This window comes from Passer domesticus, chromosome 12 (assembly GCF_036417665.1).
Source record: "Passer domesticus isolate bPasDom1 chromosome 12, bPasDom1.hap1, whole genome shotgun sequence".
Lineage (NCBI taxonomy): Eukaryota > Metazoa > Chordata > Aves > Passeriformes > Passeridae > Passer > Passer domesticus.
In genome coordinates this window covers 17,464,142-17,536,230 of record NC_087485.1, presented here as the reverse complement: position 1 = coordinate 17,536,230, position 72,089 = coordinate 17,464,142, and the positions used below count along the sequence as shown (strand labels likewise).

The 72,089-nt window shown below is 40.1% G+C and overlaps 2 long non-coding RNA genes across 3 annotated transcripts; both read right to left on the bottom strand.

The window, feature by feature from the left end:
- Nucleotides 1–14,959: 14,959 nt before the first annotated feature.
- LOC135279610 (uncharacterized) lies at nt 14,960–18,191 on the bottom strand. The gene is made up of 3 exons (XR_010346841.1): nt 17,971–18,191; nt 17,292–17,326; nt 14,960–15,912 (listed from the first exon to the last, which is right to left on the bottom strand). It is a non-coding gene; the product is annotated as an uncharacterized LOC135279610 (long non-coding RNA).
- Nucleotides 18,192–24,749: 6,558 nt separating this feature from the next.
- Nucleotides 24,750–43,002, bottom strand: LOC135279618 (uncharacterized). Of its 2 annotated transcripts, XR_010346848.1 has the most exons (5): nt 42,879–43,002; nt 40,778–40,933; nt 38,240–38,436; nt 33,950–34,089; nt 24,750–25,013 (listed from the first exon to the last, which is right to left on the bottom strand). It is a non-coding gene; the product is annotated as an uncharacterized LOC135279618 (long non-coding RNA). The 2 variants fall into 2 exon arrangements; XR_010346847.1 differs by lacking the exons at nt 24,750–25,013; nt 33,950–34,089; nt 38,240–38,436 and adding an exon at nt 39,323–39,395.
- Nucleotides 43,003–72,089: the final 29,087 nt, after the last annotated feature.

Sequence of the window (72,089 nt, the reverse complement as noted above, 5' to 3'; positions counted from 1 at the left end):
GTCATAAATGGCACTGACAAGACTTCATTCTTTTAATGAAAAAAAGACACTTGGTGGTACAGACTGTGCCTGTACTTCACTCTCCAGACTTTATATGCTTAAAACTCTATAAATGTTCTCAATTGGAATATGAAGAAGGCAAGTTGAAACTTCACTTGGAAATTAATTTATTTGCTCGTGGAATCTATGTAGATTCAACAACATTTTCTTTACATATGTTATGGATAATTATTCCAAATATAAGAGTTAATATGTAAAAGATAACATTAAAGACAGCAGAGTAATTTTTACCTCCAACCATCAGTTCTACTTTACCCTTACAAGATTCACACCTGTGTACTGCAGGCATTGCTTGGAATCTAATTCTTCATGGGAAATTTTCCTTTTTATAAATTTTAGTAGTGCCAACAGCAAGCTGGAGGGGTTCCCTGGTGTTTTTGAAAGAGTGTGTCCCTGTTTCCCATGTAGTAACTGGATGTGAATTCTTTCTGGGGTCAGCATTTTGTTATTTGCTTGTGGCAACAGGGTCCTGGAACTCCTGGATGCTTTTATAGCACATAAAAATTATTCTTATTTGGACACATTGTTAAGTCTCCTGAGAATATTCATTCCAACTCATTCCAACTCCTTTCCTTTTCTATATTTTTTATTTCTTTGGTTTTCCTGATAACCAGTTAGAGATGTTACTGTGTCACTGTCAGATTTCCCCCCCTCCCCCTTTTTTTTTCTTTTTTCTTTTTCTTTTTTCCTTTTTTTTTTTTTTATTCTGGCTTGTAAGATCACATCTTGCTTCTGCTATGGAAGTTTCCAGCATACCGAATGTTTCTGCTACACTTCCATGGCTATTTCAAATACCACATGCCCTTCTACAAAAGGAGGCAATAATGGCCTGAACACAGTGTAATGCTTCTGTTGTACATTAGACTATTTCCTGTATTTTCTTAATAAAAATATAAAAAGGGAAGGGACAGGAGCAAGGATGGAGAAATTATTTTGTTAAGAAAGCTCAACAAAACCTCAAGAGCTTTCTAGAATGAGCCCTTTTAAACCCAGCCTTTTATGTCCTTGATAATGCAGAATGCATCTTCCCCTTAATAATTCCTCCCATGTGGTGATTTGGAATTACATGATCTGTGGCATGGAGCTCTATAGCAAGCAAGACACTCAAAAGCAGAACTTCTTTATGAAGAAATTGAGCTTTGCTTTGATTAGAAAAGCAATTTTATAGCCATTAGTCTAACACATCAAGTCTGGCAAAGTAGATACAAAACTCAGCAAAACATGGCCAAATGGCCACAAAACTCTAAACTTTCTGTACAGCGTTTTGTTTTGACAGCTCCATAAACTTATAAAAAAGTCAGAGCAATACAACAACAGAGGCTTTGGGGATGTGGATTGTATTATTTTTTTAAATTTAATTTTAGTTCACTGCAGAAGAAAGTTGGACCTGTGAGAATAAATAATTTCCTGCCCTCTGCACAGTAGTTCCTACCCCATCATGGTATATTAAGCACACATTACCAATAAAGACTGCTTGAATCATACACAAAAATGTTGGAAAATGCTCAAGACTAAAGTAAAATTTTCTAAATCATCAACTGTTAACACTCATGTTCTCTGCTACAACTTGAATGCCTGCTAAATGTGTGCTTTATTGCCACAGCTTTCATCACCAGCTCCTGCAGTAATCCTTCTGTTTAATGATCCTGATTTAAAAATCGTTACTGTTAACAACTCCTGATATTTTACTTTCAGCATTTTGGCATTCAGAACTGCTTAAATGAAACAGTTCAATCTTCTAAGTGACAATAATAGTTCTCATTATACCAACCTGCAGGATTTCCATTCTGCTACATTTTGATATATTATGGCTCTGCTTGTCTATGATCATTAGCATTGTATTAAAAATACACTTAATCTTTGTCATAAAGATCATCAAATATTGAATTTTTTGTTTGGAAAGATAACTTTCTTCCTGGGAATTAATCTTACTCTACCCATGCTGGACATGGGCTAGAGTTTAGCTTCAATCTAAGGATCGGACTGGATCATGGTGCTATTGCAAGTGTGTACAACAATGCATTAAAACTGCCAGTTGTTAGACTAATTCATTGATACTACTCATTAATTTCTGTATTATTAGATAAAAATTAATTAAAGCAGAAAAGATTTGGGTAAAGTGATGTTCTTGAAGCCTGTCAAAGCATCTACAATTTCCTGTTTTCATGATTTTATAGTGAAAAGGGGAGGAGAGGAAAAACTAAAAACAATTTGCTACTCAGTCACCAGGAAAGGAGACAACATTCTGTTTTCTGAGTAATTGCAGCATCTCTTTGTCTATCCAGCAGTTCAGTTGAATTTGACAAATGGGCAATGGTCTCACAGAAAATAAACGACCACGAATGCTGTGAAAACATGGAGCTACACAGTTTCAAACAGATACAGCTCCATTTGTTCTTTTCTACCTCTTGCTGATTAATAGACAGGGAACAGAAATGAATGAGAGTACTCAGAAACAGTTGTGTTTCTGATTTTGTGATGGAGAGGAAAATAAAGAGCATAATTCAGAAGATGAAAATTAACAGGGGGAGGGAAGAAGAGAGAAAGGATCAGCAGCTTTGAATTTTTCTTTTAATTGGCAACTATTTGAATCACAGAATTACTAGGTTGGAAGAGACCTTCAAGATCATCAAGTCTATCAAACCATGGTAAGGAAACCATGGTAATTCCAAGCACAGGAATAGGATAAATGATAACAGAAGTACAGAATGTCTTTAATACAAAATCTTCCTTTTTGTAGAAAAAACAAAGCTGGCTGCCCAGGGAGCTTTGCAGTGCCCATCCCTGCAGGTGTCCCAGGAAGGGCTGGAGGTGGCGCTCAGGGCTCTGGGCTGGGGACAAGGTGGGCATCGGGCACAGCTGGGACTCCATGGACTGGGAGGGATTTTCCAACTTCAATGATTTTGGGTTTCTGTGATAGCAAAGACTTCAGTGACCACGTGAAACCGATAAGCCCTTGGGAATTCCATGTACTGAATTGCATGCACAGCTGCTGTAGAAGTAAAAAGGGCTCTCTAGGTGTGCATGTTACGGGTTTCTGTAACACATCCAACCTCTGGGCCTCTGCACTGAGGCTGTCCCAAACCCCTGTGGGCTATCCCAATTCTCATGGATCTCACTTGTGTGCTTAAAAGGATCTTGGAAAAGGTTTTGTGTTGACAGTTAAGCTCTAGGAGAACCCCAAAGAGAGGAATATAATGAAATCCTTCTAGCTTCACGTTTCTGGAGAGCTCTGTTCCCACTCCTTGTAACTCAGTGTAGCCAACACTTCATTTAGAAGCTGTCTGTGCAGTCCTACTACACATTAGTATTTTATGTGATAGAACATGGGAATTAGAGACAAGCTACTCTGCTGGTACCTTGTTCCTGGACATACTCCAAGGAATACAGCTCATGCATAGCAGGGCTATACAAAGTGCCAACTGTTTCACAACCACCTGCTATAAGCAATTGCAGCCTTTTCCAAAAAATGTAACTTACGCTGGTAAAAAAAAAAATAAAATCACAGTTGTCAATTCTAATTATTTATCTCAAAGGGAACCTTGGCTTCATATTCATTTTCTTTTCATCAATGAATCAGTCCAGTTAAATCTTCTAATTATCATTTACTTCAAAAAAATGAAATGTTATTTAGGTAGCAGTTCTTTCAATTCTAAAGTAACAGTGTATGTAGACTTTAATATAGTTTGAGTATATGATCCAATATGTATACAACTATTTCATTAGGGTTTGGTTTAGGGTGTACCATACGTTTTTATACTAAGGAAATGGAAATAAAGAAATTGAATAAATTAACTCATTACAGAGACTGTGAGAGGGTGACTGCAAGGGTGAAATTCCTGCTGAAAGCCTATGGAAGACCAGATGGCATTCCTTGGATTCTACTTTTGATTATTCATACATGTCATATACCTATAACCCCCCCTGGTAACAACCTCAGCTGACTCCAGCTCTGTGGATAAATAATCAAACCAAATCACCAGTGTGTTTCTCATTTATAGTGAGAGCAAAGCCAGGATTTGAATGTCACAGGATTTTAATCTGACCCCATTAACTGAAACAGTGGTAAAGAACATTTTCACATTTTTGTGTGAGCAAGGAGAACATGGTACTATTAGAACAGCACAGTGAAGGTAGCCACAACTAATTGGCTACAAACAATACTTAAATAGACAGGCAGAAGAAAAATTAAAGACTGAGATTGATTTGGATTGTTTTTGTTCAATCTGCCACACAAAGATGTGTCACAATGCAATAGATTAAATTTGTATCTCATCTTCCAACTTAGATAAAGTGAATAAGGTTTATGTGTTCCTTGCTCTCTGCCCCTGCAGTGGATGTCCTTCTGTGGTCTGCAAAAAGGTCTGAGGCAGCACTGGTCAGAATGACCTGGGGAAACTCAGAACATGAGTTCACAGATTAGTGGGATTTATTTTAAATTCTTAAATCACATTTAAAACTTCTTTGCAAGCCAAAATAGAGCAACAGAACAGCACTGTGTACTCAGATGACTAACCTTGTCATCTCCTCCTAAATACGGAATATTATTTTGATTCACTGTGTTGCAGTCAAGTAGAAAAATTATTAATGAAAGGACTCATAAAGTCAGGCCTGCTCTGTTACATTCATGGTTAGCCTGTCACTTCTTCTAAGTGCAGCTAGCACTTTGCAAGTTCCCAAGTGAAAAGAATTCTGGTATGAATAGTTCTTTATAATAACAATCTGTTCCTGGGTGAAAAACAACTAGCATCTGCATAAACATTACATCTATCCCATGAGAATCAGTGAAGAAAATATGTAAACAATTTAAGAATAAAGAGATTTGATAGACAAGTAAAATACCTTTTTCTAACCAATAGAGTAATTGGCAAAAAAGCTACTGACCAATTGGAGTCACACACAAGGTCTGTAAAGCTGTATAAAAATGAGTTATGTGAATAAAGAATGGGCTTTTCCTGCATGAAGGAAATGGAGTCTTGTGCAATTATTTTCCAATACACTGCATAAAGAATCAGAACCTATTCCCAATTCTAAAGGTTTAATTTTTCAGCAAAAAGTTCATTAACTGTGAAGCTAATTTTTTCTTTTCTCATGTAGCTACAAAAGGCTCTCCCTACAGTGATGGCAGCTGTGCTGATTCACCTTTGTTTGTCCCCAAAACCCTTCCCTGGCCAGCAGAGCGTGAGAAGATTGTCCATAGGGTTGGGCTGTCAGCAGATCAATAGCTGTCTCTTCAGGGACAGAGTGGAGGAGGCTGGAACATCGACAGAGCACCACTGGAGAATTCCCACCTAACCACAGATTTTCTCAGATTTCAGCACTTGTTGCACTTCTCGATGCTTAACTCACCTGGAAAGATTGCACCCCAGGGACAGGCTTGTCCCACAAAGGTTTATTCAGCAAAGGGTTTTCAAAATAAAAGCTGCTGTTATCTTTGAATGAATCAAGGAAAAAAGCCCACACAATTCCCAGGTTCTGCATTATGTACAATATTTGCATGTCAGAGAATGAATTGCCCAAGGCAAAATTAAGAGATTGTGCATAGAAATTTATTCAGTAGGAGAAAAATGCAACATTACAGAGGGAAATCCAGATGGGTATTTCACTTGGAAAGATTGATAGGAATGCCTCGAGAGAGCTGGTCTTATGAAGAAATGGTGGTTTGGTAGAACTAAAAGCAGCAGCTGGGCATGAAATTCTCTACCTGTGCTTGGCAGATCTTGAAATCAGGTTACTGCTTCTGCCTGATTTCTGCTGGGTTTTGAGAACCTGCCTGAGAAGGTAAACCCTGACTAGACTTTTCACCAGGATGAAAAAATCCTCCAGATCTAGAAGAAAGACGAATACAGTTTCTTCCAAAAAGATCTCCTAATGCCTTATATTTGTGCGGGCATTATTTCCTCCAATCTCTGTGTTAAGGAGGTGGGTTTGCTTTTTTTAAATGTCTTTATTCTAATTACTACCATCTGAAAATATCTAAGCCACCATTGACAGAATCAGGAGGGTACACAAAAAGTGTTAAGCAGCTACAACAGCCTTTTTTTTACAGGTTAATCCTGATGTCTGACAAAACAGTCCAATTCATACAAAGATGTATTTTAAGAGCTGAGCATCCATGGGCAGGAAATGCAAGACATAGAAACAGAAAGAGAACACCCTGGGAAAGACAGACTTGCCTGATCTAAATGTTAATGTCACACTGATTGAGCAATTCACAGTTCAAACCTAAAGGAAACAAATATTTTTACTGCTCTGCCAAGGAATATTTCTCATGGATTGGGTGTTCACATGTTTAAAATCATACTTAGAGAGTGCAGCAGGCTCAGAGAGACATGTTATATAAGTGTTGCAGAAAAATCCTTGTAGTGAAAGATTGGAAGAGTTCAGTCTATTCAGCTTTCCAAAAGGAAGATTGAAAGCAATTAAAAATTGTCGTATAAGCACATGTATGAGAAGAAAATATCAGTTCAAAAAGAGCTCTACAACTAAGCAAAGAACAGTACAACATGAAAAGTGAAGTGTTAAAAAAAACTGGTTTAACAGTGACTGTGATAGAATAACAGCAGCAAACTGCTGAGGGAAAGAGAGAATTTTCCAGCTCTTCAAGAATACAGATTGCATGCCAAGAAATTCAGAGAGAGAAATTCAAGCCACACAGAAATTCATATGATCAAGGCAGAGTCATTAGGGTAAGTATATGATAAACTTAAAAAGGTAATTTCAGGCAAGAGAGGTCTGCTAAACTATAAAATATACATCTGAAGAGTCTGAATGTGGGAAGCTGCTTTAATGAATCCATGGACACAAAACATGAATCAGTTACCAGATAATTCAGACTTGTGAGCAGCCAAAGGGCAGAATTAATTTTGATGTCCAGAACCAAACCAGGACATTTCACAGAATCACAGAATGGTTTGGTTTGGAAGGGGGCTTCAAAGATTGCAGCCCCCCCTGGCATTTTTTCCATGAAAACTTCCCACTAATTTGGCATGAACATGCTATAATTTTCTCTTTTGGGACACCCATATTATCCTTTCTTTTTTTCCAATCAATAAATATGAACTTTTAAACACCTGGTTCCTGTGTTCACATTTATTTACATACATCATCTCTTCACAAGGCAGGCGCTGGTTTGGGATTTCATTCAAGAACCAAGAATTCACTTAATATTTCCTGTCTATATTCTTGTTTGGTTGTTGTTGTGAAAACTTTTCAGGACCAAAAACAAATGAATATGGAAAACAAGATCTATTGAAGTGAACCAAAGCTGCATATTTGGCACAAATTGAGTGCTATTAGCACATCATAACACATACACATTTTGGTATCTCATATAACAAGGGCACAAGAAACAAGATTCTGTTAGGTCCTGCACTGATTTTCTACCTATATCATGCTGCTAATGAAGACATAAAGCAGGCCAATGCTAATTGCACAAGGAAGCATTGTCAGGCTTTCCACACAACCCCAAAGTCTACTCTCAGTTCTACTGATTGCCTCAGTGAATAAAATAAACATTTCTTTTTCTACCACGAGGGTTTCTCTGAGCCAGCACTCCTGTTTCCCTGCTTGCCTCAATCAGTGACTGCACTGATATTTGGCACAGCAGACATGGCAGAGCTCCTTGTCTGACTTCTCTGGGCCATGTTTGTGCCCGGCTGGGCAGGAAGGTCGGTGACATCCTCCTGTGTATTAAAGCAGCCCCAGGGCAGGGCCCGGCCCCTGGGCTGGCCCTGCTGAGGCACCTCGAGGGCTGTGGCCAGGGCTGGGCTTGTCATGGCCAGAGAGCCCTGGAGGGGCTGGAGCGTGTCCAGGGCAGGGAACGGAGCTGGGAAGGGGCTGGAGCCCCAGCAGGGGCTGAGGCAGCTGCAAAGGGGCTCAGCCTGGAGAAATGGAGGCTCGGGGGGCCCTTCTGGCTCTGCACAACTCCCTGCCAGGAGGGGACAGCCGGGGGTCGGGCTGTGCTCCCAGGAACAGGCACAGGAGCAGAGGGAACGGCCTCAGGCTGGGCCAGGGCAGCTCAGGGTGGGCAACAGCAGGAATTTCCCCATGGAAAGGCTGCTCAGGCCTTGGCAGGGGCTGCCCAGGGAGCTTTGCAGTGCCCATCCCTGCAGGTGTGCCAGGAAGGGCTGGAGGTGGCACTCAGGGCTCTGGGCTGGGGACAGGGTGGGCATCGGGCACTGCTGGGACTCCATGGGCTGGGAGGGATTTTCCATCTCAGTGATTCTGGGATTCTGTTCTATACAACTTGGACAAAAAGGTTTCCCAGCTCTGACTGGTTTCATAATGAGAAAGGAAATTTCTGAGAATACCTTGACCTTCGTAGTCATGAAAAATGATCCTTGTTCTAAAATTTTGCTCTGCCTTTAGCAAACAGAAGAAAGCTTATGATGGATCTGCTTTCCCTAAAAATAGGGTAGGAAAAAATTAACATCTGAAAACAGTTAAATATGCACATTTGTCCTTCATTGAGGAGCAAATAACAGACTGCTTAGCTTTAAACATATGGCCTTGAGTTCTCCTGACTTTGTGGGTTTGAAAGCCTTAAATCAGACTCACATGGATGGAAGTATCTGAGTATAGAAATGAATACAAGATCAATGTTAGCAATGAAGTCACACTTCCTGAAGTGTCTCTTTGTTGACCAAAGAAGGGATTAATTGTTTCATTTGTAGAAATTTCACTGGTGCCTGAATTTCTGAAAGGTAAATATTTAAGCAAGAAAAAAAAAAATCACTGGCAATAAAAGTTGGATACTTGTAAAGCCACTGGTAAAAGCCTCATCAATATTCAGGTGAAAATAGAATACTTTCCTAAAAGGCAAAAAAACCCCCAAAAAAAAACCAAACCCAAAAAACCAAAAAAACCCCTTGTACATCAGTCACAGTTTGACAAGAAAAAGCAGTTTTCACTTCAGAAATTTTCACAATCTGAATTGAAAATGTTTCAAAAAAAGAAAGAAAATTAGAAGATGGAGCAAGAAACCCCTATGGATTGGTCATAGCAGGAGAATGCTGATAGGCAATACATAATGTTTGACCCTGATAACCTCTGATCAAAATTTAAATGGTTCTCAATCATTATATTGTAATTATTTTCTCAAAATACTCATGATTATTTAAATGGCATAGGATTCATCACTAAGTGATATTCCCAGAATGAAAATACTATTATCAGAATAATAATAATAATCTTCCTAGAAATATCAGTACAATAGAGAGTTTGTACCAAATCAAAATAATTTAAAAATTAACACATCTGGTGCTGAAAATTTTTATGTGCACAGCATGGAAAAACACTGAGCTATGTAAATGGCTACATCTAAGAATTTTAATAAGAAAAGTATCTGATTGGTACTCTTCACTTTAATATTATCAAGACCATCTTGATAACTCTTTATTTTTGGACTCTGCTGGTTTTAGCTACAATCCAAAGAAGAGAAATTGGGTAAATCTATTTCTAAGGGCCTGGAGTGCCAGGACAAGGGGGAATGCCTTCAAACTGACAGAAATCCGGGTCAGATCAGATATTGGGAAGGAATTGTTCCCTGGGAGGGTGGGCAGGCCCTGCATCCCTGGCAGTGCCCAAGGCCAGGTTGGACACTGGGGCTTGGAGCAGCCTGGGACAGTGCAAGGTGTCCCTGCCATGGCAGGTGATGGCACTGGATGGGTTTTAAGGTCCCTTCTAGCCCAAACCTGTTCTATTCTATTCTATTCTATTCTATTCTATTCTATTCTATTCTATTCTATTCTATTCTATATTCTCTTATTCTATTCTATTTCACCTACATCACATCCATATGAGAGAAAGATGTGTTGCTACAAGGCCATGCAAAACTCAGATTATAACATATTTACAGGATGGTTTAACCATTCCAAACAAGAGCTGCATGTTGTGTTTTGGACTCTGAACTCCTTTTTCACCCACAAAACCCGTGCACAGACATGAGAACATTTCCCACAGAAGGATGTTTTCCTTTTAAGACATAGTTCTGCCCTGATACAGTTATAATTCTCCAGGTTTGAAAATACTCACCAATTATGGATTTTTATTAATGTGTGTGTCTCTTCTGCTTGGAAATATGTGCAATGAAATTCCTCAGAATCTAGATGTGAATATCAGCATAAATCATAGTGAGTGTTGATTGTCCTAACACTTAAAAGCAAGTTGAATTCTCCAGTAAATCTACTCACCCCCTCACCTCCTCAAGGTGCCCCTGAACCAGCTGTCACCATCACAACACCTGGAAGGGCAGATAAGCAGCTCTGTTTGTGACACTGCAGCCAGCAGCTTTCTCCAGGAAACTGAATCTGTCACTTCAGCCAAACATCCATCTCCTTGCCACTTCTTGAGTTTATATCCCCAGGCAACGCTGCAAACAGGGCAGCCAGGACTGGGACTGTGGGTGTCCCACAGCCTGGCCTGGCTGGAAATGGAGCAGCTCAAAGAAAAGAGCAGAACTGGTCACAAGGATGCACTAGGGCAAACAGATACAACCATAAATCAACTTTATGTTCACTGTATAGCATTATAGAAGATTGTTAAAACATATGCCAAATTCTGTGTGATGCAGCCAGTGGAAGATGCATGTATATTGTAATTATTGTCTCAAAAGACTCATGATTATTTAAATGGCATAAGATTCATCACTAAGTGATATTCCCAGAATGAAAATACTATTATCAGAATAATAATAATCTTTCTAGAAATATCAGTACAATAGAGAGTATGTACCAAATAAAAATATTTTAAAAATTAATATATCTGGTGCTGAAAAAATTGAAGTTAAAGGGTTTGAAGTTAAAGTTCCTTGAGGTCAAGATCAAGGCATGCTGCTGAGGACACTTAGCACCATTTGAAGAGCACCTGACACTGACTATTATCACAAACTGCTCTAGGCAGACTTACAGAACTTCATTCCTTCACGTTTTTCACTCCTTTGAGTGGCACTTCTGGTGCAGTCCCTTCTGTCCCTTCTAGTTCCAAAATACCAGGAATTTTCCTCATTTAAGGTTTTGTTAGAGAAAAGACTTAGTAAAAAACACTTCATATTTCCTGTGCCTTTGAAGACATGGAGAAATGTGTTGAGAACTGGATACAGAAGGACTTTACTTCCTTCTTGAGGCTGGTGCTTAATCAATTTTTGAAAAGTTTATTTCCACATAAATTTTAAAGTTTTCTGTGTAAGTTTTAGCAATTTCTTTTAAGGTCAGGTTCGATAAGGCTTGGAGCAACCTGGTCTATTGGAAATTGTCCCTGCCCATGACAGGGGGTGAATGAGGTGATCTTTAAGGTCCCTTCCAGCCCAAAGTAGTTTGTGATTCTATAATGGAAGATTAAGGAATTTAACTTTTCTGGGGGGAGATTATTTTAATTTCAGGTCAAATTTAAAATAAGGAAAACTTTCAACATGTAAAATTAAAGCTCCATGTCAACTTGCATGAATCCCATAGTCCATTTGCATTTAGATCCTTAACCTTTTATGTCTGTTTAAAAAGGATGTTTTGTTTTGGATTGCTGCAGAAATGGCAAGAGCATTTGGAAATGCATATGTGACAATGAAAAGAATAATAAACGAGGTTCAATTTGGCCAAGTACTGGTCCTGTTATTAGAACAAAGAACTCCTGAAGTTAGGACAGCCTTGGATGTGTGTGTAGGGTCTTTATATCTGACAAAGTGACTTGGAAGCAACCAAAACTTTAAGTTGAGATCTGCAAAGAAATTTCCAGAAAGAGAAGCAACCAATATTTATTCATGGGGTTACTTATTTTCCATGAAGCAAACAAACAGCTCAGTTTAAATAAAAGGACCATGAAGAATTCTTGACAAGCTGTTGTCAAGAGAGGGAATTCCTGACCTGGAGATGGGGGAGTGCTCTCTGCAGGCTTTAAAGGCACAGCATTTGTCATGGGAAGGTAGTGACCCTGGTACACAGGGAAAACTACACCACACAGTCTAGGTTAGTTTGCCTCTTTGTCCCCTGCATGTCTCAAAGATTCTTTATAAAAGCATTTTTCTCACAGGAAATCTGAAAACTAAAGCCTGCTCAGTAAGTTTCTTCCCTTCTGTGATTGCTTGGCTCTCATTGCAATTGAGGTAACTAGCATTTCACACCTGCCATTTTTTAATGATACTCTTAAAATCCCTATCAACAACCATTTTGTGGCTTTGCTAATTACTGTTCTAATGGCTGCATTTCACCTTAGAGGTGGCTGGATTTCTGTAATGCTGGAACCAGTTTTCCTTTGGTGCACTCACAAAGCGAAAACCTCTCAAAACTGTCAAAACAAAAGAGACATAAGGCTGGAGGCAGTTTTCAATCTCTATAAAATAAGTTCTCAAATTATTTTAATTCTTGTCATTCTACAAAGTACAAGACCAGCACAATTACAACAGTTTAATGTACAGCAGACCTGGAATAGTCTGCTTCAGGAATTTCTTGTGATTCACCTAACTGGGATTTGGCATGCTTAATCCCATTTCTACTACCCTGATAGTCCTATCAGCTATGTTCTCCATTTTATTTGCATTCCCAGGAATGCTTCCCAAAGCATTCTTAGTAGCTGTTTTATAGAAACTTGCTGCTCCACTGTCTCACAACAAGAAGTATTTTTGACAAAACCCTGTTGTGCACAAAAAGCATTTACCTCCAGATGATCAAACCCATGGGAAGACATGAAGTATTCTCTCCAGGATGTTTGCCTTCCTCTGCTCAGTTTTTATGTGAGGTGTTATTTTTGATAACAGTCTCATGTTCAGGCCATGGGAATTTGTACTTTGGCTAATTTCTGAAAACAGAAGCTGTATGAGGGCTTGAGGAAGCCTGAGCCATGCTAAGGTGAACGACCATTTGACCTCTGATTCATGCTGTGAAAATTTCATTTCCTGTGAATTTTTTCCAGGTAATCCATTAGTCTTATTTTCATATTATGCTTCCATAAATCTTTGCAATAGCTTTTCTAAAGATGAAACACTATGCAGCCTCTGTTGAGAAAATAATAGGAGGTTTGCACACCAAGGCCAGTGGAAACACCATCAACCCACATATCAGATCAGCAATGTTTTTACTGAAATTGTCTGCAGATGGGTGATTGGAGTGCAATTTATTTTCACAAGCCATCATTTCAGGCACTTTCAGATGGCTTTTTATGCCCATTAGTGACATTGCCCTGCGTTAATTGCAGGTATTATATTTATTTCTTTTATTTCTGTGCTGCTATTCACAGGTTGAGGGGACACCACAGGATCACACTCTGGATAAGGCTGGGAGGGACCTCTGGAGATTCTCAAATCCACCCTCCTGCCCAGACCAGGGTCAGGCAGAGCAGGTTGCTCACAGCTGCCTTCAAGTCAGGTTTTTGGAGATGGAGGAACCCAAAATCCCTTTGGACAACCTATTTCAGGCTTGGTTGTCCTCACAGTGGAAAGATTTTTTTCTTATGTTTAAATGGAATTTCCTGCATTTCAGATTGCTGAGATTACCTCCTCTCCTTTCACTCCATACCACTGAGAAGGGTTTGGCTCCATCTTCCTTCCTACCCCTGGCAGGCATTTACACATTCCTGCAATGTTCACAATGGCCATCAGCAAAGGATAAACTGGATAGAATAAAAAACAAAAACAAACCCTGGAATTTCAGTTGTTTTAGCCTCTTCCTGCTTCTCTGATTTAATTTACTTCTTATGGAACAATTTTACATAGCAGTACTGCCTGCAGACCTGAAACAGGCTGGAGTCTTCTCTGGGCTGGAGGAGAATAACAGTTCCTCCTCTCCTGTTCTGTGGAATAAACACAATTGTAACACAGACTGAATTAACCTCTGAGAATAAAGGCAGAGTTCCACTCTTTATGCCTTTATGGTCATGAGAAGTTCCTATGCTCCTTCTCACCAGCTTCACAGAATATACAAATAAGAGGAGCCCCAATTTCCCCTCTGCACAAGGAAGATTTTGACAACAAAATAACACCTTATTCCATTAATTTTCAAATTTTCTATCAGAATAATATATTTAAATTAAATTTATAAATGAGTTAAAATAGCAAAAAGGCAAAGAAAGCTTTGGTTCCAGAAAATAAGGAACAGAGAAGGATCTACAGGTATTTTAGCAGCTTGCTCACTGTCCTCCACCCCCACAGTGTGATGAGGGAGAAAATAGGAAGAACTATAGTGGGAAGACTTGTGGGTCAAAATAAAGACAAGGAAATCACTTATCAAGTACTGCTGAGAGGAAAGCAAACTCTCACCCTGAAGCTTCTCTTTTCCAGGCTGAACAATCCCAGCTGTGCCAGCCTTTCCTCCCAGCAGAGCTGCTCCATCCCTCTGCTCATCCTGGTGCCTCCTCTGGGCTCTCTCCAGCAGCTCCAAATCTTATGCAAGAACAGAAAGGATCTTGGTGGATAAAACCAGGAATATTCACCTCTTGTTACAGAGGCAGCCTGGCCAAGTTGTGTGATTTACAGAACCCTGAGCTACTTTAAAAAAATGATTTTCCTTTACTCTCCTGACAGTCTCTGCCTGTACTACCTGCTTCAGTTGTTCTGCAGCAGGGCAGCAGCTCAGGGTCATTAGAAGAAGCAGGGCAAGGCCAGCAATGACCTCACAGCTTATTGTACAGGCTGCAGGGACAGCAGAGAGTTTGTATCTGAAACCCTGAAAATGTCACATAATGACTTAAAGTTCTAGTGCAAGTCTGCATTTTAAAAGACTGAAAAAAAAATCCCTGCTTTGGCACATGACACTAAAACTTTGCATTTCAGCATTTCTTCAAAGGCATTCACACATATAACAGGAAATAATTCTGTGCATATTTAGTGAGCATTTATAGCAAGAGTCATCACTTCTGTTCTCTGTATCATCACAATATTCATTACAATGAATTTTAGTCTAGACAGTTTTTTTTCCTCATGATTAAAAATGTTTATTCATAAAATAATTTAGTTTCACATTTGGGAACTTTGTATAATTCATTTGCATTGAATAACAGTTTTAGTGGCTTTAAAAAGAAACTACTTATTTTCTGTATACACATCTCTTATAAAAGGACTTGAATATTTAGGTAGCTATCATTTATTGCTGCTACCACCTTGGATTTCAGTGTAATTTATCAGGCTTTGTAAAAGTATTTCTGAAATACTTTGATTAAACAAACATTCCATTGCTAGATTAATCAGAGCTTTCATAATATTTCCACAGAATATTTATTTGAATAAGGACTGGTTTTAACTAAGGTACCTTCATGATCAAGGACTGCAATAGACATTTAATAAAACAACCAAATACTTGACTGCTTCTTCTCTGTGCTTAGACATTATTGCAGCTCCTGCTGACTAGATTAGAAGTGGTGTTAAGGAAGATTTAGATTAATGAAACAACATGTAAAGTAATGGGAGAATATATTAATAGAGAAACCACACAGTTATCACATAATCTGTTCTTGTACCTGCCCATTAACACAGATTTATTGTGTCTTTACACAAATGGTGCAAGTGTGCTCGACTCTAAAGGCTTGGACCAAAGATTCTTGTCATCAACAGAAAACTCTTGTGACTTCAAAGAGCTTTGCAGCAGCGTTTATATCATCCGTGAAACAAATCTCTCTTACGAAATGATTTTCAGCATCAGATCTTCCAATTTAGCCTCCAATATCAGCCTTCAGAACAGGGTTTGTGCGGAAAGCAGATCTGATCATTGACTCAATTGGCACCTGACTCTTTCCAGGGTGCCAATGGTTTCTGCCTGTTCAGAACAAGGCTTGAGTCCAGGAGATCCAGAGACAGCCCTGTAACACTGCTGGCAGGTAGGGACACCTGGAATGAAGTCACAGCCTGTTCCCAATAGGAAGGAACACACCCTGTTGAAGAAATAAACATCCCCCAGAATAAGGGTGCTTTTGAAAAATTGAGATATACGAAGATATAAGATTTAGATATACAACAAAGGAAAACTCCTGCTTTGAAGCAGTCTAATTCTTTGTGCCAGTTTCCATCTAAGAAAGCTTCCCACCCCAATTAAGGTTCTTTTTTAGACCAAAGACAATGCTTTTGTTAATCCGCAGCAATGGGACGTGTTTATTATGGGGAAAAAAATCACACAGACTCCATTTTCTTCATGGTGGAAAAAGCCCATTCTTTAGTCACATAACTCCTTTTTATACAGCTTTACAGACCTTGTGTGTAACTCCCATTGGTCAGTAGCTTTCTTGCCAATTACTTTATTGGTTAATAACAAGTTGTTACCCTGTATTAATTGGTCACTCAAAGCCCCCGGGTGTAGTGCAGGGAAAGTTGTTAGTGAGAAATAGTTCTCATTTTTCTATCAAATGGTGTAAAAACAGTTTATACAGGTGCTGGTTGTTTTTCACCCAGGAATGGGTTGTTATGTTAACCACTGCTCACACCAGGATTGCTTTCACATGGGAACATGCAAAGTGCTAGCTTGCCTTAGAAGAAATGACAGGCTAGCCAGGGCAGGCTGATCTTATGAGGCCTTTCTTTATAATTTTTCTACTTTACTGCAACAGTTTCCAGCCCTGCTTAAACCAGAATACCACTCAGATTTGTCGTGTGTCCTCTGCTGTCTCAGTGATCCTGGGCAATATGAAATGTGGCTGGCAAATAATTTCTGACAGCCAGTGCTGTACAGTGATTCTGTCAGCCCCAGATTTCCCACAAACTCTGAGGTACAGCCAGCACTGGGCACCCATTTTTACAGACCTGAAGCAAAGGACAACATTTTCTTACTCTTTCTAAAACTCACACAGGTTCAGGTCACAGAACTCTGCAGTTCTACTTTATTCATTGCTTCTCTTTTTAGGAAAAATTGCCCTGCATGCCATGTAGTTGCACTGCTCAGTGTGGCTGAGGAACTGGATTTGGGCTATGAGTAGAATACAGTCATCCTGAATATTTTCCCAGTTAATGATCTGTGTAAAAATAAACCTGCAATTTCATCCATTAGCACTCCTCTCTACAGAAGGGAAATGCAATCAAAATAGAAAAGGAAAAATTAGTTTTGGCTTCAGGGCATCATTGTTTTAGCTTGGAATCAAAATCTCAACATTCTAGGACTGTAAATCACCTTAAGTGGTGAGTAACATCACAGACTTGGGTGTCAATCTTGCTTCATATTTTTATTCCAAAGGCCTTATTTTCAGCAATTCACCTTTGAGTGCCTTAGGTGAAGTGTTCTCAATGTGAACGGATTTACCTTTGCCCAGATGGAAATACTCACTTCTTGCTGTCAGGTTTCTCTCATCTTAAACACCACTGTGAAAAGATGGAAAGAGATTTTTCTCCATTCAAACTCTCCTATCCACTTCCCTTTGGCTTTCTTAGTTAACTTTGAGGAAGAAAATTGCTTAGCTTATTTTTTAGTAATTAATTTTTTAGTAATTAATTATATACAAGTATTACAGTGGCCTTTTTCTCCTCCTCCCTCCTGCTCAAAAAGAAATTAGTGCTGAAAATTACTGTGTGAAAATTACTTATTTTTTCTAAGGTACTCACTGTAGATCTTAAATGTCCAGAAAGAAGAACAAGACACCCTTGTTAGCACAGAGCAGAATCAAGCACATGATATCAAAAGCTGGTGTCCTGGACATGGGTAGCATGGGTTAGCTAGACTCATTCTGAGTCTGAAGTGAATTTTAAATTAGAGTGAGTGTATATGGATGAAAAATCTCGAAGTCCAGCCTAGATCCAATGAAACTACAAAGGCTTGGTTTTCAGTATTTTCCTGAAGCATTTTACAGAATCACAGAATGAGCTGGATATAAGAATAACCTGGAAGGACTCACCAGGATTATCAAGCCCAGCCCCTGTCCCTGCCCAGACCCCCCAGCAATTCCCCCATGCATCCCTGGCAGCCTCGGGGCTGTGCCCATCCCTGGGAGCCTGGGCAGTGCCAGCACCTCTGGGGAAGCAGAACCTTTCCTTGATGTCCAGCCAGACCCTGCTCTGCCCAGCTCCAGCTGTTCCTGGGTCACAGCAGAGCTCAGTGCCTGCCCCTCCTCTTCCCTCTCAAGGAAGCTGCTGTCCCTGCTGAGCTCTCCCCTCAGTCTTCTCTTCTCCAGCTGAACAGATCAAGAGCCCTCATTCAGTTTTCCCTTCAGACTTTCCCCATCTGTTGCGGTGTGATGTCAGGGCTTGCCTCAGTTCCCCGGGTTTCTCCCTGAAGTTACCCTTCCCAGGTTGGCTGTCAATCACCTCTCCTTTTCCCCACCCTTGACCCCTGCTGGGCACTGTCTATCAACCCCGAAATTCCAAGAGAGCATCGAGTGATTGGCAGGTTCAAGGATGCTTTCCACCCCCTGGGGGGCCATTGGCCCACCTAGGTGTCCCTCTCACCTGAGACCCCCTCCCCTGTGCCTGGTTGGTGCTCCCTGGGTCCCCTCCCCTGCCCCTGTCCCCAGGTAAAGGGGCAAGCAGACCACGAGGTGGGGGTTCTGTTGGAGAGTTCTGGTGGGAGAGTTTAGGGCATTGTTGCAAGATTCAGAGGTTGTGCCACTAAAATAAAAACTCTGGGTTAAAAACTCTCCATCAGGACCCGCTCCTTTCTTCACCTCGCCTTAAGGGTTTCTCCAGCTCAGGAAGGCCTGAGGAGTGACCCCCTCAACAGCAAGCTCCAGCCCGCAAGCTCTGGAGCTCAGGGCATGCCCGGACTTGTCTCCACGTGCCCAGCTTGACCACAGGTACTGAATAGCGTCTCTGGGGAGAAAACCCCACAGGTGCCGCTACTTGGTCAGCAGCTGAGGCCAGACAGACCAAGGTGAAATAAATGGGCAGGAGATCTTTCTCCTTTTTAATGCCTTTATTAAGAAGAATCAGCTCAGGTGGGGAGAAATCGATGGGTTGCACCCTTGCTGTCGCTGCTCCCAGGCGTGGCACGAAGAAGGAGGATGATGCAGTTTTGTCCGCTGGTCTGCAGACAGAGCTGGGGATTCTGTCCTCACGGGAGAGTCGTAGAGTCCTGCTTGTTTGTTTAACACTCTGGGGTGTCTCTTTAATCAGTATCTTTTCAGGTTAGGGTGAGAAACAAAAAGGTCCAAGCAGGTACGGGACTATGCTACTATGCTCCCATCCTTAGATGTCACTTAAGTCACTTGTTGGCTTGTGATTTTAGGGGTTTTTCTTGTAAAAACTGTAAAACTGTAAAAACCCAGGGTGCAATGCATTTCTCATTTGCATGTTGGCTCTGGTGTCACTGCCCATTCTCTTTACCCTGGAGGGTTTCTCTTGGCAAACGGCCAGCATCAGGGGAACAATAGTTAATCACCGGCCATTAACGGGTAATTAAAAACTTTTTCTTTGGCAGCGAAACCAAAGGAGTCTGACCGGTCTGACTTGTTTTTTTTTAACTCTGAAACTTAAAAAAAAATACAACTTTCTATTCATAACAAAGGCAGTCCCGTCTGTAATACTGGTCAAACACCAATACCCATCCTCATCCTCCTCCAGGCCAGCTGAAGGTGTGGCAGTAGCTGGTGGCTGCCTTGCCTGTTGCCCCCTGCAGTTTGCATTATTCAGGCACAGGCCTGACCTGGGGACTGTCCACAACAGCTGGGTGAGATCTGGCAAATTGCAGCCAGTTCCTGCTGCAGGAGAAGCAGTGCTGGCAGGGAAGAGCAGCTTAGCAGGCTGCCAAAACCACTGATGGTCAAAGGATCACACTGACAGCACTCCTCATCTTCCTCACCAGAGCCAAACACAAAGCTCAGGGACAAAAAGAAGCAGAATCTTCCCTCAGCAGAGGTCTGGCACCTTCAGACTTTCAGGAAGCTCCAAGTCTGCTTGCATGGAGTTGCTTCAGAGCCCAGGAGTTCTCAGGTGTGCAGAGAAATGCATCAGGATTTCAGGAAACTGCTCTGCACTGGGCAGTGTGAAGGGCTGGCAAATGCTTTTACAAAGGCATTTTGTATTGATGCTACAGTTTCTCTCTGACATATTAATCCACACACCAGCAAGTGAGAAATGAGACCTCAATTCCAGCTTGGATCATCTGGCCTGAGCTTCCACATGGATAAGAAGTGCTGTGATAGTTCTCTATAGCAGCTTAATTTCAAAATCGCTGAAGCCTGAAAGCCTCAAATGAGTTTTCCCTCTCTGAAACAGAAAATAAAACTTCAAGATCCAACTGTTGAAAAGCTTCCCTAAATCTCCTGGGAATCACAGTGCAGTTTTATACAGTAATAACAGTCATCACACCCATAATTCTTAATTAGAATAAAGCCTTAGCCATATAATATGGAATATGTTTTATGTGCAACCTTTCTTACTGTTAATCTTTAAAAAATTATATTTAAAAAGTACTCTATTCCATACAGAGTAGTAAAGGTCTTAAAGAACACACCACATTGACAGTAAATATTGAATTTGAGGGGTTGAGGACAAAAATTTGAAGCAACGCTCTCCCTGACCATTTCAAAGACAAGACATAAGTAGAAACTGGAAGGTACCAACACTGTCCAACAGCAATAAAAGTGATTGGCAAGGTCAGACTATTTCTAGAAGCAGCATTTAAACACTGGCTTTACTGAAACTTAAAAAAATTGGTAAGACAAGGGACAACAGAGTATTTAGAAACCAAAAATGCTTAAGTAGAAAAAGGCTTTCCTCACAGGGAGCATGAAAACAAGATTGATTCTGCAATTGACCTGAGATATTTGAATTGACAGAATTAAATCTAGTGTGTCCTCAGGAAAATCATGTAGTATAGTTTTCCAATATTAGAGTATTGTCCAATTATCCTTCTAAAGATGCATAAATGCCCATTTTACTCAAATGCTTTCCAAAAAATCTGGTTATCAAAGCCCCATTTATTTTAAGTGCTCAACTATCCTCGTTCCAACTGGTTGTTTAGGAAAGAGGGTAATAAAAAAAGAATAAGTATTTGAAACGTTCTCTCTCAACAATTTACATTGAGATGTGGTTTTATTGTCACAGCTCTTGGTGGATTTCTTTTCCACATTTCAGAGTTACGTCAAAATCCAAATAAATTATTAGCACATCCTACCGCAAGGGATGTGCTTAACAAGGTAAATGTCAAATTTTATTGTATTTTAAATTAATTTATGAGTATTGATGAGGAATGTTCAGGTCTGTCCACTCAGTCTGTTTGCATTGAGTGTGTACTTAAAAAAAAGATAATTAATCCCCCTTTTTTTTTGAAATTAAGATTACCCTACTTTGCATGTCTTTAAAAATCTGCTACTGCTGTGCAAGAGTAGGTTCAAGAGTAGGCAAAATTCAACATTTTTGACTTTAACAAAGTGTAACACCTGAACAAGGTGAAAGGGCTGCTTTTCAGACTGATTTATGCTTTGGCCTTTAATTTTGAGAAATTCCTCTGTCATGCCCTGACTTGCCTGAAGATGGTACTGGCATCCCACAGACCTTCCTGCCAGCTCCAAAGCAGCACAGCACAACTCCTGCACCTCATCTTGTCATCCTCAGAGCAGAGCTGAAACCAGCTCAGGCAGCTGCTCTGAATATTTGAATCCTGTTTCTTCTCTAATTTACAGTAATTTAAATCTAAAATAATAAGTTCTTCATGGTGCATTATTGTGCAAATAGCATTTAATGAACCTATTTTTCTGCAGCTCTAAGTTAGCTTTCCAGAGTGAGCATTGCTACAGGTGGGAAAATAATGGGTGTTTTAGTTCTCTATCCAAACCTTCAAAAATGAGGAGTGGCTTGGTGGATTTCTAACAGAACTTGGGGATGGAAATGGAGAGAGAAATGGTGAGGGGGAAAACCGTCCCTGCCTAGAGGCAACCTGCAATTCATCCCTTACCACAATAAAATAAACTATTTAATGCAAAAAACCTGCACAAAAACACTGAAAAATGATGTTTTGAGAAAGAAATTAAGACATACTTAAATTGAAAGGGTTATTTTTTCCTACAGTATTTCACTTTGAAACAGATGATGAAACATTAACCACTTGCTTATTTCTGGAGATGTTTACTAATTTTTTAATAAAAACTCTAAATCCTTCTTATTTAGGAGCAGGAAAACTGAGAGGAGTGATGAAGATCATATATATATTATATATATCTGTATGATGCAGGTTATATATAACTTATAGATAAAAGGCATAACTTAGAGTCACCTGATGTCACTGAGCTTAAATGGCTTTGAATTTACATTTTTCAGCTTTCATCTTTTCAGTCTGTATATGAAATTGATAATTTTAACCTTTATTTCTTTATATAATTGATTGATATGCCAACAAAATATGAGCTTGTTTTAAGGCAAAAGAAATCCACAAAAAATAAAAACACCAAACAAACCTGAATGTCTTAATCTTCCAATAATGAAATGTAAAGGATTTTTGTTTAAACTGAAAAAAAGGAAAAGATTTGTATGTGTCAGGCAGCATCCTGGAGTCTAAAGGGAAATCTCTTTTTAATGCTACTTGGAGACAAATGATACAAGGCCTTGAGTGACAGGCTGTGTTCACTTTGTGCTGAAAACTGAGAGTGTGAGGCAATGTTCTAATGTCTACTCAAATGAGTGAACAGATTTGTTTGAATCAAGATGATTTTTGTGCTGTAAAATGACTCATTTTTTGGTATCAAAGATGATCTTGTTCGTACATGGTCCTGAATAGAAAAGACAAACAAACCAAAAATCCAACATATCAGGGGATGGGGCAGAGAAGGCAAAATTTTTCCAGATTTTAAAAGTTTCTACTCTGGTGGCAATGAATATTCACCTTGGAAAAAACAGCAGGATTAGAACAGAGAGCAGACTCGACTAATCTAATAAAAAACACCTAGGGAAAAAACCCCAAAAAACTAAAGCTGACTCTATGGGTTACCATCTTCACTGACTTCAGACATCAATGGAGACTTGTTTACATATAATGGCCAGATTTTTCTAACAAAAAGCCAAAAATACACCATAAATTTTCACAAGGATTCATAGACGTGTGGAACATTTCTTTGCAAAGACTGGACAAAGGGAATGGCTCCCAGTGCCAGAGGGCAGGGATGGATAGGATATTGGGAATGAGGAATTGTTCCCTGTGAGGGTGGGCAGGCCCTGGCACAGGGTGCCCAGAGCAGCTGTGGCTGCCCCTGGATCCCTGGCAGTGCCCAAGGCCAGGCTGGACACTGGGGCTGGGAGCAGCCTGGGACAGTGCAAGGTGTCCCTGCCATGGCAGGGGTGGCACTGGATGGGTTTTAAGGTCCTTTTCAACCTAAACCGGTCTGGGATTCCATGATTCTCTGAAGTCCTGAGAGAGCAGTTGTAGAATCTAAATGTGGATCTTCTAAACTAGGAGTAAAACATAACCTGTAAGCCTTTAAGGGTTGATGTTTGAGTACCATCACACAGAAAAAAAAACCAGCCATCACAAAAACCAGCCAGAAAACAGACCTTGACCTTTCCCCTAATCCAACTCTCTGCATCAATTTCCACTTCAGTTCTATTTTCATAAAGATTAAATAAAAGAACTGGATGGCAACTGCATCTGCTGCCTAACTTGGAGCCAACACAAGTGTGAGATTACCCCTTAGCTACTGAATAATTAACATCCTTCATACCAAATATCTGAAGGATTTCATGTTTCTGTGGTGATAAGTTTCTGGAGTTTGTCCATATTCTCTATTTTCCAGTTCTTCAGAGCTGCTGAAGGAAACAAAGCTTTTCCATTCGATGGAAGGACAGTGCAAAAAATGGCAACATCATGGTTTCACTTGTAGTTATATAAGTTTTGAGTACCCAAGTGGGATCCTGAATATTAAAGGTTTTTTTGAAAAAAGTTGTCTTGGACAAATTATTAATTGCCCTGATTTAATGATCTCCCTAATGATCTTTTATGTCCTGTTGAAAGAATAATTTTATCACGAGAATCTTCCATCTTTCCTTCATTTCATGTGACCTGAAATCTGTTCTTCAGCAGAAAACACATTATATCACTTGACTATTTTCTTCTTATTTGTGAACTTGTATCTTTTGATGATATTTTTGTTTGCTTGCATCTCCTTTGAAATTTGAATTCTTGGTCACTGAGATTGTTGTGATGTAGCTTCAGCTCATCATTTCACTTCATATTTTTCTGAAAGACAGGTAACAGAATATAATGGTTCAGTGTGAACCACAAAGATTGTTTGCTGTTCTTTGCAACATGTGCCCAAAAAGTCTTCTCAAAATACTTGTTTGTTTACAAGATGATTTGAGAGGTTTTGTTATTGCTGCATGCATTTCCCTTAATAGGGATTTCATATTTTCAGACCATGTGTGCTTTAAATGGATTCATTCAGGAAGCATTTCTCTGAGTTATTGATGGCTCTAAATTAACACTGTAATAATTAGAAATAGCTCTGACCTCCTGTGCTTTTCTGATTTGTCTGGTGACTCTCCACAGAGGACAGCAGAGAAAGGAGAGCTCTGCTCTTGTTACACTACAAGGATGCACATCCTTCCCTTCCCTTCCCTTCCCTTCCCTTCCCTTCCCTTCCCTTCCCTTCCCTTCCCTTCCCTTCCCTTCCCTTCCCTTCCCTTCCCTTCCCTTCCCTTCCCTTCCCTTCCCTTCCCTTCCCTTCCCTTCCCTTCCCTTCCCTTCCCTTCCCTTCCCTTCCCTTCCCTTCCCTTCCCTTCCCTTCCCTTCCCTTCCCTTCCCTTCCCTTCCCTTCCCTTCCCTTCCCTTCCCTTCCCTTCCCTTCCCTTCCCTTCCCTTCCCACACTTAATTTCTTGGATTCCTTTTGACTGAGGGGCCAGTGGGAGTTCCTCCCTCCACAGCTGTTGCACACAACCACACCACTACAAATCTGTCCTCTTTAGGATTTTGGTGCCAGGAAGAAATTGTGACTTTGCAGGGGAAAAGCCCAATGCAGGGCTCAGGTGAATGGATGCAGCAGGACACTGTGCACTTCATACAATTAATACATTGCAGAGTCAGAGCACTGATGGAGGCTGAGAGCCAGAAGAAGGAGATTCTGAGACCTGCTGTCAAGGAGAAGAGAAGAACACAGATAATTGACGTAATTCCTACTTTTGGACCACATTTAAGCTGTGTGATGCTCTCACTAAGATCAGACTTTTACCTGTCCCTTATTTCTTCAGTGAAAGAAGGAAATGTAAAGCAGGTGAGTCCATGGGTTCTGAGCAAGGCCCAACAGACTTGTGCAGAACCCTTAAGGTTGGAAAAGCCCTCCCAGCCCATGGAGTCCCAGCTGTGCCCGATGCCCACCTTGTCCCCAGCCCAGAGCCCTGAGTGCCACCTCCAGCCCTTCCTGGGACACCTGCAGGGATGGGCACTGCAAAGCTCCCTGGGCAGCCCCTGCCAAGGCCTGAGCACCTTTCCAGTGAAAAAAGGCAGTATGAAGCCTCTCACCACAAAGCATGTACATTTTCCCAGCTTTCAAATTTCTCTAACTGTTAAATCTATCTTGGCTTCTCTGATTTCAGTCCTATTCCCTAACAGTCATTTCTGTTCCCTGCAGTTTCCTAGGTGCTCAGTAATTCCCAGTTTCTAACTTCATTATGGGCATCATGGCATTGAAAGGTTTTGTGTGCACATGTCTTGCTGTGCTGGAAGTCCAGCACAATTTGCACCTGCTTGTACAGTTGACTGAGCAAAGAAGTGTTCTCTCTGTTCTCTTACCTGCAATCCAAAGCCAACCACTCGGACATGCAAGATGAATCTAAACAAAAGTTTTGGAGCTTCATACCTCCCTAGAAATCCATACTAAAAATTATTTTGCTCATGGAAGCCTGACTGTAAATGGCTTCTTATGGCTTTAATTCCTGATTTCAGCCAAGTCAACAGAAGAATTTCTCAGTGATTTTTTATTTTTAACCAATGTGTGTAACTTCTAATGGCCAGTTAATTGGCAGTCAGGTTTGTATTTCAATATTACTGATATACTGAAAATATCTAAGACTACAGGATTCCTCTCGGTGGTTTTTAAGGCAATGTAGTTTATTTACATGGTTTAAGTAATGCAGCTGCATCCAGGGATGCATTCTAAAAATTCAGCAGTTACCAAAATTGTTTAAAAGAAAGCTATAGCCCACATTTCCTTTACCTTATTACTAAAAATAACAGTAATGTTTTCACTTAGAGCAGTGCAGAATTTTTGTAGCTTTAATTTTTAAGCTCATCCAGCTCTCACTCTTTACCTTTGTATGTGTTGCATAGTAATATTATTATTCTTGGCTCTGCTTATAGCTTCATGAAAACTATACAACCTGCTTTAGTATTCTTTAGTCCTTAACAAGCGAGACTGGGAATTGAGGAGTAATCACTAATGGTTATCTGCCTTTCCTATTTAAAAACAATAATGATGTTCACTCATCCTGAACAAGGACTTTAATTAATCATTGTAGTAATGCAGACTGAAGTCCCAGTGTTACTATCACTGACACAAAGCAGTAATATTAAGTCCTGCTTAAATGCTTTTATTCTGTAAAATAAATCTTTGCATCAAGACCAAATAATTTAGTAAAATTAAAATATAGCCCCATTATTCTAGTTCTTATAAAATTTTCAAGCAGGTGTATTATTTTGAGGCAGGTATTGCTTTTATCCTGTGAGAGCTGACAATTACACTATTTACAGGCTATGTTTTCTGGCAGTGAATAAATAAATATATATTTATATGTATTCTCTCTGTATATTTTCCTTATATATATTTAATTCTTATATTAAGAGACAAACTTCTCCTTCTGTAAATATTTTAACTAAATTTTGCAAGGTATATCTAAATTCCACAAAGTGTAGCTTAACCTCCAGGTTTGTTTCTTTGGGTTAAAGATTACCCTGTTTCAATGGCCATGGGAAGAACCCAGCTTTGTGCATTACCTCCCAGACTGGTACCCTGACTGACTGGAATACAATCTTCACCTTCTGTTTAGATATGGCTACTACTACCTAATAGCCTAATTAGATTAAAAGCTACCTAGTGCATCTTTTTCCATGTGAATAATTCAAATGCAATGACTAATTAAATTCTTAAGGGAAGCACACAGCTATTTATGCTGCTGCCTCGGAGTTACCATCACAGTGGCCACACACACTTCTCCTTGTTCTGTCACATTCCAGAACATTCCCCCAGGCTGGGAACACTGCACAAGGAAGTGCTGTGCAGCTGAATTCTCTGGAGAGCAGGAATCAGTTGTGCAGGGGCTTAACAAACTCCAGTTTTGAAGGAAGACAGGGAAAACCAAAGGGAAATGCATTTCTGCAGCAGCCTGAAATGGAAAGGGCCACGTTTCATATGCACTCTGCCCTACACAGTGCCATACTCTGAAGGCAAGGAATTATGGAGTGTTACTGGGGTGTTTTGGCACCTCTTTAGCTGGACTCCCCATGTATTTATTTTTATAGGATTTTTATACTTTTTTTTGCCCTCAAGCCTTGCCACAGCTACTCAAGGAAAACTTTGGCTAGTATCCACTTTGCTTTCCATCCTAGATTTTCCACAGCTCCGGTCCTGCTAATAGAAGAGTGAGTCATTAAGGCACAGAGATGACAGTGTTACAATGAAAATGAAAAATAAAAGAAAAATGAAATGAAATGAAATGAAATGAAATGAAATGAAATGAAATGAAATGAGAAGAAAAAAGAGAAAATGAAAGGAAAGGAAAGGAAAGGAAAGGAAAGGAAAGGAAAGGAAAGGAAAGGAAAGGAAAGGAAAGGAAAGGAAAGGAAAGGAAAGGAAAGGAAAGGAAAGGAAAGGAAAGGAAAGGAAAGGAAAGGAAAGGAAAGGAAAGGAAAGGAAAGGAGAAAAGAAAAGAAAAGAAAAGAAAAGAAAAGAAAAGAAAAGAAAAAAGAAAATATAAGATGAAGGAAAGGTTCTTATGTTTCCATTGGGTGACATGGCATTCCAGAGCCAGGGGCTGTGCTTTGCATTACAGACAGTTGTGGACAAATCTCTTGACCTCTGAATTTTCACAAATTAGCAATGGTGGATGCTGACTTTTCCCTACCCAGATCATCAGGTCACAAACACAGGTATCAATCAGTGCCTGTTAGTCACCTTGGTAATGTAGAAATCAAAGCACTAAGTATTTGTCTAGCTGGGTAGAAACCTGGTATCAAGCTCTCAGCATGAAAATTGAATCTGACTTTTAATGAGGAGATTTGGATAGGTGGTCTGGTTTTGAACTTAAAAACACTGAGAAACACTTTCCAAGTGTATTTTTGTCCTTTTAATTAGAGCCTTTTCTCATTTTTCCAATCCCTTTCAACAACCCTCTAATATTTTTTCAGCCTTGCTTTTGAGGGGCAGGCACAAAGTGAGGCAGATATACTGAACAAGGGAATATCAAAGCCTGAATTTCCCCTGTCGCTTTAACCACATGAAAGCTCTCCAAATGTATTCCCTTGCTCCTCTTAGTGGTTTGTATAATGAGATCAGTGGAAGTGAACACTAACATCTCCCTGTTCCATTTGCAGCTGCTGGGAGCTGAAGGATAGCTGTGCTATGGTAATGATTCTATTTGAAAAGGGAATATTTGCTACTGCATTCTTTCTTACAGGGCGGTGGTTTTTTTGTTTTTTTTTTTTTTTTTTTTAATGTTCTGACTCAGTTTTGGGGAGGAAAGGGAGGAAACAGAAGAGCACTGGAAAGGGATGATCCCTGCCTCAAAAATTTAAAATCTGATGACAAAGAAAGAGGGCAGAACTAACTGGTGGTCTCAGAGGACAGAGAAAAATTTATGATAGGGTAAGGAGGAAGGAAAGTCTGTGGTCGCTTATCAAATCAACTTTATCTGGAGCTCTGATGTCCAAAACAACTTGTGCCAGTCTTCAGAACTGGAACCAGTAAGGCTCTGCAAGAATCAGAGAATCCCAGACTGGTTTGGGTTGAAAGGCACCTAAAACTCATCCCATTCCAGCCCCTGCCATGGGCAGGGACACCTCCCACTGTCCCAGGCTGCTCCAAGCCCTCTTCAACCTGGCCTTGGGCACTGCCAGGGATCCAGGGGCAAGTCCTGTCCTTGTCTCAAATACTCCTGACATGCTCAATACCCTCCTGTAGGAAGCATCTCTTCACATGATAATCTTCCATACATATAAAATGATTTAACGGGTTTAGATATGTTTCACAGGTGAAGCCATGATAGCAATAAAACAGTGTAGAAAAAGGCTCCCAAACCTCGCAGAAAATTGGATTTATTTGCTGGATGCTGCACACATACAGCTGTGATGCCACTCTGGGCTATAGAAGCTGCTGCTTATTCACAAGTATGGAATGCTTATGCAAGAATGCACCAGCACTCCCTGACAAGATGCAAAGATTTCCTCAGAAGAGCTGTTTTATGATACATGGATTTTTATGGAAAAGACAAAATTCACAGACTTTCCCTTTGATAAGTTCTGACTGAGAAGCAATATAATTATTTTTTATGGAGATATTCTTCTCCAGACAAAGTAGCCAGGAGGTGTGTCCTTTTAACATATTATTTTCTCTAACAATACCCAATTTTGAGAGGCTTACTCCCACTCCTGGGCAGTGCAGTTGTTAGTATCTCTTCAGGGATCAGCATGGCTTAATCTTTGTTCTGAAGGAGAGCATCATTAGAGCTCTGTGAGTGATTTATTTTCTGATTCAGGTACTGAACCAGGCAATAAAAACTAAGAAAAACTATGCAGATCAAATTAAAACTAAAACTTGCCACTTTTTCTCCATAAATCCTAGAACTTCAGAAGTTTAATTGATTTTGCTTTGCAACTTGAAATGACCCCATTTTGTTTCAGGGATCTCTTTGAAAAATAAAGAAAAACAAAGAGATAAAATTCTTAAACTGTGGGTAGATGAAGTTCTGGTTGTATTTTATTGTTGGCTCAAAAGTCAGTCTAAGGCAGAGTAAGAGAGGAGACTGACTCTAAATCATCATCTTTAGGGAATTGTCAGCCTGGTTGAATTTGTCTCTGCTTTACTAATTAATTATTTTTTTCTCTGCATGTAGCTGGTACTGACTGAATTCAGAGAAAAAAAAATCCAGAATAAAACTACAAAAGGTCTTGTAGGAAAGCTGTAAAGAAGATTTACACTGACCAGACAAATGCATGAACAGGTAACAGTTACTAACAGCTGAGCTTTGCCATCCAAACACATATAAATGTCAAATAATCAAGAGATCTGTCTCATTTGGGAGCCTCATAGAGTTTACTTTTCAAAACCTGCCTGGCATCACCTCACAACCTACTGAGAGTGATGCTGGAATACCTTGGAATGCCTGGTAGCATTCCATGACCAGGAAAAGCCTCAGAAATCTCTCTTAGCAGCATTTTACTCTTTCAAATCCAAGAATTCAGACATTTAGGAACATTGTTAATTATTTTTCTCTAATTACAGCATGAGTTAAGTGACATCTGGGTGCTTAACATGCGAGAACAGCCCGTGGGGAAAGAGCTCAGAATGGGGACTTTAAGGAAATATATTGTTTTAGGGGTGCTTTTGTTCATTAAACCAGGACCAAGCAAACAGACATTAGGAAATACATTCCCCTCTCACCTTCCATGGAACCAGAGGACACTTTGGGTTGGAAGGATCATTCCATCTCATTCAACCCCTGCCATGACAGGGACACCTTGCACTGTCCCAGGCTGCTCCCAGCCCCAGTGTCCAGCCTGGCCTTGGGCACTGCCAGGGATCCAGGGGCAGCCACAGCTGCTCTGGGCACCCTGTGCCAGGGCCTGCCCACCCTCACAGGGAACAATTCCTCATTCCCAATCTCCCACCCAGCCCTGCCCTCTGGCACTGGGAGCCATTCCCTGTGTCCTGTCCCTCCAGCCCTTGGCAATTGTCTCTCTCCATCTTTGCTGCAGCTCCTTCAGGCCCTGCAGGGCCACCCTGAGCTCAGCCCAAAGCTTCTCCTGTGCAGGTGAACAATCCCAGCTGTGCCAGCCTTTGCTCCCAGCAGAGCTGCTCCATCCTCTGCTCGTCCTGGAGCCTCCTCTGGGCTCTCTGAGCAGCTCCAGGTTCCTCCTGTACTGGGCCCATGGCTGGAGACAGAACTTTGGTCACAAAAACTCCCAAATTTAGGCAAGGGGATGATTTGAGTTGTTTCTAGTGTTTGTTGATTAGTTAGCTGTTGGCATCTGTGAATCTGCCAGCACTTGTTAGCTCATTTGAATATAGAATAGAAAAAACCCTTTTCCCTTGGTTTTTGTAAATGTTTGACGCAGTATGTCATTTAACAGTCACAATCAAAAAAACTGGATCAAACACCAAAATAGTTGCTTTGTTTGCCAGTCAGAGAACAATGCCAGTTGTCAGAATTTGAATTATTATAGAGCCATTTGACAGGTGTACAAAAAAGACTGTGCATTTTTGACTTGCCTTGTATTGCATCAGCAAATAGAATTACTTAATAGGATTAGTATTGTGTTATATTGTACATTTCTATTTCAGTTACAGCCTTTGTACATTGCCTGTCTTTGTACTTTACACATGTAACTACATTATTAAAATGAAAAATAAAATACTGAAGTGCAAGCTGCTTCATTAAAAAATATTTCTGTGGTATATTTCAAAAATATTTTGAAACGTGAACAAATATAGTAAAAGAAAACTCTGAATACTAAAATTTATTTTTAATTATTGCACAGAATCCAAGCCTCATAGATTGGTTTGACTTGGAGGGGACTTAAAGCTCATCTTGTTCCACCACTGACAACAGGCAGGGACATCTTCCACTGTCCCAGGCTGCTCCAAGCCCTGGCCAACCTGGCCTTGGGCACTGCCAGGGATCCAGGGGCAGCCACAGCTTATATAAACACTAAACTTTTTATTTATGCTATGCAGTTAAAAAGATTGATCAATCAAATTTGTTATTTGAAAGATCATTATTTCTATTGGTGGGACCCAAAGGAAATCACAGCAAAAATAGGATGTTGCTCATGGGGAGGAGTGAAAACTGAACCTGCTCGACAGTGAATGGGGATGTTCCTCTCAGGATGTCTGATCATAGCTCTGTTTTTAAGCTGAAAGCTGATAATAGCTACCATTTCAATTTTTGGCAAATAATTTGTTGCAGCTGTAGTTGTTCACATGCATCATTAACAGCCAGGGCATACATGGAAAAAATGCCTGTCTTTGCAGGGTATTTCATAGCTCTTCTGCTATAAAACTTACTACCCTGGACTGTGAAGTTTCCCAAAGTATTTCTAAAGTATTTCCAACTCTCCAAGAAAACAGAAGTCCAATGTACCTATTGGAATTCGTCACAGTGGTTACAGGCAACCATCACTTCTGTTTACAGTGTGGGATTATAAATAATATTGAAATATCATTCAGTTTGAGTCATCCTCCAACACTGCAAAGAGATGGATGGTCTCCAGGGTAAGGTTGTCACAAAAAGGAAAATCAAACCAGCTGAATAATACAATAAGTCTGTGTATCAAGCCAACTCAACCAAGCACTGATAAGAACTGTGGCAGGCTTTGAGGAGCTGGCTGACAGATTTCATTTGTCTGAGTTCAGATCCTGCCTCAGTGTCATATGTCATATCCTCCCACCATCCCTTTGGTGATCTACCAGCACCCCTCCAGGTGCTGTCAGGGGATTAGAAGGAGTCTGCCAGTTAAAATGCTTGAGTGGATAATTCAAGAGTACAAGTAAAGAATCCATTTCATTTATTTTCATGTTTTTAATACACCACAGAACTGACACATCTTTTGCATTTGGCTGTGTGATTACACGTATTATATTTTAGGACACAAATGTGTAGTGCAGTGTTAAAATGGGACATTTAGCATAAATAGTAAAGAGAATAGAAAATGAAGATGATTAGGCCCTTTGACAATATCAAGAGTTATCTTTAAATTTGTAGCTACTGATGCAACATCTGGAGCCATGTATCAGATATTACCAGTGCCCCTGTAATTTAAACACAAAGCCCTGTCCACCTGCACAGTATAGAAGTTGTCCTGTGTTTGCTGCAGTGTTTGCTCTGTAACTTCATTTCCTCAGGGATTTTAACTTTTACTTTTTGCATTCACTCCACCGAGGTAACAGAATCCCAGGATCACTGGGGTTGGAAAATCCCTCCCAGCCCATGGAGTCCCAGCTGTGCCCGATGCCCACCTTGTCCCCAGCCCAGAGCCCTGAGTGCCACCTCCAGCCCTTCCTGGGACACCTGCAGGGATGGGCACTGCAAAGCTCCCTGGGCAGCCCCTGCCAAGGCCTGAGCAGCCTTTCCATGGGGAAATTCCTGCTGGAGCCCACCCTGAGCCTGCCCTGCCCCAGCCTGAGGCCGTTCCCTCTGCTCCTGTGCCTGTTCCTGGGAGCACAGCCCGACCCCCGGCTGTCCCCTCCTGGCAGGGAGTTGTGCAGAGCCAGAAGGGCCCCCCGAGCCTCCATTTCTCCAGGCTGAGCCCCTTTGCAGCTGCCTCAGCCCCTGCTGGGGCTCCAGCCCCTTCCCAGCTCCGTTCCCTGCCCTGGACACACTCCAGCCCCTCCAGGGCTCTCTGGCCATGACAGGCCCAGCCCTGGCCACAGGACCTGGTGAACCATAGAGAGTTATATTTTATATTCCTGTCTAGTGCATATTCCTGAGTTCTGAATGAGTTTTGAGAAGAAATTCAGATTACTTAAGCGGAAATCCAGAGACACTTTGGTGCATAAATATCCGGCTGATGATTCACCACCCTGCATCTGCTGTGCCTGGTCTGGCTGTGCTGGTTACACTGGTGCTTCCAAAACAGCACCAGGTACCTGTGCTCAGGGAGCTGCACTACACCGTGCACAAACACAGCTCAACAGCAGCTGTGCTCAGTTTTGGGAAGCAGCTCTGGTGAGTTAAACACTTCAAACAACCCAATATATACATTTCCCACTGCTCCACTCTGCAGGAGCACAGGCTGCAGCATCATGAGCAGCAGCTGTCTACACAAGCACACAGACAGATTCCCAAAATCCACTACTCACCACTCCATGTCCTTCCAGGGATGAGAACAGTGTGAACAAATCTTCCTGTCAGGAACCTCAAGGCTTCAGGCTTTGAGCTTCCAGCTCCAGCAGACACAAATTCCCATCTCATTTTACACAGATCTCTCCCCCACATTTGCCTATAAAAAAGATATGTAAAACAATAAAAAACCCAATTAAAAATAAGTAATCAAAATAGCACATTTTGTGAGTAAAATTCAGCATCACACATTTGATGTGAAATCTGTTACAATTTGAAAACCTAATCTAAAGCTTGTAACAGTTTCAGAAAGCATTCTTATACCTGCCTACTGGATAGGTATGTTTTAATTGCAAATTCTTTGCTTACAGGACATTATCAACACCTTGAACAGAAATGGGAAAAGATAAACTACAGTTTAAAATTTAATGGCACTTTTATTTCAGATCAAAATTGAAGGTTTTGCATAGCATTTGTGGTCTAGTTCCACAGGTTCCTAAAATCAAAGGAATAAAATTCAACTTCAACATTATTCATAAGAAAAAAATATTTACATATATATATCTCAGCAAATGCCACTTTATATCTATTGAAATGACAAGAATATTCATTCCCATAGCAGTTCTAAGCTCTTTCATAGACAGAGCTCCTGAAGGAGGTGGACAAAGGGCAAACATCCAAAAATTCCTGAGGTGCCAAGTGCACCTGAGCTGTGCATCACAACAGAGACACAGCAACCCAACTGTAGAAGAAAAAAGAATTCTAAAATTCCAGTTCGCATCCAGTCAAGACATACATCTATATTTTCATTTTTTATTAAATGTTCTACATTTTCATTTTTATTCCTTTTAAAATCTTTACCTTTCTATTTGTGAGCAAAAATAATAGTGTATGTGAATGAAAATATCTGGAAGGAAAGAAAACAGTAACTGAAGCTGCCTTTAATCAGCAGCACTCAGGAATAAAAGAGCTGCCAGGAAGCTGTTTAAGTGCGCTGGAGTTACCAGTCCAGCATGATGCCAGAATGCCTCTGGCAGTGCTGTTTTGACACACTGGTAATGTCTGCAACTTGTTAGCAAGGGTTGTATTAAATCATCTTGTCACCAATTCCAGCTTTTATCAAGTTAACTTAAACAAATCCACCACTTAAAATGGAACATATATATTTTTTTTTGTAGAGTAAGTTCAGATACAACATCTTTGAAATCTCATTTTTCCTGTCTATATTTAGCACCAGACTTGTGTGTGGAAGACAGAAGAAAAGATAAGCACCTTTTTTTTTTTTTTTCAATTAAAATGAAAGTATAAAACGGAAAAATGAAATTATTTTTCACTTCCAAACTTTAAAAGCACTGCCTTTTAAATAATGTTGATCTTAGCCAAAAGGAGAAAGAAAAGCTGGTGGGTGCTACAAGATTTAACATTAAAAGGAAGCTCTCTATAAGAAACAACACTTTTAAAGAGTTTACACTTGGTACTGTCGGTCATGGTTTGAAAGTTGACACCTTTAATCCTTTAGGGTTGCAACATCAAAAAAACCAAAACAATTAGGTGCAATAGTGGAGCCAAAGGATGTGTATGAAGGATTACACAAAATCCCTGCATGGCAGCAGCAGATGGATTGGTGGCATGACACAGCTGTCAGGGTGACTCTGACCCTGGAAAAACTGGAATTGCCGGAGAGGAGGGGCCCTGACTTCCTCAGGCAGCACAAACCAGCACAGCCTCCTGAATGAACATGTATGTATCAATGCAGGGCAGCCCCCAGCCAGGGAATAATGTGCTCTGACTCCATGATTTCAGAAGGCTGAACAAATGCTTTATTAAGCTATGCTATATCGCACTAATACTATACTATATTAAAGAGATACTGTGCTAAAGAGATACTAAAGAAAAACCTGTGACTGTCTGAGACAGCCAGGACACAGCTTTGACCTAACTGACCAATCAATCCAACCAACCACCACCAGAGTCCAATTAACAAATCACTTTAGGTAAACAATCCCCATAACACATTCCATGTGTGCCAAACAACAGGCGCAGCAAGTAGAGATAAGAATTGTTTTCCTTCCTCTTTGCTTGAGCTTTCTCACTGCCTTCTCCAGGAAAAACCCTGGGAGAGAGAATTATGTCTCTCTCTGTTCAGAGAATGTGTATAGCACACATATCCACATGTCCTAAAGTTTGTGAACTCTGGGAGACGAGCAAACCCCAGTATTTACTTTTATCTAAGCCCTTTCATAACACAAAAGTCCAGTAGAAGTGTTTCAGCAGTTTCTAATTAAAATATTTGATAACTATCCTGACAAAAGCCTTTGCCTTCCCTTCACTAAAATAAGCATATTTTCAGTAATCAAAGTAGATTAAATCACGTGTCTAAGATTTTTTTTTCACTCCTAAATTTAAATTTAAACTGCTAACAAATAACCTGATAAGAAACTAAAACTGACGACTTTTCTCCCAACCATTGTTCACTTTCTTAAACTAAATTATGCTATTTTTGGCCAGAAATTGATCGTGGTTCATCTCCCAGGGATATCAGTCTCTTGGGCAGAGCAACCCCAAACTGGGAAGGGATGAGTGGATGCACGGCCATATTCCAGCAAAATTTATGGATAGAGAGAGATGCTGTGTCTCCTGGCCCTGAACTCAAGGTATTTGGGTCAAGCTTGAGCTTCTTAAACTTTCAGAAAACTGGCAAAGTTACTGTAGCTCTCAGAGGAATGGGCCTTACTGTGTTCTTCTGGGTGAATAAACAATACAATTGTTTTGAACGAGCTATTTTGAGTCACTTGAATTAGCAGGAGCTCCCAAAGGAAATTTTCCTACTCGTGGTGAATTCAGTTGGGATTGCTCTGTAAGCACAGTTTTAAAAGAGGAGATTGTAAGTACAGGATTGAGCTTGAGAACGATTAATCCCAGTGTTGTATGCCTGTGACTTGGAAGGGAGGCAGCAAATGTTCCTGTACTGAAGTGTTTGAAAAAACCTGCAAAATTCTTCTCAAGTAATTGTGTTCCTCTTCCATGAGGAGCATTTTTAAAGCTTTACAATTCAAAGTGGGGTTTTACACTCTCCTAAATGACCAGCTTTGTCAGCCAGACCCCTCTAATCAGAACCTTAATTCTGAAGAAAACTTACCTTTATTGGTCACAGGCGAAGGCCACCAAATACCTAACTAAACCTGTTGGTATTTGAATTCTTCCTCTTCTCTTTCAAAAATAAAGTACCTCCTTGGATGAACACAAGGGCACTGCAAATGCACAGGGTGCCCAGAGCAGCTGTGGCTGCCCCTGGATCCCTGGCAGTGCCCAAGGCCAGGCTGGACACTGGGGCTGGGAGCAGCCTGGGACAGTGCAAGGTGTCCCTGCCATGGCAGGGGGTAGGACTAGATGGGCTTTAAGCTCTCTTCCAACCCAAACCATTTTATGATTCTATGATAATCCTATGAAGATACTTGTACTAGTTTGAAAGCAAACCAGTAAGAGACTCCAAGTCAGAACTACAATTTAATAGGAAAATTAAAATAAATGCAATAGCACAAAACCACTGCCAGAGTCAGAACATGCTCTGGCCCCCTGTGGGTCAGGGTGGTGGCACAGTCCCATCCCATGGGGGCTCAGCCCTCCTGCAGTGCCAGCTGTGCTTCTGCTGGAGCACAGGATCCTGCACAAGGCTGGAGTTTTCCTCTGGAGCTCCAGGGCTGCTGGAGATGGGCCTGGTCTTCCTCTGGGAATGCAGTGGGCAAAGGCTGCTGTGGTGTTCCAGGGTCAGATTGTATCCAGGTAGGAATGCTTGGTTCCTCCCCTGGATGGAGCATCTCCCAAGGGGATGAAGGAATTTTACCAGCTATGCAGGGACACTCACTGGCCATGAACAGAAGAGCATTCCTGGACGGAGGATGGATCATGGAGGAGACAAAGAAGACTGCCCCACCTGGTTTTAATAGCTGCTGATAGAATACATACTTTTGGTTACATCTTACATTGCAACCTAAGACAATACTCGGCCTCACAACTTAGCTGCATGATTATTTCCTTTCAAGAGCTAACTAAAATATCAGAATGGGTTCTTTGAAATCCATCAGCTACCACAGGACAGTATAGATGGGCAAAATCCATGCCTCAGCTGGAACAGTTCATGATAGTTCTGCAAGACTGACTTACAGGTTATCTTGATCGCTGGAGAGTCAGTAAAATTCTTTAGGTTTTATGTCTTAGTAAAGTTACTAAATCCTTTGGATTTTTAGTAAATACACAATTCCACATTTTGACCTTTGTCTGAGATTTATAGCAAAGGCCACATTGCTTACCCTAAAAACTCCCCTGCTGCAAAGAGAAGCCAAAGCACATAAAGTGTGAGTTTGTGGGCTCCCTCCACCTTCAGCAGGAGCACAAAGCCATCCCTCATACTTCAGTCAGTTCCATCTTCAGCTGGCTCCTTGGAATTCCACATTCCTTAATCCCACCATTGCTCACTTCCTTGAGATATCAGCACAAACAATTTTATCTAAGCAAGGTGGGAAAAATAAAGGGAAAACTGACTTCAAAATCATGATCTGAAAGGGGTTGGTTTAATAAGGAACTTATTCGGGAACTCCACATATGCTAGTCCATGTCTAGCTATACTTTAATTATCTAAATTAGCTTTATTTAGGATGAGAATGGGATTCCTAAGGATCCTCAACACTACAAGATATTAATGACAGAACAAGTCTAACTGTTGATTCACATACATTACAAATTCAGCTCCTCACACCTGAATCGGTATAGAGGAAACTATTTTTATTTACATAATTATAAACAACATACAAGGGGAGAAACTTGATTGAAATAAAAAGGGTTTTTTTACATTATAAAGTATTGTCTATTAAACTTTTTTTTTTCCTGTAAATAAAATCAAGCCCAAAATTTGCCCAAACACAACATATTTAATTGTACAGACAAAACAGTCTGACTGGAAGCACACACTATTAAGACACTCTGTGTGTCCCCTTTGACTATGCAGAAAATCCATATTTTTTCAGTTTTATAAAAGGAATGGACATTGCTCATACTATTACCATGTTCTGGAATAAGGTTTTACAAAAGCTACGATTAGTATTCATATGACACTAGAAGTCACCAATCTGCCCTGGATAAAGATGTCTAGAATATGATCCTTCTTCTTTTTAATAAACAAAATATTTTCATTCATGGGAAAAGATGAAAAGATTGAATGTTTTGCTTGGATTGTGAAATCTGAAGAAATGACAAGTCTCTTATGTCTATGAAATATCAGATTGCACCTAGAAAGGTTTAAAGAGTTTATTATCTACAACAAAGAAGAGAGGAAAAACTGAGAAGCACTCAGTATATTTTTGAACAAAAAAATCATTACTTATGCCACTTGCAGTCTTGCAGTTGTTTAAAACAGGAAATGGGATTTTCCCCATGAACTTCCATTGGTGTTGGAGCAGGCTGCAGTTCCTTTAATCACACAAAAAAAAAAAAAAAAAAAAAAAAAAAAAAAAAAAAAAAAAAAAAAGTTGAGGAACATTAAAATAAGTAATATCACAATATCTTATGTTAAATTCAACATTTCTACTTGCTAAGCATTATCTATTCTATCTGGTTAGTTTTGAGAAGTTTGGAACTAGAAATGCCTCTTCTCCTGCCCTCTTCTTTCTGCAAATACATTGAAAAATTTTGAAAACAGTCCCAAGAGTTTTCATTAACAAAAGGGTATCAAAAGCATGTCAGGAAAATCTCCAAGAAAAGTTTAGTGAATGTTTCTCCATTTTTAATAATAAATATTGATTATTTAACAGCAAGGCTTCCAGATGCTGAAATGGCAAAAGCACTGTTGGCAGCAAATCAACACAATTGGAACTGTCTACACTGAGTATAAGAAATTAAAATTAAGTGCAGTGATCTTGGGAATTATTTTACTTCTCTAAGTAAAATGCCTTAGCCTACATTATTTTACTTTTAATTATTTTATGGTCACCAAATTCATTTTGTGCTGATGTTGTGCTTCAGCCAAGGATTGTTTCCAAACAAACCTGAAGTTCATAAAAAAAATTTAAAAAGTCATAGGGGATACAGCCAGGTAGAATCTGGGCTCTTCCCAGGGAAAAAGAGGCACGACAAAAGGAAACAGGCTCAGGCTATGCCAGGGGAAGTTCAGGTTGGACAGCACGAAGAATTTCTCCATGGCAAAGGTTGTTATTGAAATACTTCTCATCAATATTTGTTCTAAAAAGAAAGGGGTAGAAGGAAAAATTGTGACATCGTGTTGGCTCTTGGTTTGTAGTTATTGATTTAAAAATCCATTTAACCTTAACTTGTTCAGTGCCTCATTATGCCCAAGGAACATGACCTAACCAGTGCTGAACAGCTTCTGAGCAGGAGCCTGATTGATTTCAAATCCCAGTCATTTAACTCCAAGCCAAAAAGAGCATTGGACTGCAAAGCAGCGAACACGCTTCAATCACAAGTGCTGATATGAATCTGGCCACGTGGGGAAAGCCACCCAAGGGCACAAGAAGAAAAAAGAACAACAAAGTGAACAGAGATGTGAGCAGACAGGAGCTGTTCATCATGGTTACACAGTAGTTGAAACAAAGCGTGTTTCTACAAAAGTCAAAGTGTCTTTAAAATAAAACAAGGTGTGGAAATGGAATTTAAAGCTGTTATGTGCATCTTCATCTGTTCTGTGAGTTTTAGAGACTCCATGAAGTGTTTGCAGTCTGCCCAAAGGCTGAGGAAGTTCTTGAATCTGACATTTTGAAAAGACAAATCTTCTGCAAAATAGATTGGAACAAGCCTCCCCATAAACAACCTGAATACCTTTCAAATGAAAGTCATACCTTTAATCTCTTCTCAGCATTCACAGGAGTTGCCTGTAACTCTGCAAATAATTTTATCCAATGGTCAGGCAAGTGGAAGCAATTATCCTTTCAGTCTTAGCTACAGCACACATGCATGTATATTCATTTTCTGATGAGGTGAGAATGGACTTTAACCTGCAAAGAAAATTGTTGAGAAAGTCTCTAGGCTCAGTTTAATTAATCCTGAAAATATAATAGGAAGAATAAAATAGCAATGGGAAGAGTAATATAACAACAATGAGAAACTCATAATATTCAAAATAATTACTGTAATATTCTTTTACCATAGGTATAGCACAGACTGGAAGTGAGGAATACTTCAGCACATAAAAACTTGGTGTAGCATCTCCACAGAGAGACAAGAAGTAATCATTCACAAACAAATGATAAAAGTTATTAGGCGTAAGACTGAAACAGAGAGAAACACAGGGTGAGGATTCCCAGCATGGATCATGGTAACAACAGGCTGGGGAAACTCACAATTGGCACCTCTGGACATAACTTACTGCAGTATTACACATAATAATGCCAATTAATAATGCTAATAATGGTGCACTCAGATTGCAAATAAGAGTGACCTGCAAACCCTACATCTAAAAACAACCCTGCTGAAGTCCAGCTGAGTAGTTTCATACAATTTTTTTCTAATCTTCTGTGATGAGAACCTGTGTCTCACCCAGTAAAACAGATTAATACAATGTTTTCTGATTTTGAGAGACTTTCATTACATCTGCTTCCTTTTGATCTTTTTTTAGAGCCTAACTCTAATGATGAGAATTTGATTTCCTGTGTTTATAATAAAGCTGGCATTAGCTATATGTTCTTAATTAAAGCTTTAAGATGTATTAGACATGGACATGACTAGATTTAAAAGTACTAAAGTATTCTTTGAAAAGTTTCAGCATTTTGCACTTTGCTTCCAGTGTATGAACACAAAGATTTCACAGACAATGGAGACAGAGCTGAAGACATCACAAATAGGAGCAGCATTCCAAAAGCCCACAGAGGAATAGGAAGAATGGATCATTTCTCAAAAACTGATGTGCAGCAGAGAATGAAGTTCAGTTTTAACATCTCCTGCTGCAGGAATCTTTTCACCTTTCCCCAGTCCATGTGGGTTTTCACCCCTTCATCTGATCTCTGGGCTGGGCATTAGGGTGTTGAGAATTCTATTTACTGAATTAAAAGTGACATTATTTCACCTTTCTATCTCAAGTCAGCTGATTCATAAATAGCACAAAAGCATCAGGCCTTAGTTGGTACTGGACACTGAGGTAATTATTCATTTGTCAGTTATTATTGACTAAAGCTGTGAAATCTGTGTAATAAAGGCTTTAAAAGACACAAATGAGCCCTGATATCCACTCCTTCACTGGTCTGAATTTATTTGCAGGTGACAAGGAGCTGAGGGGGCAGTGGGACCTGGCCAAGCTCCAGGAGTGGGAATTCCCTGGGAATCTGCTGAGGTCTGACAAGGCCGAGTGCCGGGGCTGCACCTGGGCCGGGGCAGCCCCGGGATCCATCCGGGCCGGGCTGAGCAGCCCCGGGATCCACCCGGGCCGGGCTGAGCAGCCCCGGGATCCACCCGGGCCGGGCTGAGCAGCCCCGGGATCCATCCGGGCCGGGCTGAGCAGCCCCGGGATCCACCCGGGCCGGGCTGAGCAGCCCCGGGATCCACCCGGGCCGGGCTGAGCAGCCCCGGGATCCATCCGGGCCGGGCTGAGCAGCCCCGGGATCCATCCGGGCCGGGTTGAGCAGCCCCGGGATCCATCCGGGCCGGGCTGAGCAGCCGGAGCAGCCCCGGGAGAGCCCTGGGGGAGCTGTGGGGCAGAGCTGGCCCTGCCCGGCCCCGAGAGCTGCGAGCCCCAAGCCCTGCCCTGGGCTGGGCCCAGCGTGGGCAGCAGGGGAGGGGATTCTGCCCCTCTGGCCCTCAGCCAGAGCCCAGCTGCAGAGCTGCCCCAGCCCGGGCAGCACAGGAGGGACCTGGAGCTGCTCAGAGAGCCCAGAGGAGGCTCCAGCATGAGCAGAGGATGGAGCAGCTCTGCTGGGAGCAAAGGCTGGCACAGCTGGGATTGTTCACCTGCACAGGAGAAGCTTTGGGCTGAGCTCAGGGTGGCCCTGCAGGGCCTGAAGGAGCTGCAGCAAAGATGGAGAGAGACAATTGCCAAGGGCTGGAGGGACAGGACACAGGGAATGGCTCCCAGTGCCAGAGGGCAGGGCTGGATGGGAGATTGGGAATGAGGAATTGTTCCCTGTGAGGGTGGGCAGGCCCTGGCCCAGGGTGCCCAGAGCAGCTGTGGCTGCCCCTGGATCCCTGGCAGTGGCCAAGGCCAGGCTGGACACTGGGGCTGGGAGCAGCCTGGGACAGTGCAAGGTGTCCCTGCCATGGCTGGGGCTGTGACTGCATGAGATTCAAGGTCCCTTCCAGCCCAAGCCACTTTATGATTCTAAGATTTCCTTTTTGAAATTATTTTCATTTACCATATACTTGCCTTGATCCGTGGTTAAGCTGCCAATAAAAATTGACATTTGGTGGAGAAAAGGAAACAAGTCCTCTAGGTAAATTAACAAGTTGTTATATCACTTCTTGCATCTTGAATTACTTTTTAATCCTCTTTCCAAAGCTGGCAGAAAATGCTTTAACAGCTCATTAGCTCAATGTTCTGAGGACTAAACTGCCTTCCTAGCCCTTAAATTTGTCAGCACCTTCTGTATCAGAAGACAATAAGAAAAAGGCCATAAATGTATCACATAAATCAAAGTTTATATCTGAGAAGAGTAGCTATGATCATTAAACTTATGATTATCAAGCAAAATTCAGGAAATCCTCTCCCTTTGCCTGGCTGCATTCTATTTGTCTCTGGAATAACTTGTGTGACTTCCAGGTTCATTATTTGCACTTTGTTACTGTGAGCAGCATTAATGGGTCCTCCAGGGAAATGTGATAAATAGCATAACACATACCTCCCTAAAATAAATGTTGGTGAACACAACATGCTGTTTTAAACTACTAACAACCAAAATATAATTACTTAGTTTTTTTGTAACCCCTAAGAAGAGCCCCCTTGGTTGCTATTACACACAATTAGGTATTTATGGGTAATTTGGGATTTATGAGCTTTAGTGCATGGAATCGGCATCCTCCATATGCTTCTTCCATATCTCTAAATTACTGTAGGTTGCCATGGTATTTTTTTTTCCTTCACATCATCACATTTTGCACCAGATTCCAGATTTCTCCCAGTGAAATAAGGCAGCTGGTTAGCCTTCTTCAGTTTTGATGGGCAAGGGGTATGGATTTGCTTCACTTCCCGAGTTGTGCTCAGTGACAAAACTCAGGGAGCCACTCAAGAGGTAAATGTGAAATATGACTTTTGAATATTGCAATGTCAGCTCCTTTTCTTCCACATTTTTAATCATGCCAATTGCTTTAAATACTGCTTCATGGAATAAATAAGGGAGAAATGATTTTGTAGAAGTAATGAGGTCACCAAAAGAGTTGAAAAAACGGTGATCCCCTATTCTTTGGTGGAGTGAAATTTATGAGATGATATACATAAAACATATGTAAATCACCATAAATATGACAAATAAACAGGGTTTTGGGGTTTTCCAATTTTCACGCAAGAAGTTTCAAATTAATTTAATTTTGTAAGAGGTGTCCAAAGGGAAGATTGCCATTCAGTTGAAATATGGAGCCCACCTTGATTTCCAGACATTGTTCTTATCATTTTACTGTCTTTTAAAGATAGTAAAACTTCATTTGTTCTTAATAACTGTATCTGCAGAGTTCCACTGCCTCTGTCAGAGCCATCCCAACTTTCCATCAGCACAAAAGAGAGGACAAGGCAGCTCAGGAACTTGTAACACATCTTGAAGGTCTTATACAGTTAACTGCAAACTGGCTCTACCCAGTAACCCCACAGTCAGTAGGGAAACAGGTAATTTTCAATTTATTTAGACATGAGAGCAGGCAGACTTGCTGGTTTAGGCACAGCTCTCTTTTCATGAGAATATTGTGTCTGTGCTCAGATGAGCTATTTCTCTTTCATGACACAGATATCAAGAATAATTCTTTCATGAAGACCTAAAAGACAGGGATATACTAATATAAGGCAATGCTTTCCAGAAAATGTATTTATTGATTCAAGCACTGTCGGAACCCAGGACATTCCTCTGGCTGCCCTGGATGGCTCGAGACCCTGGCAAGGGGCTCAGAGACCTTGGCATGGAGTCAAAGACACCTGTGCCTTCGATTTTAGTGCATGGAGAAAATTACCACCTTTGTGTGAGGATTTACAAGCCACAAGAGTTTAAGTAGAATGGTAGTTAATTTGTCACAGGGTGAAAAGTAGAATTTTGGGGTTTTAGAATGGGGATTCAGGAGGCAAGATGGAGGGATTTGGGTGTATTCTGTCCTTCCTCCTGTTTCCTCTTGTCCTCCATCTTCTGCTGTGATGGTGGCACTTTTGGATTGGTTTAGAGTAGAGACAGACTGTCTGACATAGGTGATAGGTATTGGAAAATTATTGTAAATAAAGTACACATATTTCTTAGTATAAAAAGTTAACACCACCCCAAGGGCAGGCAGTGTGCCATGAACCAACCTGCTGGACAGACCTCAGCGGGTAAGAAAAAGAATGTTATAGATAAGGAAAAATAAACAACCTTGAAAAGCAGAACTGATGCATCTCGGCTTCTTCTTTGGTCATGGAGCTGGGAAAAAAGAGACTTTCTAACACCTCAGGGGTCATCTCAACCATAGAAACCTCATCAAAGCCTGAAATTTATCTTCTCTTAAATCTGTATCAAAACCTAGAACCAATCACAGAATTTGACTTGCAGTGAAGAGTAACACACATATCCAGCTGCAAAGAAGGACTTCTCTCTTAGCCTGTCCTTGGAAATACACACACAGCTTTTAAAATTTAATTGTTTTATACAAGAACAACGAGAAACTAAGCCTGCATGATATCTGAAGACTTCTGATTTCAAATGTTTGGATGTAATTTAGTGAATCTGTTTCATTTTCAAGCCCTTTGCATTTTTGTGTTTTCTTTATTTTTGGTCTCTTAGATGCCAGAAAACGGAAATTTCAGAGTAAATGATCTATTAGTCTTCTAAATACAACAGATATATGAGATCTGAATTGCAAAAATAGTTATGCAGAACTTATAAATAACGCTAAGACTACAGAGTTCAGAATACAATGCTTTTAAAATACAGTTTTTTGGGTATATGGCAATCTAGAATTGTGTTCTTAGTGATGAATTGAGGGTAAAATCAATTTGCATTAGAAACGCCTATTTGTAATTGAATATTTTCCATGAAGAAACTTTGAATTAAAGCTACCAAAATCCTGCTGTAATTTTTCTATGTGCTTGGTGACCTTCTTTGGGATTGAATGTGGACATATCACGGCAGAACGTGAACATCTCTGTGAAGGTTGTAAAATCCCACTTTTCCCCTTGGATTTCTATCTGAGGGGAACTGACAGACTGAAAAAGTCATGGGGCACAAAATTAATTCTACAGCCACTTGAAACCTGCAAAATTTATACTCTGGGTCTGGACAAGAAAAAGAGAAAAAGTTGCCTTTTATTTTATTTTAAATCAAAGACCACTGTGATGCAAGTCACAGTGATATGTAAAGATCTGATCCTTCTCAGCCCTATATCTATACTTCACTTAATTAAACAGCACTAAGTTAATTTACACTGATATTCTCCTGCCCAGTTTGACTCAGATGTACTGCACCAAAATTCCACATTTTAGTGTGAAATTGCAATCCCAGGGCTCATCTTCCCAGAAAGAATCCATGCTTCCTGAAGTGCCAAGGAATTTTAAATAATGCAAAAACCTGAAGTATTTGGGAACAGCAGTGAAAGTTCAGCTTAGCCTGGGTTTGCAAGCTGCTGGATGTAATGAAAAAGACTTGAGCAATCCCACTTGGTAAACCCTGCCTGCACAGGAAGATTGGTTTTGTCATTATGATTAATTAGGGACTTGGAGTTGTAAATAGGAACATGTTAATAACTAAAACACAGCATAATGAAAAAAGGTAAGGAAAAATAATGCAGCACTGTTTCCTTGAAAGAACATATGTAAACATTGATTTAATAAGCCATTTCATATTTTTATTTCTACTTTTTTTGTGCGGTAGTAACAATCAAAACACTGCCTACAGCAGTCAGGCACAGAGGTATGGGGAGAAGGAAGCTTTAAGTTCAGGATGGTGTCTCCCTATGAAACCTATCCATTTCACCTTCACTGTGACAGGAAAAAAAGTGATTTCTAAATGCATCAATAATCTAAGTTCCATATTTTGGTCCTTTGTTGCCCCAGAATCCCTTATCTCTAAGGCAGGCTGTGATATTATCTATCTCACTGCAGGACAGAAAAGAAGAGGCCTGTCAGGATGACATGCATCTAAAAGCAGGAGCTTACTTTAAATGAAAGGCCTTCCAACAATTGAAAGCTTTTTCTCCTTTTGGTGTGTTGTTTGATATTGCTTTACTTGCCAATGCATTTGGATGGAGGGCGAAAAGCAGGAAAAAGCCTTTCTAATGCCCATGCTCAGGCTGAGCAATATGGAACAGAGCTGAGCCTCCTGTGCTTGGGATTCTGTCCAATTCTACCACATTCCAGTTAAAATCCACAATTATTTTGCATTATGTGTAAGGCAGTATAATAGAATTGAGTTAAACAATAAACACAAACTGTACTTCCATGGTACAAAATATTTACAGTAATAAACTGAATACTGATACAACCCCTTGTAATCCCTTAGGTTTCAGCACATGTTAAAGATTAAGTATTGAGCAATGTATTTATCTCAGTATGAAATATTTATCATCTCCCCTTCTTTAAAGGATAAATAATCTATTTTCCCTGCAGCAAAAATATTTTGCTTTGAAAATACTTGTTTTCCTTAATGTGATTTTAATAATTAAAAATTATGGGCTTCTTTGAATGGAATACATGTTAGAACTAAAAAAAAATAAGAACATAAAAATAAAAAATAAAAGTAGAAACAAAAATGAGTCTCACCAAAAAAAAAAAAAAAAGGAATTTTAGTTGCAATATTAACTGGAGCCAAATTATATGGTATTTCAGGGACACTGCTGAGTTAACTCAGAAATAACCCAGTGGCAGAATTTTGCTGTTGATGTAATACAAAAGTAATTAGAGTTTGAGATTTCTAAAAACATTCAGTCTTGGTCTAGCTCTTTCTTAATCCTCAAGAATTCAATGATAAACCATTCATAAGCTTTAGTGGAATCAGAATTAAGTTTCCAACACTCTTACCAGGTACAGAGTAAGTATTTGTTCTCCCTCCCAAAAATCCTACCCTCCTTCAAATCTGTTCTCATCAGAGACAAATATTTTGGGCACTTTATTTGTAATAGTAGAACACCAAAGGTATTCATAGCAATATGAACTTAAGCACAAGCCAAGATGTTGGGCAGGTAAATTTGTGCTCAGACCATTGCAGAAAATAATGCATTATTTATAATGATGTATTTTTCAGTAATTTGTCATGTTGTAAATTGTGAAAAGTTCACATGAAATCCTCTTCACCTTTGGTCTTTCTCTTAAAATCTTTCTATACACTGAGTTTCCAGCCCCTTTAATTCCTGCCACACACACAGAGTCCATTGATGTGTATTTGAATCACTCAAGGCAGGACATGTAAATTGCAGGTGGAATTTTAGCAACTCTAGGAAAATATGATCAACAATTATAGGTAAAGAAGAGGAGTTTATATAATTGGGGCCACAGCAGGTTGAGAAGCAGGTATTGTACTGGTTTTTGTCTTTTATTTCATGTACTTGGAGCTTTTTTTTTTTCAACTGCTCTGACAGCAGAGCTGTAATTATTACAAACTTGCAGTAACTAATTATGTCTTCTGATGCTGAGCAAATTACTTCTGGACACCTGTAACACACAAGTCTGCTTGTCTTATAACAGAAATGGTCTGCAGTGCTCTGTTGTTAACCATCTCACTCATTTAAAAGTAAAAAGATTGATATTTTCAAAATCTCATCTTTGCAAGATTAAATCTTTCCAAAGTGGTTTGATAGCAAATTATGGAGACAACTTTACTTTTAATTCTCTTCAGAAAGTAAATTTACATTTGCTATAAATGTAAATAATTCTCATGTTTGACCAATTTTCCTCCATGGGGTATTTAATGGTCCTGTAAAGATTTACTTGACTTTTATTACTCAGAGGTGGTTGGCAGGTGATAAAAACAGTGGAAATAACAAAGCCTGGGACACCAAATACTCAGCACACTGCTCTTCACGGGAGAAGCTACCATTAAATGCAGACATGCCCAAAATCCAGGAAGCACATTTGTGTGATACCTGACTGTACTGCCTGGCTGGGGGTGTAATCAGTGTGCTGGGCACACTGACAGGCTGTCAGCCTAGCCTTGCAGATGTGCAGGAGGTACATCAACACTTTTAGGAATGTAAATCCAGCTCTTCTTGACAAATGATGTTCAACATCGGAAACCCAGTAGGTGTTACAGAAGTGAGCTGTGAAAGACCCTGTTGGCATAACATGGTATACAGGGAGATGAACATGATGCCTCAGGTTTTATCTTTTATATTTTTAGATTTTGTGCTGCTTTACTGTGTAGTTCTGAGCTTCATATTAGGGGATGGTGAGCTCTCTTCACAGAGTAGGGAGACAAAACAATTCCTTCTCTAGCTGGGGACCAAGGACAAATGATCCAAATCTCAGGCCCAAGAGCATAAACAATGTGGGCTGAAGAGAGAAAAACAAGAAGGATGGGACTGCATGGGCTAAAGCTGTAATTGGACAATGAACTCCAATCTGCAAATGGTGCAGAACTGATCACAGTGAGAGACCCCGTGCCCATCGTGCATTTTGTGACCATTTAGGCTCATCTTGGGTGCAGCCCTGGCTGGGCTCTTGTGCTGCCCAAGGTGGATCCATTGAGGAGATTGTTTTAATAAATCCATACTTTAGCTCTGTCCAGCCTCTGTTCTAGGGCAGCCTTCTCAAGGCATCAAACAGAGCAGTGGGATGTAGGGAAGGGTTCAGGACTGGCACTGGGAACTCACCAGACAGTCACTTGAACAGCTCACGTGGAAGTGCCTTGCCCTGAGTGGCCCTGTGTCACACGAAGGTGGCACACTCTTGGCTCAGTGCTGCAAGTGCTGCAGTACCAGGAAGACAATAAAGCCTCTATTTTCACCTCCCTTCATACCGAGCTCAACAATGTAAAGTTTGTTTAAAGTTATGTTTTTTTTAATTTTACAGCATGATCATCTCAAAGACCAGAAGCATTGATATCCCAGAGATGTGTGATGCTGCTCAGTGTGGTTCATTCTACACTCAGATAAAAAAACACTGCATGGGTTAATGTATTAATTCAGTTTATGGCTTCCAGAATGCTGCTGCTTTATAGTCTGTTTATGTCTTCTGAGAAAATACATAAGTAGTACAGTTAAAAAAAGTTAATCTCAATAGAGTCTTCTCCAAATGCATTCCTTTGGTGCCTGTGATTTACTCTGCAATCTGCTTCTCCTTGAGGGCACTGCTACTTCTTTGTTCAGTTTTGTTGTGTGCTACACCATTATTTTACAGAACATTAAATATCACCAAGAAAATATTAGGCCAGTGTAAATATAATCTTTGAAATGTGTCTTGTTGTTCATAATAGGGCACCTTGTGAATTTTCACCTGGGCTACGCATCTATTTCACTTCAGCAGATGTTGCTGATATTCCTAGGGGTATTCTAACTTTCATAGCTTTATTTTCTCACTGAGTAACCAGATGCCAGACCACAGAAACCCCAAATCCTGATGAAATGTGTATCTACTCCAGTGATCAGAATACAAATTAGGTGTCTAATCTACCCCAGTAGGGCATAATTACAGATTGAGGACTGCAGGCAAAGCCCTAACTGGTGCTTATTTTGCATTTCTTCCAAATATATAACACATTTAAAAAAGAATGATTCTGAAGTCTACACTCTGCTTGGCTCTGTCAAGTAATTGCTGAGTGACTTTTTCTTTATTTTCACTACCTGGCCAATGGGTTTAATGGAGAGCTAGAACAAGTCCAGGCAAACACAACTGGTGTGATCAGAAGCACGCAAGAGGTTCACTATGATGGGAAATTAAATAGGTTACACAACTTCCCTTCCTAAAGAAAAGACTGGGAAAGGAATATAAAGGAGATCTGAAAAGGATACAAAGAGCAAATGGATGTGTGTTCTTTCTCAAAACACAGGAGCCTGAGTTTATTGAGGGGAACCATCAGGCAGCAGGTTTAAACCAAAGAACTCATTCAACCAATGTGTTTGCTATATGAAGGTGTGGAGATAAAAGGCTGTACAGCTTCAAAGAGGAATCACGGAAGCTCAGGGGAGATTTAGTATTAACTATCAAACACTGATATCTGTGTGCAAGATCTTGTACAAGACATCCCCACTTCCTGGAAGCTGGGAAAACATGACCCTAGCTGAGATGTGTTGTTTCCCTAAAACTCCAGTTGTCCCTTCTCTTGGAATGAGATGTCAGAATAAGTTAAATGTAGCCTTTGTGGCCATTACATAATCAGCAAAACATTTATCACAGAATCACAGCATGGTTTAGGTTGAGAGGGACCTCAGATCTCATCCAGTCCCACCCCCTGCCATGGGCTGGGACACCTTCCCCTATCCCAGGGTGCTCCAACCTGGCCTTGGACACTTCCAGGGATGGGACATTCAAAGCTTTTGTGGACAACCTCATCACATCAGCTCATGAAATGTCACATTTTCATGAAGCAGGGGAACTTCTGATATTAGTTTAAAAAAAACCTACAGAAATGTAAGAGAAGGAAAGACTGGGATTAAAAATATATATTTGGACTTTTATTTCTTTTTGTTTGTGCAAAATTAGCAAGTATAATGATCAAGTTCACTTGTGATCTAGATAAGCACTGATGATCTTAATTTTTCAAAGGAAAAGGTGCTTTGTACCTGGAGATGTCAACAGGCAAAAGATATGCTTAAATAATGCAGGGATTTTGCCACAAAGTCTGCAGCCACATCACAACCAGTTCCTGTAGTCAAGAAGGTAACAACATGCTTGACTAAGTTTCAAACTTAAATCATACAAAATTAGAAGTAAAAAGGGAAAATTACATAAAACAGAGCATTTACTCAGCTATGTCAAAATTGGGCAAGATTAATATTTTATGAAGTATTGAATTGAAATGTTTTTTTTCCCCAGTTGTTTTAGCATTTTCTGATTTGTTTGAGATTCTACATGTGTGATTTCACGTGTGATTTTACTTTAAAATATAAAATAGTGTCTGGAAAAATCTCATCCATTGTGAACAACTGCAACTAGAAACTAAATGGTTTGTACTTTTTGTTTGATAATCTGGTTTTTAAAATATATCTTTGTCATATTTATTTAAATTAACTGCTCAAACATCTGTATTACAGTGTCAGAGTTATTCCAACTTCTCCTGAAGGGTTGAAGGTTTATAATACCTTTCAATCAGTTTGGCAAAGAAATATACCTTTTAGCTGGTGGTGATATTGAGCTGGAATTTGAGCATTTTGTTAATACGTAAAATTATCCAATCTAAAAGAAAATATAAGGGATAGATAATATATTCTATCAAGTTGTGTGTTGGAGAATAAGAATTAAAAACCAAAATACCAGCCAGAAAAAAGACATTAGAGTGCCCCCGACCTATATATATAGCACTCTTAAATTATAAAATTCTACAAATGGTTTATTGAAGCTAATATTTCATTAAATAGAAGCAGTAATTCCCACGTGTTAGCAACTTAAAAGCAGAATCACAGGGAACAAAGAAACACACCAGGGGATAGGAAAATCCAACCAAACTTTAATTTAACTTGCCCAGAAATTTAGTACTACTTGAATGATAGTACTCTTAGCAATATCCTGAATATATTTATGTCTTTAGCATGTCACAATGTCCAAAAGAGTTTGAACTGATCTGTTTTTCACACCTAGCTCAGGTTTTAGTTACTACATTTAAACCCCAGACACCTGAAAAAGTTTCATATTTGTCTTTTAGTGCTAAAACCAAAGCACACAAAAGTGATCCTGTTCACCCAACATGGTGGTGGGGGGGAAGAAGAACTCTTCAGCTTTAAAGAATAGTTCAAGCATTCTCTTTAGCAGTCTGAAGGGAAAGCTGGAGCTTTCCATAAAAAGATTAAAGAGCAGGAAAGACATTGCAGGAAGATCTTTCCTCCACTTGGACATGACAGATGATATACCATGTGCCAGTAAAATAAATAATTTCTAGCAGGGGGAATACACTGAACAGCTGAGCAACAGAGATGTAACTTATCCTGTCAGATCATGGGAGTAAGACAAGGAATTAAGAGTCCTGAAATAGTAAAGGGAACAGACAGAAGCAGTTAAGGATTCCACAGTGTGACGCCACTGTCAGACCCTCTGAAGACAAATGTGCCATCTCAGATGAAAGTATTATTGTTATGAATTTAATTGCCTAATAAAAACCACAGAGATGGCAATTTATGAATTATTTAGCTGTTCTGCATTTTAACAGCTTCAGTTTTCTTATGATATCTCCTTAATCAATGCAGAAGCCATGATTTACAGCTGCCCTCCCAATCCAAAGGCAGCTCTATGGGATGGGCTTTGGGCAGAGGCTCCAGGCTGCTCCTGAGTCCAGGAGGAGAGCTGGGTGCCTCACATGGCTTTAGATCTGCATTTTGTTGGGACTCAACACCAGACTGGCCTTCAAAAGCCAAACAAGTGCCTTGGACACCTTTTGGTGCAGGTCTGTTGGTATTCTGTTGGGACACATCAGCCTCTAACACTCTCTCCAATGACATTAAATGTGTAGGGTTAGTTTGGATGTGCTGGTCCTTAGCACAAATGTTCTCATTATTAAATATTTCAGATAAGACTTGAATTTTTAGGTCTTTATTCCAATTCTTTTTAATCAGAAAAAAATATGCAGGGAAACTTTTATTCATTTTAGTTTAATATGTCATCAGATTTTTAAAAATTTCTTTTAAACTTTCCTTCAACTTCTCTTCTACCCTCAAGGCTACTTTTTCTGAGTTTATCATGTCACATTTCTCTTCTGAACAAAAATTACAATTTCTACTTTTCCTACTCTTAACATCACAAATACAATTACTTTTAATAAAATATCTTCTTATCCTTGACATCTGATCTATCCTCAAAACAATTATAATATTCATTTAGAACATTTCTGTCCTTTGAAGTTAGATGCATAAAATAAATTTTATTTACGGGCTTTCTTATAAACATATTCGCTTTCTTTAGCTGTAGATACCATATATACAATATTTTCTCAAAGGAAAACATTTTTAAAAATGCACAAAAGCCCTTTTATCTGTACTTTTTAAAGTCACACCCAGGAATATAAATGGCATAGAAAAGCAGTTTGGGGTGTAGATTTTGACATCCAGTGAATACCAGTTTAAAAGCATGCAGGAGCTAGTCCCAGACACTTGTCCCAAAGACAGGTGGGAAATTAATCACCAGCAATTAAATCTCTAAATGACAGTTTAGTGAAGAGAACAATTAATAATACACATCCTTTTGTGGTTAGTCAGGTCCTGACCCAGTCAGTTTTGCTGTAGGATCAGGAAAAAGTTGCTTACTCTGTGCTGATTGTTGCTGACACAAATTTTTCCAGTTTTAATCATTGGATTACTCCTCCTTCTTGCACCAAATGCTTTCAGCTCCCAGAGCTGAGCCCAGCCTTGGGCAGGCAGGCAGGGGACCATGGCCAAACCAGGCAGCCCAGCCAGATCTGCTCCATGTGCACATCACTCTGTTCCATTTGCAACTAAAACATTCCCCAAATGTTTCTTTTTGTGCAGCCTGGCGGCACCATATGTGTTTTAGGACAGTAATAATGACAAACAACTGCAAAAGTCCCCCAAAGCTACATTTAACACAAGCAGTGATGTTTATTTCATTATAGCTGTGGAACCAAAATGAGGAGTCTGAGCTTCGTTATCACTTGGGAGAGGGGTGAGTGGAAGTGATTGGGTACCACCTCAGGCTTGACATGATTCTAACTCCTAACTTGACATGATTCTAACTCCTAACTAAGCAAACCAACTGCAGTTAGAAATGTAAGCACACTGCTCTCTGGAATGTTCCATCCTCCACAATGAGCACTTGCACACTTGGATGCTTTTCCCACTTAAAAAAAAAAAAAAAAGGAACATGTTTGAAGCAAAGAACCCACCCTCATGAAATGGCTTTGACCCTACCAGCAATACTAAATGGATTTACTTTCCCAAATATTCATCTCTTGAGGATTTAGTTTCCTTTCAGGCATCTTCACTCACAGATGCCTCAGAGGTGACAAAGTCCAACTGTATTCTTGGCCAGAAAATGATCTGTTAGATGGCTTGACAGTGCTATAAGGTGTGTTTGAAAACCTTCTGTCATCAGCAATTCCCTGTTGGAATTGGAGGTGAAATACTTCATGTCAAGAGTAGTGTCACTCAGCAATTGTTCACATGAGACTTGTGTTATAACCTCTTTATGTTGCAAAAGGAAAACTGGATATTCCATTAACAGCCAGGAGAGGACTGATGAAAAGCTTTCTTAGGTTACCAGAATCACCTATATCTGATTTTTTTTCTGCTGCTTCAAGGACATATCCACACAGAAGATGGAATCCAAAATCTGTACAGCAAGGAAAAGTTTAATTAAATATTTCTCCCTCCTGTACAGCCTAATGCAGGCAGGAAGCTTGAACCTCAGGTTGCTGTGGTACAAAGAGTCCCTCTAAAAGCACTACTTTGGTATTTCTCAAATCTGCTCCTGAATTTTTGTAATAAACTTGCATCTCAGCCCCTCAGTTGAGGCCAGGGGTGGTTAATTATGCAGTGCACAGCTGCCCTGCAGACCAGGAGCTGCTTTCAATCTGTGTTCACCCCACATGCCAAGGTTTGTGATGAAGAACTGCTTTTTGTGAATGGCAACCATGACTTCAGTGGAAATTTGGGTTAAATATGTGATTCTGTGCACTTTAAGGTGAACATCAAGATGGCAAAATAAAGACAGACTTAGAAAATTAAATTAATGGAATTGCAGAATATCCTGAGTTTGAAGGGACCCACAAGGATCATTGAAATCCAACTCCTGGCCCTGCACAGAGCTGCCCCAAGAATCACATTTATATTACTAGAAAATGACTGAATGGTACAAAACTGAAAAGAGAATTAACTTGTGCCACAAAAGATCCCATGGCAATACATATTAATATTTCCTTTAGAGATTCTATAACTAGAAGTGCATGTTTGGAGATTCGCACCTGTATTTTAAATACTTCTGGCGTCGTGGAACAGTAGTTACATAAACTGTAAGTTACTGTTCTGCAGAAATCAGTTTTCCTAAGTTGGTCTCATGCATACAGCAATTCTTTAATAACAGAAATTTTTATATCTAGTAGAGGCATTTATGGCAGATGTTTAATGCAAAATTACTGCAAAATTACCACAAGTCTTCATTGTCAACTGTTAGGAAGCAGATAACAAATTTGACATGCTCCTTAAAAATAAGACACTTAGTAAATCAGGAGCATCTCTTTCTTTCAGGAAAATTTATTATATTGCCTTATGTATTCCTTCCCCCAAACTATTTTTTTCCTTTACTGCTTCCTTCTCATGGTTCCCTAAGCAAACAATTATGGCTTTTTCAAAGCAATTTATTTCTTTTGTTTTCTAAACCTTCTGCAATTTGAAAATGCATAAGAAAAGTGCTGGGAGCAGGCAGGCCACTATAAATTCCCTACTGTTGTTTTTTGTGAGTCCATCACCAGCACAGATCCTGTCATTGATCTGCATGTGTGGAGCTCCACTGAAATCAATGGAGACTGCAACAGGAAAAAAGGAATCAAAGGCAGGAAACTGGCTCCTAATGAACAGCCCTGAAGTCTGTCACAGCTCCCATTAGCAAAACCGACTCTGCAGAGAGCTCCCCCCTCACAGCTCAGTGCCAGACAGGATTAGTTTGGGAATATGGGCATTTCAGCCCTTGGCACCAACAAAAATTCTGCTCTTTTCCCCCAGTTCTCCCCCCAGAGATGAAACATAGGTTTGTTATTTTGCTTTCCTTTCCCAAACATACTCTAAAATTTCCTAGGCACCTCCTCATTCCTGGCTGAGCCCAGGGAGGAACATCCTTGGAATGGCCATCAGATGTGGAAGAGCATTTTCAGGAACAGGAAAGAACATCCAGGCAGTCTCTTCCTGAACAGACCACAGTGAAAAAACAACTCTGAACTGCACTTTCATTTTTACCTGGGAGAGTGGAAGGTGTCCCTGTCCTTGGCAGGGGCTGGAACAAGATGAGATTCTTCCAGTGCAAACCCTTCTATGATTCTACAATTTACATTATGATTTACATCCCACTAGTTCTGACCTGTCACGATTCTTAGAGGAAGCCTAGACTGTAACTGAAAGTTAAATCAGCATTTTAGAAACTCCTGCTTGATTTCTGCAATTCCATTACATGAATTAAAGGCACAGGTAGCCAAAAGGAAATTTTCCAAATTCCCAGGGAGGGAGAATAAGCCCATTAACTTTGTTACCACTTTATTTTACTCCACAAACTACCTTGCTCATAATTAATTTTAAAATAATTTAAACAACATATAATGACCTAAGTGACCTTTGGTGATCTAAAGGATCATGAAACAGTTTTACTGCTTGCTTAACTCTGTATGACTGCTGTGAAGTCTGCCAGTGCCACTGATAATACTAGACACAGAAAATAGATTTAAACAGTGCTAAAGCTATCATTTGTTCTTCTTAATATATTAAGAAATGTTTCAACAATAAGAATTCTACATATATTCAGAATCTACAAAAAGCAACTTATACAGTTTTAACAGATTCTTTATTTTTAATTATTTAAATTTTAAAAAATGATTTTTAAAGCATAAAACCACACTCCTGACTATGTAATATGAGACAACAACACTGAAATATGAGAAGGCATCATGAAATTTGATGATATCAGTGATTCCTAGTGGAAAACAGTAGATTCTCCTTGAACAAGATAACCTGGATTTACACCAGAACAACAAAAAACCATCAGATATTTGTAGAGACATCCAGGAGGAGCACTTGTAATACAATGATACTGGAAAAGCATGGTCACTTGCTAATCCCCCAAGATATGTTCAGATAATGTGAGATATTATTTATGTATTTTCAGAATGTTTGTATTTTTACAGAGCTCTTGAATAAAACATTGGCAAAACTGAAGGCAACTGGAATTTACTGCTGACTTGGAAAAAAGATGGGAACCCATTCTGTGTCTAAAACCCACAACATAAAAATATTTCTGTGTTTCTACTTGTATGTTTATTTTTAATTACCCTTATTGAACATTTCTGCACAGTAGAAATGCTGCAATAATCTCTTCAATAATGATGAACTTTTCCAAGGCCATTAGAGAATTCAGAGTGTCTGAAGTGGCACTGACCTTCCATCTGCTTCCAAAAGGGCACACCCACTCTGGAACCACCACCCCATTCACCATGCCAGAAGTTATATGGCATGAAGGGCCACTTGTGTGAATAACAGATAATATTGGGGATTTCAGTGTGATAATGATTCTTCTGAACCATATTGTTCAAATGAATTAAATATTCAGAGTAATTAGACACTCTAAATTGGAACTTTGATTCTTAGCAGCTTCCTACACTTATTTTGTAATTATTTGGGTTTGACATGTGCAAGGTTAAATAAAAAAAAATTAAAAGCATATATAAAATGCAAATATTTCCTAGAAATAAAACATTATGCAGATGACAGTTTCAGCTTTGCTCTATATTTTCACATTCTGTGTAACTTGGAGAAATGGATAGCTGGCATCAAGTGACAGAAAAAGTCTTAAGGAAATCTGTATACCCTTTGTGCAATGAAGCATGGAGTAATTGCACTGAAAATATCGTCTCTGATCCTGCAGACCTTCCATTTCCCCAGCACAACTTCCAAATAATTTCCTTTCACGTGAGCAAAAACTAGAGGAGCTTGAAAATGAAAGTTCACCCAGCCAGTCTGGGAAGTGGATTTCATGAGAACTGCTCACCACACAGATATTCCAGTTTCATTTCTGGTTTTATAGTGAAAATAGAAAATTTGACTTGATCAAATACCATAATTTGATAATCTGCATAAAAATGCTTCAGGTATAGAATGTGTCTGGAAGTATCTGTGATCATGGGATATCAACATCCTTTAATCCAAAGGCAGTTTATCTGGCAGGTGTAAAGAAACTTTGCCTCCATTAAGGTGTTTCCTGCTATCAGTTAGTTTTGATTGTGGATCTGGGCTGTGTGACTGCTCCAGGAATTTCCAATGGACATTGCCATGTAATACTGTATCCCCTAAACTACAATTGCTGAAGGTAATTATCCCATCTTACCCCTCCTATATTATTAATTCCACACAGAGGCAAAACCATCTGAAGGAGGGGGTGTGAGAGTGTCACAGGCATAAAAACCCAAACAAGTTCTTTGCTTCTCCTTAGTGGTGCAGGCAGATGGAAGTCACACTGCGTCAGAATTCCAAAGAATCTCAGTTATCAGCAGGAATATGTTTTTGTTTTTGTTCTTAATTTTTACAGTCTTGTCTTCCACACAGTATGTTTAATTTAAAGTTAATTTAAATTATAGCTTCTGTTGTGGTGGAAGAAGAAGAAGGAAAATCCCAGGTACAGACCAGCAAAGGGCTGTGAATTCATTCACAGGAGAGAAGTCAAACCCTGCTTGTTCCTCACCTGGCGCTGCCACTGCCTGGAAGAGCAGGCACAGGGATTCCACTTCATGGAATAACAGTTAAATACGCCTGATCCTGCCAAAGAGCAAGTGCACTCAGCAAGAGCTGAGTTAGAAGTTCTAAATGGCAATAACATTGTTCCCAGGGAGCAAACACATCATCATCCTCTAGCTGTGCTGCCTCTTGCTTTCTTTCCAAGCTTTGCTTTCTGTCAGGCTGATGTGAGTACAGCTACACTGCAGCAAGAGCAGTCACTTAGCAACTCTGCTGTGCCCACTTGGGAGAGGAGTGTTTCCAGGGAAAAGTTGCTTATTGATCCAAAAGAACTCCCTGTGACTCTGCTGTGCACGCAGATAAGGGCGAGCTTGGCAGGGTGATTTATACAGATGATTGATAGATATGCCTGGAATGGATGTGAACGTGTCACTTAAACCCTCCAAAAATAGAGTCATTAAAAATGAAAACCAAACATTTTTGACACTTCTTCAGCATTTAAATAAGTTGATAAGAGATGAAGTACTCAAGGGACAGGAAATTTTGGGAAATGGTATATTTTTCATCGTAGAATCACAGAATGGTGGGGGTTAGAAGGGACCTTAAAGCCCACCCAGTGCCACCCCTGCCATGGCAGGGACACCTTGCACTGTCCCAGGCTGCTCCCAGCCCCAGTGTCCAGCCTGGCCTTGGGCACTGCCAGGGATCCAGGGGCAGCCACAGCTGCTCTGGGCACCCTGTGCCAGGGCCTGCCCACCCTCACAGGGAACAATTCCTCATTCCCAATCCCCATCCAGCCCTGCCCTCTGGCACTGGGAGCCATTCCCTGGCTCCTGTCCCTCCAGTGTCTGATGAAAAATCCCTCTCTGGCTTCCTTGCAGACCCTGGAAGGTGCTGTGGGGTCTCCACACAACTTCTCCTCTCCAGGCTGAGCACCCCCAGCTCTCCCAGCCTTTCCTCCCACAGGGGAGGGACTCCAGTCCCCTCAGGAACTCCATGGTCTCCTCTGGGCTCTGAGCAGCAGCTCCAGGTCCCTCCTGTGCTGGGCCCCAGGGCTGGGGCAGCTCTGCAGCTGGGGTCTCACCTGAGGGGCAGAATCCCCTCTCTCGATGTGCTGCTCTCACTGCCTTTAATGCCCTCATTTCAATTCTTCCTGAGCATCAAGATCGAGCAACAGGACAAGAGCCACGGGCAGGGCCTGAGCCCAGGAGCTGCCCCTGCCCAGGAGGCAGAACTGCTGCCCTGGGCAGTGCCAGCCCTGAGCAGATGGGGCAGAGATAGAACTGCCCCTGGCCCTGGCTGGGTAATAATTAGCAGAGACTCCATGATTCACAGAAGGCTGATCAATAATCTTTATTAAGAAACTCATTGCTCTTTTATAGACAGTTATGATAGAGCTGGACCTAATTGATTCTCCAGTCCAAACACTATCACCACTGGCTAATTAAGAAATCCCCCTTTGGTAAACAAATCTCCATAACACATTGCACATTTTCACAATACCAGGTACAGCAAGTTAAATTAAGAATCATTTCTCATTCTTTTCTCTGATCTTCTCACAGCCTTCCCAGAACGATGCCTGTGCCTAGAAAAGTTGTGTTTCTTTCTGCAGGCAGAGAGCTGCTGCCACACAGAGAGGCTGTGCAGTCTCCTCCCTGGGGACATTGCAGAGCCACAGGGACACTCTGCTGTGCCCTGTGCTCTGGGATGGCCCTGCTGGAGCAGGGAGGTGGCACCAGAGCAGCCCCGTGGGCCCCTCCAGCCTCACCCATCCTGGGATTCTTGAGATGTGTCTTATCTACCAAGAGGGCATAAGGACATGCAGAGGATAAACCCCAAAATAAAGCTGAGAAAACATATTTTTCAATCCTCTGTAAGCAGCTGCTGCTGGGGAAGTGAACGAAGCAGTGTGATCCACTCCCAGCCTTCTGGTATAAAGCTGTGGTAGAATTGCAGTTGTGGTAGGGCTTTAGATGAATCAGGATCTCAGGGAAAGATTCATGTGGGAAAAGCCAAACAGAATTATGTCCATGCTGTGCTTACTTAGCTTTCCTCATTATCTCTATGGAATACAAGAACCCCCTTTGCCTCTGCACATGTCCAATTTTATACACACACCTCTACACGTGTATTTTATTACATAAAATCATGTAACATTATGTGTTATATAAAATAAATAAAAAGCAAAGCACCATGACTGAAATCTGACAAACAGAAGTGACTACTTTAATAGCACCATGCTTTTGCACCCTGTGGTATTTCTATTTGCATATTGATGAAGTTGAAGGTCAGATGCCACTAATTACAACCTGTTCACTTTGTCCAACATCCCACCACCAAATACTCAGGAGTGGACCTCTTAATGCCATTATGCAAATGATACTTAAGTACAGAAATAAATTCAAAATAGTGGCATCTAAAGCAGCATATTAGCAGGAGGTAAATTAATAAATATATTCAAGAAATTGAAATTGAAAATTATTATTCAACATGAGATTAATCATTACTGAATGATATGTAAAAAATAATGATTTTTTTCTCCCTGGTGTAACAGAATAAAACATCCAGTATCTTGGCAGGATGTATTATCCAACACTGCAGCATGGGTCTGATAGAGAATATGTTGAAGCAAATAGTAAAGAACTATCTTGATATGTAAGAAAGTGAAGAACTGATTTCAAATTATTTGAAAATTTATTGAATTGATGTAAAAAAACCTCTAAGAAACCACCCCAAAGACATCCCCCCAAAAAACCAAAATTCCACAACATCCCACAGTATGGCAGCTTGCTACTGGAGACAATAAATAATATGGTTTCTACAAAAAATTCTTGTTTACCACTAAAAATTAGGTAACTTTCTAATGTAACTCCATGGCATAAAACAGTAATTATTATTTCTTTGGTGCAGAGTGTGAGAATAAATTGACCATTTTTTCTGCCATTCCTTTTTCTATAAAGAATGAGAGTGTAAACAACTGCACAACTTGAAAGAGAAGATCCCATATGAAAAACATCCCTGGAAACAAGCACTGAATTCAGACAATCCAGCATTTCCAGCACTTGCTGCAAAGGAGCAAGGAGGGAATGCACTTTTTGTCTCCTGTGGGAGAGCAATGATAAATACAAGGCTTGCAAAGACAAAGCTGTGTGTGAAGGAAGCCCTGAAGTCATGGGTGAGGTTTCCACAGTGGGGAATGTGGTGGAGGTACAAGGAAGGCCACAGGTCAGCACCTGTAAGAGAGAAGAACAGATTTATCCTGTGGCAAAACCCCAGAAGGAATTTTAGTGATGTGCAGGATAGGGTTAGGGAAGGGTGCAGGGTGTCTGTGCTGCTGGTTTCAATCACACAGGAAGGGAAAAACGAGTTACAACTGAGAACTGGCAAAAACCAGGGGAGAAGAACAGAGACTGAGAGATCATGGAGGAGAAAACAGTGGAACTGCAAAGTGGTGATTGGGTAAAACACTCAGGAAAGAGCCTGAAGGGAGCTGAGGGAAAAGAAAAACAGATTGCCAAGAGAAAAACAAATGTGAAGTTAGAGAGCAATGCAAAGAGTCAGGCCACAAAATAAAAGGATTGATCTGCAACAGATCAATCTGGCCTCAGTCCTTTACTCCAATGTAAAATATAAAGGAGAGCAAACAAAAAAATAATATATAAAGGATAGCTTCCCCCCACAAAACAACTGTCAGTCAAACCAGCAGAAATATCCACTCTGTTTACAATTACTCTTTAATTTACATAAATTAAAGCCCAGTTGTGCAAGAGCTTTACTTGCTATGAAAACTTTAGGCTTTAATAATTTTATCTCCTGTTCCAATGTCTTTCATAAGAAAGTTTTATTCATTCTCTTGCACCAAGGCTTTCTTCTTTGGTTGCTTGTAAATAAATATTCAGCTTTAAAATGATAAAAGTTGTCAGGAGAACAGAAGCCAAATGCCATGACAAGAGACCTGTGGACAAAAGGGTAGGAGGAGGAAGATCACCACAGCTGGAATTCACAATATCTCAAACTATTTTTAACATTTGTGGTAAAGCAAGGGGAAAGGCAAATGCTACAGGAAAAGCCTGGGACAATACAAGAATGCTCTCAGCATCTTGATACATGTCAAGAAAGATCATCAGTATTTCCTGAGGATAAATTTCTGCCAGAGTAGAAATCTGTCACAGCAGTATCCAAAATCGGGAAGGGTACACAGTCCTATGTAAATATTTGTTTCTAAAGGTAGGAAACAAAGCAGATTATTTTGGAGCATCCTGCAGAGGATGGTGGAATAATAAATCACCATCTCTGGATCCTGAATCCTGTAATATTTACCCAAGCAGTCTTAAATCTATTTCTCAAAAATACTTTATCAATAAGGAAAAAAAACCCAAACCCCACCCCAGTCTAAGATTTCACCTTAGTCTATGAACTCAACAATTTAGCCAATAATGTTTTTGCCCATTTCCTACTTGATACTTCAGTCTTACGCCTGTTTCATCTTTTTATCAGTTCCTTTGGATGGAGGACTCAGCAAAAGTCCTTAGGAACTAACTACAATTTGTATTCTCCTTCCTTGCTATGTTTGACTTTCTGTAGTATGTAAACCCTTTTAAGTTAATGAAATTATTCTTGCTTTGTTGTTGTCTTTCATTTTATTCAGTGCAAGACAACTAGACAAGCACACTTAACATAATTTCTTTTATAATAATCAAGGGGGAAAAGTGAAAATTTATTTCCACATGTTTTGTTTTCATAAGTTTATTGTATTAAACCTACTTAAATAGCTGTCATTTCATTATCAGACTGCCAGAATAAAGTAGAAAAAGTGTTTAATTAACAAATATGATCAACATTTTAGGACTGATAAATTTGGAGGCTTTAAAATAATGAGCAAAAATAAAAGCACAGAGTCACAAAAGATAAGACATAGCAGTATGGTTTTAACAAAATAGACTTTTCTGGTTTTTATCTAATTCCATCTGGTTTCAGTCTTAAGAGGCTTTCACTGCAGCAATACATTAGATTGAATATCATGGTACAAAAATCTGTCAGAGGAAAAATTTCCCCTCATGGTGTAAGAGATCTGAATAATCAAACACTTCTGCTATTAGACCTGCAATAATAATTTCAACATTTGTTCTTCTATTGAGCAAGAACTCATTTCCAAAATCCTTTAGCAGTGAGTTTTACCTGCACCCAGCACTTTCCAGCCCGCTGGTGTGGTTTACCCAAGGCAGTGATGTTTGAGCTGCTCCCCTGCAGCACACACACGTTTGCTTGTGCTGAGATGAACAACAATCAAATGTTAACAGGGTTTGTCTTCCCTGGCAGAACAGATTAATGTTAGCAAAAGTCACCTTTGCTACAGAAGGTTTAAGAGTGTCTCATGTGGATTCAGAATGATCTGCTGAATGCCTGCAGCTGCTTTCCCCATATTTTTGCACGATTTTCCCACAATCATAAGGCTGCTTCTACTCCAAACCCCTCAGGAAGGAAAATCTTGTCAGTATTTGTAGGTATTGTAGGCATATTAGAAATAATCACAAGCAATTTTGTAAAGATTTTTTTTAAGACTTCTGGACATGAGAGTGGCTGAACATACCCAAAACATCTCTAATTAATATGTTGAGACAGAGAAATCCTTTGATGACATCCCAGTCCCTGAAAGAAGCCTGGAAGAGAAATGGAGTGGGACTATTTACAAGAGATGGAGGGACAGGACAAGGGGGAATGGCTCCCAGTGCCAGAGGGCAGGGCTGAATGGGATATTGGAAATTAGGAATTGTTCCCTGGGTGTGGTATTCACATTCTCTGAACAAAGAGTGACATAATTCTCTCTCCCAGGATTTTTCTGGGAAGGCAGTGAGAAAGCTCAGAGAAGAAGAAAAACAATTCTTATCTCTACTTGCTGCATCTGTTGTTTGGCACATGTGGAATGTGTTATGGGGATTGTTTACCGAAAAGGGATTTATTAATTTGACACTGGTAATAGTGTTTGGATTGATTGGCCAGTTGGGTCAAAGCTGTGTTATGGCTGTCTGTAGGGAGTCACGGGTTTTTCTTTAGTATAGTGTTAGTGCAGTATAGTATAATATAGTGTAGCTTAATAAAGCATTTGTTCAGCCTTTTGAAATCATGGAGTCAAGGCTCTTTATTCCCTGGCTGGGGGTCGCCTGATACAATACCTGGCAGGGTGGGCAGGCCCTGGCCCAGGGTGCCCAGAGCAGCTGTGGCTGCCCCTGGATCCCTGGCAGTGGCCAAGGCCAGGCTGGACCCTGGGGCTGGGAGCAGCCTGGGACAGTGCAAGGTGTCCCTGTGATGGCACTGGATGGGCTTTGAGGCCTCTCCCCCCCAAAACCATTCTGTGATTCCACAAAAACACATCATGTCCCTCCCAACTGGAGAACCAAGGTAGACTTGAATATATTTGTATATTTGGAACTACAAATATACTGTCCTACCCCAAACCTGATGAGCACAGAGCTATTCAAGAGTTGCACCCCCAAACATGTGACCTGCTCTGTGCCTCATTTCCTTTTCTTTTGCCAATCAAGTACCTCCACTTTACCATGTTCACCCTTTATCAATCAATCAATCAATCAATCAATGCTACTGCCACTGAAGCCCACCCACCCAGACACTTCAGGAGTTCCTCAATAACTCCCCTCATAACCCAGCAGGTTTTAGTACAGCTTTTTTTCCTGCTTGTTTAACAATTCATTCCCACTGTATACAAACTAGAAAAATCAAACTATTTAGTAGGAAATAGGAAGTAGCTGGAATCTTGAAGTGTGAGTGTGCTGGTGTTAGAGGACAAAGTTTTTGTGCTGAGCCTTAATGAATACCCAAGGCAATAAATAACTTAAATCTGTAACAAGGAAGCACTAGAATATTCACTTTACAGAACTAATCCACTGACATGCAATTCATTAATTGTCTCCATTTGGTCTTTACAGACCCTGCATTTTTCTGCAGATGGAACATCACAGTAAGGCACACAGGAAAGGCAGAAGTCACACCTGAGAGCTGCTTGTGCCAGCTCCACTGCTGACAACAATCACAGAGCCACTGAGGCTGCAAAGCACCTCCAGCATCAGAAGCCAGCCTTCGAGCCATCACAACTTTGTTCACCAGCCCTGAGTGCCATGTTCAGTTATTCCTTGGACTCCTCCAGGGATGGGGACTCCAACCTCCCTGGGCACCCCGTGCCAAAGCCTGACCCCCCTTTCCACTGTTAATGTTAGGAGCACACAGACATAAACACAATCTCTCTTTTTCTCAGTAGCTCTGGCAACTCACACTATTATTTCAAACCACAGTTGAGGTAATTCAGAATAAATTTCTACAGATCAGCTGGAAGCAGCCTAAGCAGAGTGATTTCAGAAAGCTGAGTAAGGACTTTTATTTTGTGGTAATAACAGAAATGGAGGCCTTGGAGGCTTAGAACTAAAAGAAGGTAGAAAGCGTTTTCTGGTGTATAACAGGATCATTTAAAGCAACATTGTGATGGCCTCAGTGAGGAACACTTTGCAAAGGTCTCATGGTGTTAAAATATCAAAGATACTGATTATATGAGCTGAAAGGCACTAAAGGACCAAGCTCCTTTGAGGAGCATACAAAAAATACTAGAACTACCTGTCACTGAAACAGCTTTGTTACTATTTTCCTGTGCCTTTGAAACTGAAATTATTTACATAACATTTAAATTCCCACTTTTATAACAGGGCTAACAAGAAGCACACAGGCATTACAACATTACCCAACAATGCCAGCTGCAAATTAGCACTACAAGCTACAAGAAAGCTAAAAAGGAACCCTTTCTTTTAACTTGGAAGTAAAAAGTTCATTTGACTTTACACTTTCTGATTGAAGACACTCTCTATTTTCAAGTGGATACAAGGCACAAAATGATTAAAAAAGGTTATGATAGGTACTAAACACAAGCAGGTGCACTGGAATAGGAGAGGCAAGACTGGGGGATTTTTATAATATTTTCTAGATAACTTACTTTTTTTTTCTTTTCTTCTTTTCTTTCTTTTTTTTTTGAATGCTGTAACTACATATCTTTAGTATGAATGTACAAGTCACTCAGTCCAGGTGTTAAACAGTGTTAAACAGACCCCCCCAGCTTTCTTAGCTTAGTTAGAGAGTCTCAGAGTAAGTTGCAGATCCCATTATAAACAAGCTTCCTTGTATTAAATTGCCACACTGAGATGGGAGCCACCAGGTTACCTCACTATCAAAATCAGCATTTGCTTAACCAGGATAATCAGCTAGAGTAGTTAGGTAATACTCTTCATTAAATCTGTTTTGTAGCTTGTGATATTGCTGATATTAGTGGTACTCACAGTCATTAGAGATTATATTTCTATTTTAATCCAAAATGTCAAAGACCACACTAAAAATCTTGCTGCTCAAAACCTTAAACTCTGTCATCCCAATTCATGACCAGGATTATACTAATCTTTTTTAGACCTTCACTGATAAAAGAGAAAATATTCACTTATTTATGGGCAAATAAATTTCACTTATTTTCTCTTTATTTTAAAAGAGAAAATATTCACTTATTTACGGGGAACTTAAGGGCGAGGGAACAGATGACAATATTTCCTAATGTAGTTTGGCTTAATTATAATGAGGTACAATAGATCATAGAATCACAGAATGGTTTGGATTGGAAGAGTCCTGAAATCTCATCTCATTCCAATCCCTGCCTTGTGCAGGGCCACCTTCCACTACCCGAGGTTGCTGCTCAGATCCTGTTAAATACTATGAAATTTTACCTCATCTATCAGATCAAGGAATTTCTTGCACTATAAGGTCCTAATCAGATTTGTATTCCAATATTTAAATCATTGTCCTTTGCATTTGAAGTAGAGCAGACAGACACAGGGAGTTCCACATCAACTTGCTTATGACTAATTGCTGAGGCTGATTATAAACTTGGCTTTAAACCTAATTAACTGTAGTGACAGGAGTTCACAGAGGCTCCACACTTCCAGCAGGCACTGAGGACAAGGTGAGCACAGAGTTCTCAATATCCTGAGGATCCATTGCTGAAACAGATGTTCTTCTCATCTTGAAAGTTGTAAGTTCAAGAAAAAAAGTAACATTTCTTCTTTTCTCAGTAAAAGAACACTCAGTGCTAATATATTGAGAGCCATAACACAGTGAACACAGGGTTTTGGGTTTTTTTAATGTGAAGAAATTAGATGGCCCCATCATCTGAATAGAAGATGTATAAAATATTGTTTATGTGAGTGAACACTAAAAGTTTTGTTTAAGCCCAGAAGCTGGGCACCCTTCTTGTGCTCCAAAGGTGAAATGCTTCTGTGTTGTAATAAGCCTTCTTAGAATCAAAAAGAAAATGTATTTGAAACAAAAAAAGCCCCAACTTTATATTGCAGGGTACTGTATAGGGGAATAAGGGGAAATCCAATCTCAAGACAATTTTCTGAAAGCAGAAAGAAAACAATGGAATTGCTAAGAAAGCAATCAGACACTTTTTTTATACTGCCTGTCTTGATTTTTAATAGCAATAGCTCTATCTCTCAAGACACAATTTGATACAGAATATTATTTATTTTTTCATGAGTTCAGAGAACTTAAATTGTTTCTTATGGAATGTAAAACAAAATAAAGCCAAACAAACAAAAAAAGAAAAACATCATTTACTTTTAAGATATGCAAGGAAGAAAAAACCCACACGTATTGAAATTGTAAAATCTATTTTCTCTTTTCTCCACATACAAAATGGATAGTGATAATATGTCTCTGGAATCTGAGTCCATAATTATTCACATTGTGTTTTAGCAATCTCTGGTCTACTGGAAATCATAGAAATACTGGGTTTTGATTTGGTTTTGCATCTATTAATCATGGAATCATGAAGGGACACAGAAGGATCATCCAAGTCCAGCTCCTGTCCCTGCACGGGTGTAAACCACCAGTGGCTGACATTTCTGGAGAAAAATATGTAGTTTGCAAATTACAGAAGCCTGAATTCTATTTGCATCAATAATCTTGAGAAAACAATGACCCACAACCAGCTTATTAAAATTTTTAGTTTCCAAATTTTAGTTTCTAGAGAATCATTAAAAATAATGTTGAATTTTCCTTTCATTTCCACAAAATGCATTTAGTCTTTGAGTCTTTATTGCTTTTGTAATAGTACACATTATTAACTGAAACACTGAACAAGCTGGAAGTAGTGTTAGGTGTTTATTGCTAAGGTGTTTATTTTCATTAGGAGACTGAAAGTAATGAACCTTTTCACTTTAGGGAGATGACACACACAGAAATGTAATAATTAACCCCCACCAAATTTTAAAATCATGTTTAAAGTGAACAATATTTTCCTTACTGACACTCTGGTTCATCTGAATAGATTACTAACTGCTAAATATGCATTTTTCTACTCAAACAAAATATTGCATGATGGATTTTTTCAGACTATATTAATTATAAAATTGAATTTATAAATGCTTCATGATCTTGTGTGATGTCTCTGCATGAGGCCATCAGATTCCCATGTTCTGCTGTCTGCTCATTGGTGATACTTAAGAAGATATTTCTTCCCTGAAAGCTAGAGACTCCCAACCATTCCCTCTCTTTTGCATGCCCCATTCAGTCCCTCCCAGCCCATTGTTTATGGACTAAAAGCCAGAAATGCAAATGTTGTAGCTGTGCTGCAAGAAGAGATACAGTTCTGTAGACACCTACATGCAGGGAAAGATGAATTTTGGGGTGACTTGAGGTGGGTATTGTGGTGGATTGTGCACAATACAGACTGCAGGTTATCATTTGCTTTCACACACAAGAGCAGGGGCCCTACTGTGCTCCCAAAACCATGTCAGAAGGAAGAGAACTCCACCCCTGACTTAGTAAAGTTCTAACAACAAATTAATATGAAAACATGAGCAGCCACAATTATTGAATTAGCATGTGTGAGGAGTACAATAGCTCTCCTAAGTAACAGAGTCACTACATTTAATGACTATCAATTAAACAAATGGAGCCAAAGGCACAAACAGGTATTTGCTCTCTGGGTGATGGACACACAGGGTGCACACCCTGATGAGACTCAGCCCTTTGCACCACAATGGGAATTTTAACAGGGTTGGCAAAGATGCAGTCCAAGTGCCAAATGACTTCCGAGGCAAATACAAGCAGCACTTAACTTCTGATCTCCAGGTAATTAAATTTATTAGGAATGCAGACTTGAAGCCTTCTGAAGCCCCTGCAGCCCAGTGAGGACCTTCCAATCAGTGCAAATGAGGCATCCTCATGCCTTCAGATATCAGGGTCACTGCTACCTTCTGCATTTGTTCTTTCTGGATATTATTTTATAAATAATACATGCAAGTCTAATTCTGCTCAGACTCTGTCAAACAAAAGTATCTGATATTGTTTGCTTTCTGTCAGAAATAGAGCTCTGTGGGAAATCTGTTTTTCCTGGTTAATAAAGTGCTGTGCTGAACACAGAGTGAAGGGGAGCACAAGTAGGAATTATGCAGACACTGTGACTAGAGGAAAATGAGGAAGTGCAAAGGAAGCTTAGAATGTATGTGTAGAGAAGTGCTGACACACATATCACTGATGATGTAAGAAACTAATCACAGCCTCTGCTATCACATGCTAAGGTTTACAAAGCTGGAATCTGCTCATTTCCAAGCTTATTGTCATGGTCCCTGCCCCTTCAGCTGGGGAGCTAGTGGGGTCTAAAGGCTAGAAGAGAAGTCTTGCAGTTTTAACCAGTTGTAGGAAGGTGTTTGATTTACTCTCCAGAAGAAAACTTCTGTAAGGTTTTTCCCTCCACTGCCCCAGGCTGCTCCCAGCCCCAGTGTCCAGCCTGGCCTTGGGCACTGCCAGGGATCCAGGGGCAGCCACAGCTGCTCTGGGCACCCTGTGCCAGGGCCTGCCCACCCTCACAGGGAACAATTCCTCATTCCCAATCTCCCATCCAGCCCTGCCCTCTGGCACTGGGAGCCATTCCCTGGCTCCTGTCCCTCCAGGCCATTGTAAATAGTTTCTCTCAAACAACCTAGAGGAAGGTAAAAAATTGCAACTCTTACCCAGTTGTCAGTGGGCAAAAACCTGATCCTTAAACTATTGCACATGGAATTCAGCAGCTTGATACAAACTGCACTGCTCAATATTACATGGTATTTTCCAATCAGCACCATCTGAGTAGAGAACATAAATGTGGCAGCTGTAGGTTTCTTAGTGACAGTTATTTACAGATGCCTGAAGGTTCCAAGATCTGGCATTCAACCCTTTCATAGTTTACAATCTCTCAGTGCCATTGCCTCAATACTGTCAATGGTAAATTTTGACTTAATCTTCACATTTACTAAGAAAAAAAAGAAAAACAAGTTAAGAATCCAGAGAAGATATAAGCTGTTTTATTTCTAATGTGGTTTTATAGCTCCAGTTTGTACTATTCATTGCCTGACATTTTGCAAGTCATATGGTGTGTTTCCTCAGGGA